General features: G+C 37.7%; 1 protein-coding gene and 1 pseudogene across 2 annotated transcripts; both read left to right on the top strand.

Annotated features, from left to right (window-relative positions):
• Positions 1–14,401: 14,401 nt before the first annotated feature.
• Positions 14,402–63,466, top strand: ZNF800 (zinc finger protein 800; the record flags this gene model as incomplete). The annotated part of the gene is made up of 5 exons (XM_079710889.1): positions 14,402–14,462; positions 19,568–19,663; positions 33,389–33,532; positions 35,718–37,410; positions 63,280–63,466. The coding sequence occupies 5 exons, from the start codon at positions 14,402–14,404 to the stop codon at positions 63,464–63,466; spliced, it is 2,181 nt and encodes a 726-aa protein (XP_079567015.1).
• Positions 26,490–27,804, top strand: LOC307057864 (tubulin alpha-1A chain-like; annotated as a pseudogene). The gene has a single exon. The product of its transcript is annotated as a tubulin alpha-1A chain-like (transcript).
• Positions 63,467–72,089: the final 8,623 nt, after the last annotated feature.

Raw genomic sequence — 72,089 nt, 5'->3', positions numbered from 1 at the left:
ATGTTATTATTGGTAATGTCAGTCAACTAAATCACATGACTTAATCTTGTAAAATTTTTTTTCAGCTCCTAACCTAAATCCTACCACCAAACTTCCAGCTCAACTGTAAATTTAATTTTGCAGCAAATCAAGCTACTGGGATATGTAAGAAGCAGACTACTAACCACAAATGTTTCTAATGCTGATGTAGACCATAGTATCTATCTGAAAACTGCAAAACACCAGCTAATTAATGTTCATAAATAATTTTTGATTATTCAAGTAATTATATCTCTTAATGAGTTACATTTCATGCAAGTTAATTTGTCTATATAAATTAATCATAGCAAAGAACATTCTTACATATTATGTATATTTGTACTAACTCCATAAATATAAGCAGTAATGTATTTTGGTAGAATATGGTTTCTCAGATTATGTAAATTGAGTCCTTCTAAGCTGATAATCATGATATTTCTGCTGAATGTTTAATAGAAGGAAAATGTTTTTTCTGTTTTAATTATTTTGACATTTTTAATCAGAAAGTAAATTAATGAAGGCACATGCACGGAAACAGTAGACTTCATGTGATCTGTAGGGAGACAGCAACTGTACTAGACTGTAAACTCCTTGAGGGCAGAGGTTATTTTTTTTGTTCATGATTATATCTCCCATCCCAGTTCCTAGCACTGTTATTGGCATGTAATAGGTGCTCAATAAATAGCTGTTACATGAATGAATCAAAATACTCTAATTCCATCCTTGATATTTATAGAGGATAAACCAATGATGCCTGATCCCAGTGTTGGCATTAACAGGTCAAGTTGTTGATTTGTGTCTCAATTTATGAAAAAACCAGTGAGTAAAATTGTATATTCTAACTTTGAATGAGGAAGGGTAGGAAAAGTCTGATTTCTTATTGTATGGTTCATGTGAGAAAAGTTTATTCCGATTTATTGTATTTTGAACTATGAGTTCCGAGGCACGAAGGTTTGGTTCAATCACCAGTCGTTTGTGAACAATGTCTGGGTTGGAAATAACTTCAGAGTCATCGTTTTAAACCCAGTCTTCCATTTTAAGTTTGAATCTCCTTTACAATATTTCTGCCAAGGGCCCTATCAAAGTTTGCACATTTCCAAGTGATAGAGAACTTATCACCTCCTGAGGCAATCCATTCCATTTAAGGATAGTTTGGTTAGAAAATTCTTTATTCTATCATATTGAGATTGGCCTTCCTGCACTTCTTGCACCCAGCAAGGATGGGCATATAGAACACATATTTTTCCTCTTCCATCTGACACCTCATATGTTTTTGAAGTCTTCAGTGGCTAGACAAAATTTCCCCACTTTGTAGGAACACTCCAGGTAGGACGTGATTTCCTATCTCTTCCCTTTTCTGGTCATTCTCCCAGTGAATGTGCCTCTGCTTGTTTGTATCTCTTTTAAAGTGTAGTGTCCAGACAGAGCCCAGTATTTGAAGTGTGGTTTATGCGCAGCAACTATGCTCCTGCCAAATACTGGATTTGTAGATAGCCAGGAGTGTCCGCACATGTTTTCTCCTGGTAGCGTAGTGACAATTCCTATGAATCAGCAGCAACCTTTCTATCTCCCTTGTGAAAGTATCAGAGCTAGAGCATTTTAGACTGGGCAAAGTGATTTTTTTCATAGGTCACATAAAAAACAACAGGAGAGAATATCTCCATGCTCAGTGAACATATGAAGGCTAGTATAAAGCTACTTAATACTGCCTGTTAAGTGAGATAATGAATGTATGTAAAGTGCCTAGGCTGGTGTCTGGTCCAGAGTAGTGATTCAACTAATGTTGATTAACTTTTCCTTTCCCCTCACCATCTCTTTTTTTTTTTTTTTTTTAAGATGTTGGGGGTAGGAGTTTATTAATTAATTAATTTATTTTTGCTGTGTTAGGTCTTCATTTCTGTGCAAGGGCTTTCTCTAGTTGTGGCAAGCAGGGGCCACTCTTCATCGCGGTGCGCGGGCCTCTCACTATCGTGGCCTCTCTTGTTGCGGAGCACAGGCTCCAGATGTGCAGGCTCAGTATTTGTGGCTCACGGGCCTAGTTGCTCTGCGGCATGTGGGATCCTCCCAGACCAGGGCTCGAACCCGTGTCCCCTGCATTGGCAGGCAGATTCTCAACCACTGCGCCACCAGGGAAGCCCCCCTCACCATCTCTTTATATTTTTTCTCAGAATTTTTTCCCCTCTCTTTTAACACAAGGGTGATGTAGGGATGAACACATAGACTATAAAATATCTTCTGTAGACTCTTTTTGTAATTCTCAGAAGACATGAGTTCTCTGTTTTCTTTAACTAAAATCCTAAGGGAGAGTTAGATGAGATACAAACGTCTCAGACGTTTTCCACATAAAATATAGCACTTAAGTTGAACAATCTTTAGGCATTCATTTTATTCATCTAGTTGACTTGTGCATTATTTTGCATCTTCATTCATCTGGCAGGGTTGTGTGTTTAAAATGAGCTTCCTAGCTATTTGTTTTCTTTAAGATTATGAATACAAAGTCAAATAAAATTAGTTTATTTGAACACCAAATAAAATAAAATAAAATAAAATGAGCTTCCTAAGACTAGAAAGACACGGATTAAAAAATGAGAAGTTTCAATTAGATCTTCTTTCACTTTATTGTATTACAGTTTCCAGTTTCACAAGAGATTTAAGAAAAGAGAACTAACATGGATAGGGGAATTCTTGAATATCCTATAGCCATTGTTTCTTTAGAAATAAGGTTCTGAGGAATGTAAAGCAACTTTGTTCCCACAAATGAAACTGCCATTCCTAACAGTTGGCACACCATCTCTTTTAGCAATAAGAACTCACTTTTTTACAAAGACATTTATTTTAGAAAAGAGAGTGACACTACTTTAGGTATTCCCCCACAAAGTACTAAGAAGAAAGCATCATTCTATGGCATTGAAAACAGTGATATTAACTCCAGCATCTAGGTGTTACCGGATGACTTAGTACTGCCCAGCAACACAGGTCTTACCAAGGATCTCAACACTCTGGATCCTGAGGGGCTTTCTCCTAACTTGAAACGTCTCTTCTTGAGTGGAGAGAGTAATTCCTTGATGCTCTTTTTCAAAATTCTCACCAATCTAACTTTTTTCCTTACTCCACATATGATCATTACAACACTGAAATTGCTTTACCTGCTTGCTGACTGACAATAACTGATGACTTGAAGTAGAAGAAACACCCAAGCAGGCTTCCTGACTTTTTATAAGATACCTTCTACCTGCAGAGGCTCTAATTCTAGAGATTTCTCAGATGTAAAATATGCAACTTTCATTTGAGAAAATTAGACCGTTTGAATGGGAAAAAATAATGCCAATTTAAGATAAAAATGTGATCATATTGTAGAAATTATTTTAGAAATTACTTAAAGTCTCAGATCAATATAGTAAGTGCAGACACCATTTATTTACTTAAAATGTTCCGTTAATACAGTATTTTGTTGTAGGTTATAGTCTGGTACATAGTAGTCTATGTATTCAACTGGAATTAAGACCTAAGGCACATGTGTTGACTCAGTTCTCATAAGTCAAAAATGTACATTTCTTCTGATACTTTGTTGTTAGAGATGAGGCATCCTCTCCCTTTTCCAGAGAAGATTTTGGATTTGGTATTTTAGATCAAGATACTAATGAAGTTAGAGTTACATAAAAGAGCTAACTTCATTCTGTTCTACAGTCCTGAACTGCAGCCTTATTTTCAGTCATTCAAATAAACCTTCTTGGCCATAAGGAGGAGCAGTTAGGAGAATGAATGAAAAGCTCAGACAGTGTGTTTTTGTTTTTGTTTTTGTTTTTTGCGGTACGCAGGCCTCTCACTGTTGTGGCCTCTCCCGTTGTGGAGCACAGGCTCCGGACGCGCAGGTTCAGTGGCCATGGCTCACGGGCCCAGCTGCTCCGCGGCATGTGGGATCTTCCCGAACCGAGGCACGAACCCGTGTCCCCTGCATCGGCAGGCGGACTCTCAACTACTGCGCCACCAGGGAAGCCCCCAGACTGTCTTTTCGATGGTACAATATCAAATACAAAGCCCTTCATGACTGTTGTTCAACCTGAATCACAAAGCATTTACAGCTTCTGATTTAGGATGAATGATTCTGTGAATATATAATAATGGGTAATCTATTAGTCAGCTGGCCTAAAGAAATAGGTCTTAGTAACATTTTAATAATATTTACTTGGAAAAAAACAACATATTATTATTCATCATCTATTATTATGGCTTTCTAACTCGAGTTGAAAACATGCTGCAAACACCCTCTCCCCGCTGCCCCCGTGCTTCTGTTGTGAATAGACCTTATAAGTCCATGGTTTCAGTCATCTCTCATGTGCCTGTCTTACGTGATTATCATGAAACAATACAGGTTTTTAGTGAGCCACCGTTACTAGATTGGGAGCTCTTCAATAATTAGACTATAAACTCCAAGTAGGTAAGAACTTCCCAAATTATTCATGGATGTATTCCTAGAACCCAGTGCGTAGGCACTAAGGAAATTTTTGTTTACTAAAGGGAAGGGACCTGGTCTTACTCATCAATGTATTCTCAGCTTGACATGATGTTTGGAATATCATAGATACACAGCAAATGTTGGTTGAATGGATTTACTGATAATAAATTAACACCCAGGGTAATAACAAATATTTTTCTAACTTTTTAGCATATAAGAGTAAACCAGGGCTTCCCTGGTGGCGCAGTGGTTGAGAATCCGCCTGCCGATGCAGGGGACACGGGTTCGTGCCCTGGTCTGGGAAGATCCCACATGCCACAGAGCGGCTAGGCCCGTGAGCCATGGCCGCTGAGCCTGTGCGTCCAGAGCCTGTGCTCCGCAACGGGAGAGGCCACAACAGTGAGAGGCCCGCATACCACAAAAAAAAAAAAAAAAAAAAGAGTAAACCAAAAAACAGTTTCCAGTTACATAACTGACCATAGTTTCTAATTATATTACAGTCAATTCAACTAACTTTTACTCTCTTTAATTTTGCTTTGATAGTTTCTAAAACCTAAGTAAGATTACTGAGATCACTTGTTGAAAGGAGTCTCTATAATAAAACCATTGTTATCTACACACAAATTACTTATTCATAACAACAGGAAAAACGGTACCTATACAGTGGAGAAGCTGAATAACGTCTTAAACCCGTGATCAAGATTAATATCAAACATATATGCACCACCGTGTTCATTGTAGCATTATTAACAATACCCAAGACATGCAAACAACCTAAGTCTCCATTGATGTGCATATATATACACACAGTGGAATATTATCCAGCCATGAAAAGAAAGAAATCTTGCTATTTGTGACAATATGATGGACCTAGAGGGCATTATGCTAAGTGAAATAAGTCAGACAAAGACAAATACCATATGGTCTAACTTATATATGGAATCTTAAAAAAAAACAAAAACAAAACAAAGCTGAGCTCATAGATACAGAGAACAGATTGGTGGTTGCTGCAGGCGGGGGGGTTGTGGGGGTGGGAAGGAGTGAGTGAAATGTGTGAAGGGGGTCAAAAGTACAAAAGTACAAACTTCCAGTTATAAAATAATAAGTCCTGGGGTTGTAATGTATAGCATGGTGACTATAGTTAATAATACTGTATTGTATATTTGAAAGTTGATAAGGAGTAGATCTTAGAAGTTCTCATCATAAGAAAAAAAGTTTCATAATTCTGTGGTGATGGATATTAACTAGACTTATTGTGGGGATCATTTTACAATATATACGAATATATTTGAATCATTGTGCTGTACACCTGAAACTAATATAGCGTTATATGTCAATTATATCTCAACTTAAGAAAAAGGATTACTGGGAGTTCTCTGGTGGCCTAATGGTTAGGGCAAGTCGCATGGCTAGGTGCAAAAAAAAAAAAAAAAAAAAAAAAAAGCCTATCAACCAGGCATTCCGTGCCTTGAGAAAGACACCACATCAAGTATTACATACCATTCAAAAAATGTAAAACTTCAATCTAATCATGAAGAAACATCAGACAAATCCAAATTGACTCATTCTATAAAATAACTGGCCCGTATTGAACAAAATGTCATTGTCATGAAAGACGAAGGAAGGCTGAGGAACTATTGCAGGTTAAAGGAAAGCAAAGAGACACGACAACTAAATGCAATATGTGATCCTGGATAGGGTCTTAGATTGGAGGAAAAAAAATCCATAAAAGGCATTATCAGGATAACTGACAAAATTATAACATAGACCGTAGTCTAAATAAAAGTATTGTATCAGTGTTAAACTTGCTGAATATGATAACTGTATTGTGCTTATGTAAGATAATAAAATCCTTGCTTTCAGAAAATACACACTGAGGTATTTAAGGATAAAGGGGCAGGATATACATTTGAATCTACTCTCAGATGGTTCAAAAAATCAGATATGTGTATGGATTGAGAGAGAGAGCAAGTGAGCAAATATGATGAAATGTTAAAAATTGGTGAATCTGGGTAGAGTATGGGAATTATTTGTGTTCTTTCAATTTGCTTTTAAATTGGAAACTATTTCAAAATTAAAAGTTAAAAAAGTCAAAGATGTTATCTAAAAAAAGCAGAAATTGCTTAAAATAAAATCCCATTTATTTGCAAGTTAAAAAAAAAGTTAAAAAAACCAACCAAACCAAAATAACCGCCCCTCATAAAAACAAAAACACAATCCTGATGAATGGTTTTACATGATGAATGGTTAGTAGTTTCAAGTGTCCAGCTATGGCATATAGTCTACAGCATTACTAATTCTATACAATAGTGGTTCCTTTAATTGTCCTCGTATGGTTGTTTTATACATTGAAAATGAGTGTCCTATTAGGCCAGGGGCCTAATTAAACTAAACCAGTAAAATTGATTTTCCCCACTAAACTTTTTCTTATGATGTTTATTGCAAAGAATGAGCGTTGTATTTCTTCTTTAGCCCAATTGAAATGAAAATTCGTTCACTCAAGCCCATCTAGTAACTTTTAATTGTTGCCTATCATGTGCCATGTGATGATGATGCTAGGTGATGGCAAAACAAGAGGAATAAGTTATGATGTGTTTCTTGACGAATTCAGAGTAATGGGAGAGTTAGCCATTTAATCAGAATGATTTATTACATTCTGGAGCAGTTTATTACAAAATGGAGCAGTTAGTTGTCTGTGGGAGCTAGTTTCTCAGAAGAAGTGACATCTGAAGGATGAATAGGAGCTTTCCAGGTGGAGGGGAAGGATATTTATTTCCAGGTGTAAGGAGTAGCATGTGCAAAGGCTCAAAGCCTTGAAAAGTTCAATACTCATTTCTAATTTATGCCAGATGTAGTTCAGAGGCATTAAAACCTACGTCAGCTGCTTTAAAAAATATTTTTATTGTGAACTATTATACACGTTCATAAAAGTGCATAAAACATAACTATCAGCTTGCCGAATTATTACAAGGCAAATATACATGTAACGATCATGAGGTCAAAATCTATAAAATGGCCAGTAGCCCCCAAATTGGCACCCCTCCCCTCCCAGTACACTTCCCAACCTTCTACCCAAACCACTGTTCTATTATTTAACAGTTGCTTTAGCTAATGGATACAGCCACATAACCTACAACTCTATCATCTCTCTCTAAAATTCCCTCGTGTCCCACACTCCCTCCCCACCCAGTTAAACTACTGTTTGCTTTGTTGATTTCTGAAAAGGGTGAGAAATCCAGCAAGTTTGTTTGGAGCATAAAGTTGTGAAGTTGTGGGAGGGACAAGTATAATAGTAAGTATTTATTACTGTTATACCTGAACTGTGTTCCAGGTCCTGCTGGGCACTTTATTCATTCACTGATTTCCCACAACACTGAAAGTAGCAGACAGCCGAGGAACTGAGGTTCAAGACAGGTTCTCATTTGTTTAGAGACAAAAACTCATGAATGGTGGAGATGGGACTAAGACCTAGATTTTTCTGACTCCAAAACAAGTGCTTTTCTTTTTTTTTTTTCCAACGCAGCTTGTGGGATCTTAGTTCCCCAACCGGGGATCGAACCCCGGCCCCCTGCAGTGGAAGCGTAGAGCCCTAACCACTGGACCACCAGGGATTCCCCATGTGCTCTTTCTACTAATGGTTTTTGTTGAGATTTGACTTCTTCATATGGAAAATGAGCAGTCAACAGAAAATTTAAATTGGGAAGTAATATTATTATATTTGTTTGGACTATAATTCTGTTGATAGTGTGGCATAATGGAGAGAGGGAGAGATGGTGGTAGGGAGACCATGGAGGTAGTTATTGAAATGGTTCAGAGATGAGGGTTTGGACTAGAAGATTGATGGTGCCCATGGAGAGAGGACACTATTTCCTAGACTTTTCTGAGGTATAACCAATGGTGCTAGGTTAGATGCTGGGGATAAGTGAGATGAGAAACCTTGTACACAGGTAACTTGCATTACTTTGCATCTCTGCATGTGCTCCTCTCTATGACTCCAAGGCCTCTACCTTGATAGCCTGAATAGATAGCAACACTGTTGATTAAAATTTGGAAGAGGAAGAACAGGTTTCGTGAGAAGGTAGGTTCAGTTTGGACCCTGCTAATTTTGAGATGCCTGGGGAAATTCAGATTATCTGCCTCCTGGGTAGTTAGAAATAGAGCTTAGAGGCTTCAGGGACAGGTCTGAGCTGAAGATAAAATTTTAGGAATAATCAGAATATATAATCCGACTGCATGTAACTTGAGGTACAGGACCTGGACTCAGATCTACATTTAAATCTTAGGTCAAACACAAATTATCTGTGTCCTAATTTGTAAAATGGGATAATATCTAAGCCAGGAACTTAGTAAGGATTCAGTGAAAAACCAGAAAGCACTTAGCACCTTGTCTGAGTTCAATAAGTGACAAAATTATCTTTAGCTATTATTATTAGATTATAATACAGACTTACTTATGAAGCTACTCCCCTATAACAAAAAACATTTTTTAAAATGGAATTCACTTAAATGCTATCTGAAATGCATTTGAATGGAAGACCTGTAAGGCATGGTTTGGTGCCGTGTCACATGGCAGCATGGTGCATGCACTATGTCACCTGGCCAGGAAGACCTAAGTGTGCTTTTAGCACCAGGAATGGAAACTTTAAGTCCATGTTCGGGGAGTGGGGTGGGGGGTGGTTCCTAGTAGGTGACTTACCTCCAGGGCAGCAGGTACAACCTACTCCCTACTGTCCTTAAAATAAACGTCTTAGGGAAAGCATTATCACCTTTTTTCATATTACGTTGCTTGCTTAGATGTTAAGTTCTAGAATTGATAATAGATCAACAGTTTAATATTTGTCCTTCTAAATAAATTTTTCCATGACCCTTTCTAAACGTTCAGCCTCTATTTTGGTCCATAATTTGATTTGTAAATAATTATGAATTTAATTATTTGTGTTGTAAAATGCCACATCATAATCAAAGCTGGAAAAACCTGGACCAGAATATGTATGTCCTATAGGAACTGTAACTGCTTCTACTTGTTGTTAGGTTTTTATACTGTGTTTTAGAGAGATTTGTTTAGAACAGATGGGAAAATCTTAAAGAAAGCAACAAAATGATGAGAAAAGTGAAGGAATCACTAAAGTTTATTTATACAAGGCCAGCAAATTGACCCACTTAGTCAGTTTAAAGAATTGGTCTGACTAGTGTTTCCTTGTTATGCTCTTCTTAAAGGCATCATCAAGCATTAAGAAAAAAAAGAAAAAAGAAAAGCAATCCAGCAGCTTTAATTAGTTAGTATCATTCTTGAAATATTATATATTGTGATAGACTACATGCAAATATCATCACAATAATTGCTTCCATTCCTATATGCATATCCCTTTGAAATGTGACTTGGCTACTCCTCCCATCAAGAAGGGAAATTTAAAATATGGCACAAATGAACCTATCTACAAAACAGAGACTCACAGACATAGAGATCAGACTTGTAGTTGCCAAGGGGGAGGGAGGGAGGGAGAGGGGTGGACTGGGAATTTGGGGTTGGTAGATGCAAACTATTACATTTAGAATGCATAAACAACAAGGTCCTACTGTATAGCACAGGGAACTATATCCAGTCTCCTGGAATAAACCATAATGGAAAAGAATATTAAAAAAATAATGTATATATGTATAAAACTGAGTCACTGCTATACAGCAGAGATTGGCACAATATTGTAAATCAACTATACTTCAATAAAAAAAATTTACAAAGAAGCGAAATTTATCTCCCCAGTTTCTGAATATGTGCTGGCCTTTTGACTTTCTTTGACCAATAGAATGTGGTGGAAGTGATGTCAAGTTTCTGCTTCAAGAGGTCTTGCAGTTCCCACTCTGTATTTGCTTGGCATGCTGCCACAATGTGAAGATGCCCAGGATAATATTAAGGATGAAAGGCTACAAGGGGAGAGAAAGGTCCAGCCGATAGTCAGCACTAACTGCCAGCCATGAGTGCACCCAGTCAAGCTGCCAGATGACTGTAGCAGCTACATGCATGATCCCAGACAAGGCCAGAGAGCACATAAAATGGCTTTAAGGCACTGATTCTAGGGTGGTTTGCTACGTAGTAATAATATATATGTGTGTATATGTATGTGTGTGTATGTGTATATGTAATATATACACATACACACACTCACATATATATTCTCTAGCCTTGAAGATGAGAGAATATTTTTAAACTGTAAGAGGGTCTTAGGTTAATCATTAGGATGCACTTGCAGACTTTAAGGATCAAAAATTTCCTTAAAGCTGTAATGTGTCACCTAGGTTGCTGCAGTGAACAACGAAAGGGAAGACAAATAATTTTTCTGTGATGGTTTGTGCATAGTGTTTTTAGAGGTAGGGTGAAAATTCTAGACGATGTTCAAAGTCTCTTTAAACTCTAGGGCCCTGTGAAATTCAGTTGTGATTTCAGCAACTCCATTCCCGCTTCGTGAACTTGTACGTGGCATTTTAATACCTTTCACAAATGACAGGATCTACTGGCTCATCTTTCACATACAATGTGATCCAAAACAGCTGTGGTACAGTGTAGGCAACACAGTATAGCCAGCATAACATAGTGACTAAGGTCATGAGTTCCAGAGCCATACCGTTTGGGTTCAAATGCTGGTTCAGTTGCCTATCAGCTGTAACCTTGATGAGTTATTTAACCATTCTTTGCCTCAGTTTCTCCCCCTGAAGAATGGAATGATAACAAAATCTCATTGGATTGTTGTTAGGATTACATGAGTTAATGCTTGAGCTTAAAACATATTACTCAAAACATGTCAGATACTAGCATTGTTATTTTATAAAGGGAATGATCTAGGTCCTAGACTCAGTTCTGTTAACTGTGTGACCTTCAGCAAATCAGTTAACCTATCTGGGTTTCAGTTTTCTGCCTATAAAGTAAGGTTTACTATGTAACTTCCATGGTTTCTTTTCCTCTTTAAAATTCTACGATTCAGGGTTCAATATTTGTTCTACCCACATGCTCATTACAATCTTGTCTATAATTCTAATTTTTCAAAGATTGTTTAAAACTTATTCTATTAGCAAGCAATTTTGAGGACCCTCTAGTAATGACCACTTTGAAGTACAATATAAATAATACTGCATTTACTCAGGAAACTAAACACTTTTTATTCACATCTGGTCAGCAAACATTTACAACTCTTACATATCCGAAGCGATGCCTTTTCAGGTTTATGAAAACTTAAAATTGTATATTCATTTTTTAAACCCATGATAAATTTGCTTATTAAAGTAGGAAAAGATCTTCCAAAAGTGAAGACAATATTTCACCTCAAATTTTACCAAAGATTCCAGTGTTAAATAAAATCCACTTGTTAAGGGTCACGTTTAAAATTTTTTTCTATTTTTTTGCTTAAGCATATTGCACACAATATTATAAAAATGTGATTTTTTATTGGCTTCATAACACCATCATGTGGACATAGTTTATTTTACACTGGTTTATAAATTGTGGCATTTCATTTTAGTTTGACGTTTTGTGTTGCTTCTTGACAATGGGATAGAGAGATAAAAAGATCAAACATACTAAGGTGACCAGTTAGTATGGAGAATGTACAGTACGTGGAATTCCTTTTAAAAAGTTTTTCATTTTCCTATCCTTTTCCTGTCACCCCTATAATCAAGCTGCTACAATCCCTCAGGACCTATGCAAATGTTCCATTCAATATTTTTACAGTAACAAATTTATCAATTACTGGATCTACTACAAACTTAACTTTGAATTCTGAAAATAGATTCCAGTCACTCATTTGTTCTTCCAAAAGCCTATCTACGAAACTTTCTTTTTCAGGGATCCGAAAACTCAAGCTAACTACGAAGTGGATCTTGGGGGTCGGGGGGGGAGAAATGGAGATAAAGCAAAGGGGCTTTTTCTGTCTTAAAATTTTATTTGCTTCTGGAGCAAGAATTCTATCCTAGGAGTCGGGGTGAAGGCGGAGGAGGTGTCTCTCCTGCCCCCGAGCAGCGGCACACAGGTTTGCTAAATTTGACAGACCACTGCGATCTTGGGGGATTTTCCAAGCTGGAAGAGACCGCCGATGAGAAAAAGTGCGTACAGCCCACGTGACCCAACTTCACTTTCAGGTGCCAGAAGCGGAGCGCAGCTGCAATCAATACCGATCTTCCACGAACCAGGTTGTTTTCTTCCCAAGGACCTGATAAAACCCCCGAAGTTCTGAGAGACACACTTCGGAAATTGTTGGGTTTTAAAAAAAAAAGTTCCACTTGTACCATTTATAAATGCGCTGACAACTTTTTCGGAATCACCACGATTTACGGCTTACGCATTTGCCAAGCCTTTTCCTACAGTTCCCTCCCTTGCTTTTCCAAGCCTCCCGTTTCGGTTCCACCGAAAGAAGAAAAGCGATAGCAACAGTTTGGTTGCCCAGCAGCCCGTCTCCCGGGCGCAATCGCCGCACAAGGGGCCTCACACCTCTCGGCCCGCGAAGCCCAGGACTTCGGCTCGCCGTCCGCCGGGGACGTGCGGGAGTACGGCCGCTTCGAGACCCGGGCCGCGGTCCTGCGCCACCCGCCCCGACTCCCTCCCCGCGCCCGGCCGCAGAGCGTCGCCTCCCCACCGTCGGGGGCGCCGGGCTGGGCGCATGCGCGCGGCGCTCCCGGGCGTGCCGGCCACACTCCCCCCACCCACTCCGAGAGCTTGTCACTTCCTGCCCTCGCCCCATCTCCGTCCGGGGTCAGTCAGTCGCTCCCTGTCGCAGCCGGCGAGTCTCTGCTTCCCCCTTCCTACCCGCTCCGCGGCGGCAGCTCAGGCTCTTCGTGGAGGGGCAGACAGAGAAAGAGAGAGACTGGCTTAATAAAGTTTCCTGAAACAACAACTATTACCAAAAAGAGGCCAAGGCGGGGGAAACCCCCATCCTTCCCCGCCCCTCTCCAAAAGCCTGAGGGACCGTCGCAGGTGGAGCGGCGCTGGGGGGAGCCGGGCTCCGGCGGCAGCCGTTGCCCTGGCAAGGGGCGCCTCGGGTCCTGCCCGCTCCGGTTCCGGCTCCTTCGGTGGCGGCGGCAGCGGCTGCGGGGCGGTTCCTCCTGTCAACTGCCTGCGCCCGCGCGCCGTCCGCCCGCCCGCCCAGCTCCACAGCGCGGAGGGACGCCGTGAGCCGCCGCCGCAGCCGTCGCCTCGGGCCGCGGAGGGACGTGGTGAGCTGCGGCGCTTCCGCGTCAGCGCCGGCGGGGAATCTTTGGGAGCGCGTCGGGCCCGAATCCCGGTCCCTTTGCGCGGTCCGCCGAGGCTGCGCCAGGTGGGGCCCGAAGCCGCCTCTCACGCCAGGCTGTCCCCGCGGCCGTCCGGCCTGCCTTCCTTCCTTCCGCCCGCCCGTCGGCCCGCCCTAGGAGTTCAGTAAGTTGGGCGCACTTGGTTGGGGGCACGGGGGCTCAGCCGGGGAGACCCTGGCGCACGTGCGTCGCGGGAGGGCGCGACGTGGGCCGGTCGCCGGCGGGAGCTACACCTCGGCCGCCCGGCCGCCGCGCCCCCCGCCCCGCGGGCCCGGGCGCCGGCCGTGCCCGCTGCGCTCCGCGCCTCCGTCTCCGCGCGCGCCCGCCCGGGAAGGCGAGGCCGCCGCCGCCGCCCGCGCAGCCGGCCAGGCCTTCGCCCTGCGCGCCCGGGGCTGCGTTTCCGGGTAGGGCGATGAACCTGTGAGGGAGTTCGGGCTGAAGGAGCCTTCGTGCGTTTTTCTTTCTCAGTTCGAGAGGAAGGTGCAGGGCTGTGGAGGGAAAGCGCAGGGCGGGTGAGGGGAACGTTTCTGGAAAATGCAGCCAGAACCCCCCCAGGAAGTTCAGGCTGAGTGACGGGTTTGTGCTTCTTTCAACAGCCAAGCCGCAATGAAGAGCTTCTTACAGTGAAAGGAAAGTAGGTCGCGCCCACTGAAAATGCCTTTAAGGGACAAATACTGTCAGACTGACCACCATCATCACGGATGCTGTGAACCAGGTATACGCCTTTCTTCAGTTACTTTGCCCTCCACCAGAGCCACTCTGCTTTCTGTTTTCTTTTAGTTCTCCTTACCTCCTGCCCAAGAAGACATTCCTTACTACTAAGCAGGCTATAATTTCCCCAGCATAAAACCAGTTATGAAGCTAAAAGCTTGTACAAACAAGAGATCTCCCCTGCTTGATCCCTTTAAAGAAGTACTGCAAGTGTCACCTTAAATCTTTTCCACAAGATCAATTACTCAATCCTCTTTCCTTCTCTTTCAAGGCAGCCTGCAGTTAGTAGTATACCCTCATGCTCTGTGAATGTTTAAAACTGAAGAGAAAGGAAAAAATGGGTACTAGAATACGGGCATTTATCTTCGAGGAAGCTGTTTCATGTAAATTTTTAAAAACTAAAGTTTCATGCTTTGATAGTGCTTAAAGACAGAATAATGCTTAAACCTAAAAATGAGTTTAGTTTGGGCTAAGAAAAGTTCGCTGAAGTCAACTTGTTGGAAGAATCAGGTTTTGTGAAGTGGAACCTTTTAAAGAAATTTCTTGGACAGAACACATTGTTGCAAAATCTGAATATTTAGGTAGAATACGTAAATATTTTCAGGATAGTTTGTTCAGTGGAACTCTTTTGAGTTGAATTTATGAAATGAAGAAGTTGCTTTTTGAAGTCTCGTGAAGAGTATTACAACACTTCAATAAATGTGATATATAAACTCTTAATAGTTTCTCTGCTTATTAGAATTATGATGTGCTTTGTCACAAACATTTAGAGGTACAGCTTAAAAAGGGAATCCTTGAATACACACTGTCACTAAAACAACTAAGGGCTCTTCTGTTACAGTTCAAAGGCAGTTGTTTATCATTATTTTTGACCTAAAAGTTATTAGGACTTTTTAACACTTTTGCTTGTTTTTTTGTTGGAGTGTTTTAACTGCACTAATGTACTTGGTTTTGTCACAGCAGAGTTCATGTAAAGTAGAGTACTTTTTTTGTATAATGGGAAAAATTGGCAATGGTAAAAGGGGAAGAACTATTTTCGGAACACTTTGGTACACATGAGAATAAAATTTGTACTATGACCCTATCCCCACTGATTTGCTGAAAATAATACCTCTGCTAGTAAAACAGGCAATCCCAGGGTGGAATCCAGTGTTTATTAAACTTTTCCCTGATCTGCCTACCTTTCACCATCCTTTCTGCTGCATATTTTGTGTATTTGAAGGGATGATATATCACTTACGTTTTGCCAAATGTTGAATGGATTTTGCTAGTTTTGAAGTAGAAAGCTGTGAATGACTTCTTATACTTGTGTTCCACTGTCTTTTTATTCCATTTTTTTTTCCTGAGAAGTCATTTGAGTTGCATTAGTTAATTAAATCATCATATTAAAACTTCTTATTTAGGAAGAAATTTATTTGGTCACTCATTTCTTTATTTCTTTGACAAATCTTTATTGAGCACCAGTTAGGTGCTAGGCACTATTCAAGGCAATGGGGATATAAGTGGTGAACAAAACAGATAAGCTCACTCCTTCATGGAACGTTTGAGTGGGAAGAGATAGACGTAAGTAAACAAGTAAGATAATTTGTGACCATACCTTATTTATAAAGTGTATTCTGGTAATTAAAGTTTTCTAGATACTTTAATGTCTTTTTAAAGAGTTTTTCCAGAGTTGAACTTTTAAATATGTGTTGGAACTTTTCTGCTGCTTTTTCTCCCTCATTAACACAAATTCAGATAAGTTGCATTAATTGAAAAATTTCAACTTTATTTTGCCAGGAACTTTTCCTATGCAACTTATTTTTCAGACTGTCAGGTCAAAAGTGGTTGGTATTTCTTCGCTTTCTTAGATAGAAGTAAACACTTTCTGAGGATTTAGTTCAGTGGAAAGCCGAAAGTTTAACTTACGGGGTAGTTAATTGTCATTATTTCAGAGGAAGGTATGGGCCAAGTGGGAGGATGTTTCCATTATGGAGAGGAATATGTTATGGTAGTTTTAAAAAGAGGATGCCCTCAGATGGAGGAAAGACGGTGACATGATGTTTGAGAAGTTCTTTTAATGAGCTGTCCCAAGAGATCTGACCTCCTTTGGATTATGAACGATAGGTGAGTTCTGAATGAGAGCAGTGTGTTCCTGAGCAGGTCTTGATAGGATGGATCAATTTGTATTGAGGGGTGGTGTTATAAGTCTATCAATGTATGTAAAATATATTCTTAGTCATGTTTTAAGAAAGTTTTTTGTTAGAGAAATTTTCAAATGTTCAGAAGTAGAGAGAATGGTATAAGGAGCCTGATGTAGCCATGACACAGCTCCATCAGTTATCACTATGTGGACAAGCTCTTTTGATCTGTAGTCTCCCCTCCCCACAATTCCCTTCTCCATCCTCCAACCGCTCCCCTACTCTCTACTGTTTGAAAGCAAATCTCAGACATCATAGGTAGAAGGATATTTTAAGGGGCTTATTTTAAGGTAGGAGAGACTCTTAAAAAAGTAGGTGTTTTATTCTGGGAAGTGTGTTCTTGGAAGGATGTAAAGAAAGGTGTTAACTTCTGAGCGTTTGTGTTTTTTGGCTGGAGAGAGATGCTCTTTTTTTCCTGAACGGTCATGTAACCTGATCTTGGGAGGGATGTTAGGATATGTAAGAGGAAATTTTATAAAATACTAACATATAAAGTTTTTTTTAGGATTGAGAGTATGTTTTCATGAAGAAAGAAAAGTTCTTTACAAGGGGACCTACACAGATGTGTATACCAAATGAATGTGTCCACTCATAACTGAACTAACCCTGGGGTTATTTTGAATGGTGTCTCAGGATGTGTATGTATTCTGGTGGTACCAGTGATGGTTATGGGTAACGAAATTTTGCTCTAGCTTAAAAATCAGGTGTTGTTATGTGGAAATGGAAGTTAGTGTATTACAGGAAGTTTTCTGGAGCATGTACCTAAATGAGGAAAGCGGGCTCTAAGGAGAAGTTTCCATTTTTCCCCCCATATTTCTCCCTTATTCGTTACTCTTTTTTTCATTCTTCCTTTCTAGAATTCTTGTCACTTATGAGAGCCAGGCCTTCGAGCTTTTTAGTTCTTTAAAATTGTATAACTTCTACCCTATCTTCTGTAGTTGTTATTTTTTGTAATCAGTTATTGGTTGTTACAGTGTACAAATACTGGAAAGAACATCTAACCTAAATAAATGATATCATCAATCTATTTACAAACTTCTACTGTTGTTTCTCTAAGGGGTTGCATTCTACTTCTCTTAGATTTTGGAAAAGATTTTTCAGTTTTTGGTGTCAGGAAAGCAGTTGATTTGTAGATGATGATGATGATGGTGCTAGAACATTTATTGAGCCTTTACTATATTCCAGGCTCTGATTTAACCAGGTACCTGCATTAGCTAATTAATCCTCACACAACCCTATGATTTGGGTACTTTTATTATTTGCATTTCAGAGATGAGAACAGAGAAATCAGAGAGTGTAATTTGCTCTAGTGGTATCTAGTTATTGGTAGAAAAATAATTTCAGTGCAGTCAGTCCAGGTCTGAAGTCTTCTGTTCTTAACCACTGTAGTTAGTGCCAATGTCAGATATTCCCAAAATGAGTTGTATTTGTGTGTATGTTCTTAAAAATATCTCAAAGTTTCTCTTAAAATTGGGAAAATTTTGCTTAATGGAATGATTTGGTCCTGAGACATAGTCCCTCCCATTTGTGTACACTGAACTTAAGAGTTGAAGCCAAAATAAGAATCTAAGGCTGTGTCTCTACACATAGCCTAGCAGGCTTTATCAGACAGCTAAATGCTGTCCAAGCCTGGGCCCTGAAGCAGTAGCAGCACACATTACTGAAGTAACCCTCCTTATCTTCTCACACTGAGCGGATGATGGTAAAATATCATCTGGGTTAAGACGGTAAAACATTATAACATATTGAAAAAAAGGAGGTAATTAAAATGGCTGGTTTTTCTCCACCACAGCTATCTCTTTATTTGATATCTGATGGGAAACTTCAGTTTTCCTTTTCAGTTACCTTGTTTCTTATTACCATAATCTTATTTATATTATATATTTATATGGCTACTCTGAGAATTTTGGAAAGCAGGGATGATATTGACCTCTGTATATGAAAATTTTTAGTTTTACAATGGGAATATTATTTTTACTTATTATAAAAATGCTTACTTTCTAAAGTGCACACTTCCAGAAGCCCAGGCTAGTGAAATGTGAGGCAGAAAGTGAAAATCACCCCTATAAGCCCACCCTGACAGAAAGAACCATTGTTAAATTTCGTTGGTATCCCATCAGACTTTCTGTGTTTATATTAACATTTATACATAGACACACATATACGTTAAATTTATTTCTGTAGCTACTGAAATATATATTAATTATATAATTAATATAATTGAGGTCATATTCTATAACCTGTTTTTGTTGCTTAACAATGTAGTATTGACATCCTTTCTTGTCAGTACATGTAGACCTAGCTCATGCTGTGTAAGAGCCGTGAGAGATTCTGTTGTATGGATATTTCATAGTTTATTTAGTCTGGTTCCTTTTGAGAGACTTCTAAGTTGTTTGAAATTTTTCTCAATTATTTACAGTACTGCAGAGCGCTGCAGTGAACTTTCTTGTACGTCTGTTGTGCACTTGACCAGGTCTTTCCTTAGGCAGTGGTTTTTGAGTTTTGCTGTCTTAATTGCCCAGAGAGCTGTACTAGATTGTCCGGAGAGTTTTGGAATGGTTTATGAGGTGTGGCTAGGTTATCATTGCCCTAGAATTTTGGTTAAATGTAGTGGTTCCTCTTCAAGGGGAATAAAAAGGCAAACATGACTAATATGTACTAACTAACACCAAAATAGTAAGATCTTTGCATTTGAACTTAATGCATAGTCTCAGTAGCCTTAATTTCGCCTTGAATTGAGAAAAATTTTAGTTACATTTTTCCCATTATTTCATTTTGCCTTACAAAGATAATGGTGGAATATATACAAAAAAGTGTGATTGTCATTAACATGATTATAGCAAACCATTGTTTTACTTCAATAGTAAATGATTTAAATAAATAACCCTTTTTTTGTGGGGATTGGGTTGGGTGTTTGTCTTCCATGTAGTTTATATCCTGGAACCTGGAGATGCTCCTTTGTTACAGCAACCACTACAGACATCCAAATCTGGTATTCAGCAAATAATTGAGTGCTTTCGATCAGGTATGAATGTTTTAGGATGTATTTTCAATCTTCACATAGTAGCTAAAAACTACCTAGAAATCCTTAGAAATAATTTTAAAAAAATAAAATGTATACATTGGTTTTCTTTACAGAATACTTTTAATTGTCATTTTTAAAAAGTGGATGAGTAAATATTGACTTGATAGAGATTCCTTTTCAGTACTATATATTATATACTAATTTAAAAAGTATTTAGTATGGTTTAAAGAAATATGTGGTATATTTGCTGGCAAAGATTTATTGTTATTTTTTGGCATGTTCTTTATAAACTCTCAGAGGACGGTAGTAGATTATACAGGGTCTTTATGAACTTTGACAGTGTAGATTATTTACTCAGAATGTCTGAGATGTCCCTTGTTCTAGATTAATTACTTTATCATCTCTGTTTATGTGACTCACCATCTCCTACCTAACCCTGGAGTTTCAATATCTTTAGTAGAGCACAGATAGAAAAAAGATTATTCCAGCCCTGATATTTAGATATATTTGTTTAGCTTTTCTTTCCATTAGATTACTGTAATAATGGATATATAATAAGTATATTTGTGCAGTTACAATCCAGTGCTCTAAAGTAGGTGTTGCTCACTAAGTATAAATGCTTGAGAACTGTTAGAACTCCAGTGTTTTGTAAAGTCTTAGGTTACTGTGATTCTTATGATACACTTGTCCACCTCTTGTGGATTTGGCTTCTCTGACATTGCAGGCTATTAAATCAAATATGAACAAGCAAATATACATGACTGATGGACACCTAAGTGGTGGGCAATGAAAGGGTTAGAATATCTTTTGTTAGTATTTTAAATCTTATTATATCGTAATGAAAAATTTCTGAGATGCAAAGAAAAAGATAATTTATATGAAACCATTTGTTTTCTATTGAGAAATTTTTTGAGGTGCTTGTTTTTAAATCATTTTAAAGGGAAGTAGTATCTATTTGATTTACTTTAGGATTCTAAGAAATAGATTGTTCTTTAATCTAAAATAAAGTTAATTTCTGAGTCTAAGATTCATTTCTTACACTTTTCATCTGTAGTCCTTATGGCATTGCTTTCATGTATATTTAAATCAGTAAGTATTTTGTGTATACCATATGCCTATGCTTAATGTTGGATGGTGGTGTAACATATTTTACTGCATTTTTTGTTGTTGTTTTTTACTTTTGATAATTGCCCTTGGTTAACAGAAATAAATAATACATCAAATTCTTCTGTGGTAAATACAATTAAAATTTTTCTAATTAGAGGCAGTATTTAAATATGTTTCTGGCATAACAGAAGAATGGTTAGTTTTTATTTGTAGTTAGAGTTTCTATTAGCTACTTTTAGTATAGAGATAAAAATTCTTTTTGTTCTTTCTCATATCATGGAAATGAAGGTAATAGCTTCACACTTAGTCATATTCCTTGCTATAGGTTTCTTTTTTAAAAATTCATAATTTGGGATTAACAAAGTTATTTTATACTGCTTCAGTTTATTATAGTGTTATTTGATTAAGAAGTTAGAATTGTTTCATTTATTTTGTGCTTTGTCTTGTAAAAAATACCTTTTCAACAAGCTCCTGTACCCAAAATCTATATATTTTTTTAACTTTGGAAGGTGAATATTTAAAAAGGAAATTATGTGTTTTTTCATTGCACTGTGGTTGTATCTGTTTTCTGTGTTTACTGTTTCTTTACAAAGCTGAAGGAAAGGGACTGTGAAATGGGTAATATGTTCTTTCTTTAAATGTCCCTGGTAAATTTGCCTTCTGAGTTTTTTTTTCCCCCAAGCAAATTTTGAAAATACTATAATTTAAATTCTCTAAGTATCCTATCATTTAAATTAGAGATGATTTAGAAATATGCTGAATGGTACAAAGAAACTAATTTTGGATTAAAAAAGGAATTCTTTTACTTCATTAGGGTATCTCATAGCTAAGTAATTCTAATTTCCTTAAGATAGTAATTTCTTACGTATCTGGATAACCTCAAGTCTCCTAAGGTAGCTCTTCTTTAGCACTGAGGTATTTAAGCCTTGGCTGACTGAAACCTTGAGAGGATGAGCTGCAAGTTTGGGCCTCATGACTTAGGGTCTAAGATTCCTTCTCATCCTGAGACTCGTGTAAGTTTCTCCCGGTCTCACTCTACTCCCAAGCAGCCCCTCAATGACTCATCTCTTTCTAGGCTCTTTCCATTACAGCTGGGTCACACACATTGCATTTAAAGAGCTATCTTGGTGGTGTTTTGTATCTGACAGGTATTTGAAGATGGAACTTTGAAGTCTATGCTTTTGCTCTTGTTAACCTTCAGAGGCTAAACCAGGTTGGGCAGTAGTAATGTGTTAGGATATCTGCCTTTGTCTTCAAGCTCAAGATAGTTGTCTTCAGCTCCGGTATCAGCTTTGCTTAAGGGATTCATGGTCTCCTGCCTAAACTGGGCTCTCTTTGGCCTGGTATTAATTCCTACCCAAGCTGGAAGTTTGTAAAAGGCTGAGGAAGGAAGTTGACTCATTTTTTAGGTCTACCAACCCCATGTGTGCTGTACTGACTGCTTGACCAGTTTTGACTCAGTTTCTTTGCTTCACACTTCAGCTTTTGCTTTGGACTGTTTTCCTGGCTTTAAATTACAAATACTTTTTAACCTCTAATCTCTCTTTATTTCTATCTGCTTAATTTATAATCTGAATAGACTTTTCTTTTTGGAATAAGTGGTTTAAAAAATAATAAAGAGGTATAAAACGGTATACAGAAATACAAAAGTAAGTGTCTTTGTTCAGACAGCACAGCTACATGGTTTGTGTCTTCTTCTAGAGACCTTCTACACACATATGAGCATATATCCCTCACTTTCTTCCTAATACAAGGAGTAGCTGACTCTGCATAGTTAGGTATCTTTGGTTTTTTAACAGTACTTTCCACTGTTGTTTGACATCTGTCTATAGATAGATACCTCATTTTTTTTAGAAGGCTGCCTGTTTTGCCCCACCTGCAGATTTTCTACTCTGAAATCCCTGATGGTTGGGTGACTTGAGACATGCTGTTTGCTTTGAATCCTGGCTTCAGGTACTACCTTGACTGTGCCCTGCCCTTTGCTCGAGCCTTTCCTTAGTTGTGTCAGTCCTTCCAGGATCATGTCTGTGACTTTTTGTCTTCAAATTTCCCTCGTATCTGTTTACTTTTTAAAAGAAATAGTTGATTTACAATGTTGTGTTAGTTTCTGGTGTACAGCAAAGTGATTCAGTTATATATATATATATATGTATATATTAATTCTTTTCCATTTTAATTTATTACCAGATACTGAATATAGTTCCCTGTGCTATACAATAGGATCTTGTTATCTGTCCTCTATATATTCGTTTGTATCTGCTAGTCCCAAACTCTCAATCCAACCCTCCCTCTATTAACTTTTATCTTAGCTTCCTTCTTTTCCCAACCTCTCTCCCCAAACGGAAACAAAATTTTAAATAACAAAAAAGGTGTACTTCCATGAGGTATTTATAAATAATTGATTAATTGAGCTTAATATTCTTTCTTAGTCGCTTAGTCTTCTGGTAGAGGCAAAGGAGCTGTGGAATGCCCTAAGTTTAGAAGCAGAAAAATGGGAAATTGTCCAGTATTCATAACTGGTCTTTAATATGAAGTTGACATCTTTTTTTGAATTCTTAAAATATATATTATCTCTTTTTACAATATTATACTGTCGATTCTTGAACATTCACCATGGGTGTGAACTGCGCAGGTCTAATTTTTGTGGAGTTTTTCAGTAGTAAATATTACAGTATCAGACGATCCTTGGTTGATTGAATCCAAGGATGCAGAAGTGAGGATATGGAGGAAGGGAGTATAAGGAGGACTGTAGGTTATATGCAGATTTTTGACTCTGCAGAGTGTTGGCATCCCTAACCCCTGTGATTGTTCAAGGGTCAACTGTATTGTAGAAAAAAGATTCTACCTATAGAATACACTACTACTATTTGCAAGTAGCAGCATCTTTTTTGAATCTTAGGGAGGAATAAGTTGCAGTGAAAAATGAGAATTGGCTTTGTGTGGTGTTTGCTATTGTAATTAACTAAATTTAAGTTTGGTCATTTACTTTCTTAGAAGAGTTTTTGTTTATTTTTTATTGCTTAAAGCAACATTTCTTGGAGTTAGTGTAAGCTGTGACTGGATGGTGATGCCTCTGTCCTGGAAGTGTGATTTATCAGAGATACATAAGATAGTGCCATATTATATGATGGATGTTTTGGGGTTTTTTTTTGGTTGATACATAGCAACTGTGGGAAGTTTTAAATCGGACTGCATATTTTGGGGATGAATAAGAAAAATGTAGATTTGTTTTATTTGTTGTTCTTACATTCATCTTCAAAGCATCTCATCTGGGGCTGTGTTCCTAGGAGAGCAGCCATTTATATTAGGGAATTTCTCAAGGGCGCAGATCATATTCTTCACTTTTCGTGTCTTCAGTGAATAACATTGTACCTGGTATTTAATAGGTGTTCAATAAATGTGTGTAAGACTAAACGAAAGATTCACCAAGCAGGCACTAAAATAATTTTATTCTACTTATAAATTTATTGTAGTATGTGGCAGTGTTCCATAATTAATCTAGTAATTTTTTTTTAACCAACCTTTGTAGGTGGTGGTTTTAAGATAACAATTTCAATTTTCCTAAGTTTTCTTACGTTAAGGCTGATCAGTACGAAATTCCCTTCATACTGGTCTTGGAACTCAGGAGGTATGACACGAGTTACAGATTTGCTTGCAGTGTTGGGATGATATTGTGGTTAAACAGTCATCCTAAAGAAACTGAGCTCATGTGTGAGTCAACAATAAAGCATGCAGTATACTATTTAAAAATCATTATTGCCGCAACTTAAAAGGGTCGTTGATCAACATATCAGTATATTAAGGGAGAAAAAAAAAGTTTATGTTTGTCTAGCACTGAAGAGTTAGAATTAATGTCAACTGACTGCCACCCAGCCTAATGTAAAATTGAATATTGATTCCTTTTGAAAATAATTTTTAAAACATTTTTATCAGTATATACAATGTGTTTGGCATTAATTGATAGCATAGGAGAAACCCTTGATGAGGTTTTAACTAAATTATATTGAGCATCCATTATGCGTGATAATCTGAAATATTCATTAATTAGTTAATTTCTAGGCATCAAAAGCTTTCCCTTTGGAGGGCTGGTTTTTTTTTTTTTTTTTTTTTTTTTTTTTTTTTGCGGTACGCGGGCCTCTCACTGCTGTGGCCTCTCCCGTTGCGGAGCACAGGCTCCGGACGCGCAGGCTCAGCGGCCATGGCTCGCGGGCCCAGCCACTCCGCGGCGTGTGGGATCTTCCCGGACCAGGGCATGAACCCGTGTCCCCTGCATTGGCAGGCGGACTCTCAACCACTGCGCCACCAGGGAAGCCCGGAGGGCTGGTTTTTTGAAAGATACTGATTGATGATCTATGTAAGCAGTATGTAAGCAGTACATAGTGACTTCTAAGATAACTTAAAAACCTAAGGCAAGAAAGAGAGTTAAATATAGGAAAAGGAATAATTAGGGGTTAGGCAGTGTGGCTCTCTCTCTCTCTCAGGGTTAGGAGTTGTGGAAGAACTTTTGTGGCTGTCTAGATGAACTTTTGCTGCTGTCTTGTCTCACGTTTCAGGTTGTAGAAAGTTTTAACTGTTTACAGAGGCACAGTTGGTTGGCTGTGTCTAATTGTCAGTGACCAAAGCAATCAGAAAAAGGTAGCTGATTAGAATAAAGCGGTTATGTCCCCATGGGAAACCAACAAAACCTTAAATGGTAACTGAAACTAACTTAGGGAATAACTTTTGCCTGTATTTATGGAATGAGGGCACATCTTATTTTTCTAATTTGGAAAATATGTAAGCAGAATTGGAAAATCATTCAGGTCCCTCTTTTGACTTTCTGGTCAACTTTACATAGACTTAAAAGAAATCTTACTTATAGGGAAGGTTTTCTGAAACATAGAGAAGGCTCTTCAGTATGTCACTTAACAAATGCCCATCAGGCCTGGTCCTGAAAGCTGGGAGTACAGTGGTGAGCATCAAAGGTATCTTCTCTGTCCTCTTAGAGCCTCCAGTTTAATGGGGATACAGAAAAGTAACTAATTACAAGATAGCGGGGTAATGTAGTATAGATGTATAAGGTGCTCTGGGGAATATAGGGGAAGAATTCTTTTTTTTTTTTTTTTTTTTTTGCGGTACGCGGGCATCTCACTGTTGTGGCCTCTCCCACTGTGGAGCACAGGCTCTGGACGCGCAGGCTCAGCGGCCACGGCTCACGGGCCCAGCCGCTCTGCGGCATGTGGGATCTTCCCGGACCGGGGCACGAACCCATGTCCCCTGCATCGGCAGGCAGACTCTCAACCACTGCGCCACCGGGGAAGCCCGAGGGGAAGAATTCTTAACAAACAACAGGAGGAGTCCGAGAAGGCTTCTTGGAGGAAATGACATCTAACCTGGAATCTGAAGGATTGCTAGAAGTGAGCCAGACTAGGGAAATGAGAGAACGTTATAGGCAGAGAGAAAAAAACATAGGTGAAGGCCTGAAAAGTAAGTGAGAGAGAGAATTTGGTGAATCCAAGGACCTGAAAGAATTTTGGTATGCCTGGATCAACACAGCTGTGTTTGTATGTGTGTGTGTGTGTGTGTGTGTGTGCATAGGTGGCGTGAGAGTGGTGGAGCATTTGTGATTGATAAGTCAGGCAGGTTCTCTTACATCGACCACATAAGAGTCGCGCTGTAAGAAGCAACAACCTCTCCTCCTCCTCTCTGCCATCTGCTCGGCAGCCGCAAAACAGCAGCTATGTGTGAGTGCATCTCCATCCATGTTGGCCAGGCTGGTGTCCAGATCGGCAGTGTCTGCTGGGAGCTCTGCTACCTGGAACATGGCATCCAGCCCGATGGCCAGATGCCAAGTGACAAGACGATTGGGGGAGGAGATGACTCCTTTAACACCTTCTTCAGTGAGACAGGAGCTGGCAAGCATGTGCCCAGGGCAGTGTTTGTAGACCTGGAACCCACGGTCATTGATGAAGTTTGCATTGGCACCTACCGCCAGCTCTTCCACCCTGAGCAGCTCATCACAGGCAAGGGAGATGCTGCCAATAACTATGCCTGAGGTCACTATACCATTGGCAAGGAGGTCATTGACCTCGTCTTGGACCCAGTTCGGAAACTGGCTGACCATTGCACAAGTCTTCAGGGCTTCTTGGTTTTCCACAGCTTTGGTGGGTGAACTGGTTCTGGGTTCACCTCCCTGCTGATGGAACATCTGTCTGTCTGTTATGGAAAGAAGTCCAAGTTGGAATTCTCCATTTACCCAGCCCCTCAGGTTTCCACAGCTGTAGTTGAGCCCTACAATTCCATCCTCACCACCCACACCACCCTGGAGCACTCTGATTGTGCCTTCATGGTAGACAGTGAGGCCATCTATCACCTGTCGTAGAAACCTTGATGTTGAGCGCCCAACATATACTCACCTGAAGAGGTTGATAGGTCAAATTGTGTGGAGCCCTGAATGTTCATCTGACAGAATTCCAGACCAACCTGGTACCCTATCCCCTTATCCACTTCCCTCTGGCCACATATGCCCCTGTCATCTCTGCTGAGAAAGCCTACCATGAACAGCTTTCTGTAGTACACATCACCAATGCTTGCCTTGAGCCAGCCAACCAGATGGTGAAGTGCCACCCTCGCCATGGTAAATACATGGCTTGCTGCCTGTTGTACCATGGTGGGACATTGATCCCAAAGATGTCAGTGCTGCCATTGCCACCATCAAGACCAAGCCTACCATCCAGTTTGTGGACTGGTGCCCCACTGGCTTCAAAGGTGGCATTAATTACCAGCCTTCCACTATGGTACCTGGTGGAGACCTGGCCAAAGTACAGCGAGCTGTGTGTATGCTGAGCAACACCACAGCCATCACTGAGGCCTGGGCTTGCCTGAACCACAAGTTTGACCTGATGTATGGCAAGTGTGCCTTTGTTCACTGGTACGTGGGTGAGGGCATGGAGGAAGGAGAGTTTTCTGAGGCCCGTGAGGACATGACTGCCCTTGGGAAGGATTATGAGGAGGTTGGTGTGGATTCTGTTGAAGGAGAGGGAGAGGAATACTAAAGTTAAAATGTCACAAAGGTGCTGCTTTTACAGGGAAGCTTACTCTGCTTTAAACATTGAAAAGTTGTGGTCTGACCAGTTGATTTGTTCAAACATTTAGAGAAGAGCTAACACCTATCCTTCTCAAACTTTTCTAAAACATAGCAGAGGGATGAACACTCCCAAACTCATTCTACGAGGCCACCATCACCCTGATACCAAAACCAGACAAAGATGTTACGAAAAAATAAAACTACAGACCAATATCACTGATGAACATAGATGCAGAAATCCTCAACAAAATACTAGCAAACAGAATCCAACAGCACATTAAAAGTATCATACACCACGATCAAGTGGGGTTTATCCCAAGAATGCAAGGATTCTTCAATACATGCAAATCAATCAATGTGATAACCCATATTAACAAATTGAAGGAGGAAAACCATATGATCATCTCAATAGATGCAGAAAACGCTTTCAACAAAATTCAACACCCATTTATAATAAAAACTCTCCAGAAAGTAGGCATAGAGGGAACTTACCTCAACCAGTGAAGGCCATATATGACAAACCCATAGCCAGCATCGTTCTCAGTGGTGAAAACTGAAACCATTTCCACTAAGATCAGGAACAAGACAAGGTTGCCCACTCTCACCACTATTATTCAACACAGTTTTGAAGTCCTAGCCACAGCAATCAGAGAAGAAAAAGAAATGAAAGCAATCCAAATCAGAAAAGAAGTGAAACTATCCCTGTTTGCAGATGACATGATACTATACACAGAGAATCCCAGAGATGCTACCAGAAAACTACTAGAGCTAATCAGTGAATTTGGTAATTTAGCTATAAAATTTGGTAAAGTAGGATACAAAAGTAATGCCCAGAAATCTCTTGCATTCCTATATACTAATGATGAAAAATCTGAAAGAGAAATTAAGGAAACACTCCCATTTACCATTGCAACAAAAAGAATAAAATACCTAGGAATAAACCTCCCTAAGGAGACAAAAGACCTGTATGCAAAAAACTATAAGACACTGATGGAAGATACTAAAGATGGTACAAACAGATGGAGAGATATACCATGTTCTTGGATTGGAAAAATCAACATCGTGAAGATGACTATACTACCCAAAGCAATCTACAGATTCAATGTAATCCCTATCAAACTACCAATGGCATTTTTCACAGAACTAGAACAAAAATTTCACTATTTGTATAGAAACACAAAAGACCCCGAATAACCAAAGCAATCTTGAGAAAGAAAAACGGAGCTGTAGGAATCAGGCTCCCTGACTTCAGACTATACTACAAAGCTACAGTAATCAAGACAGTATGGTAGTGGCACAAAAACAGAAAGATAGGGCTTCCCTGGTGGCGCAGAGGTTGAGAGTCCGCCTGCCGATGCAGGGGACGCGGGTTCGTGCCCCGGTCTGGGAGGATCCCATGTGCCGCGGAGCGGCTGGGCCCGTGAGCTATGGCCGCTGAGCCTGCGCGTCCGGAGCCTGTGCTCCGCAACGGGAAAGGCCACAACAGTGAGAGGCCCACATACCACAAAAAAAAAAAAAAAAAAAAAAAAAAAAAAAACAGAAAGATAGATCAATGGAACAGGATAGAAAGCCCAGAGATAAACCCACACACATATGGTCACCTTATCTTTGATAAAGGAGGCAAGAATATACAATGGAGAAAAGACAGCCTCTTCAATAAGTGGTGCTGGGAAGACTGGACAACTACATGTAAAAGAATGAAATTAGAACACTCCCTAACACCATACACAAAAATAAGCTCAAAATGGATTAAAGACCTAAATGTAAGGCCAGACACTATCAAACTCTTAGAGGAAAACATAGGCAGAACACTCTATGACATAAATCACAGCAAGATCCCTTTTGACCCACCTCCTAGAGAAATGGAAACAGAAACAAAAATAAACAAATGGGGCCTAATGAAACTTCAAAGCTTTTGCACAGCAAAGGAAACCATAAAAAAGGCAAAAAGACAACCCTCAGAATGGGAGAAAATATTTGCAAATGAAGCAGCTGACAAAGGATTAATCTCTAAAATATACAGGCAGCTCATGCAGCTCAATATCAAAAAAACAAACAACCCAATCTAAAAATGGGCAGAAGATCTAAATAGACATTTCTCCAAAGAAAATACACAGATTGCCAAAAAAAACATGAAAGGATGCTCATCATCACTAATCATTAGAGAAATGCAAATCAAAACTACAATGAGATATCACCTCACACCGGTCAGAATGGCCATGATCAAATAATCTACAAACAAATGCTGGAGAGGGTGTGGAGAAAAGGGAACCCTCTTGCACTGTTGGTGGGAATGTAAATTGATACAGCCACTATGGAGAACAGTATGGAGGTTCCTTAAGAGACTAAAAATAGAACTATCATATGACCCAGCAATCCCACTACTGGGCATATACCCTGAGAAAACCATAATTCAGAAGGAGGCATGTACCACAATGTTCATTGCAGCTCTATTTACAATAGCCAGCACATGGAAGCAACCTAAGTGTCCATCGACAGATGAATGGATAAAGAAGATGTGGCACATATATACAATGGAATATTACTCAGCCATAAAAAGAAATGAAACTGAGTTACTTGTAATGAGGTGGATGGACCTAGAGACTGTCACACAGAGTGAAGTAAGTCAGAAAGAGGAAAAGAAATACTATATGCTAACACATATATATGGAATCTAAAAAAAAAATGGTTCTGAAGAACCTAGGGGCAGGACAGGAATAAAAACGCAGACGTAGAGAATGGCCTTGAGGACATGGGGAGGGGGAAGGGTAAGCTGAGACAAAGTGACAGAGTGGCATGAACATATATACACTACCAAATGTAAAATAGATAGCTAATGGGAAGCAGCCGCATAGCACAGGGAGATCAGCTCGGTGTTTGCGTCCACCTAGAGGGGTGGGATAGGGTGGGGGGAGGGAGATGCAAGAGGGAGGAGATATGGGGATATATGTTTATGTATAGCTGATTTACTTTGTTATACAGCAGAAACTAACACACCATTGTAAAGCAGTTATACTCCAAAAAAGATGTTAAAAAAAAAAGAAAAGATTGATGAGTCACGGTTAGCCCCAACTCGTTTTTTTTTTGGCGGGGGATGCTTACTGGGAATAAATATATGCTCTCTACTGAATATAACTGTGTCACTGGGACTAAAGAAGAAATTGATACTGTTTTTGTTTTTTTATGGTTGATTGACAGAGCCTGATTTAGAGATGCAGTTTTACGTTTTTACAAATAACTTTTTTTATGTATAACTTCATGTTGTACGTTCTAGTTAGATCTTCAGTAGAATTCTTAAGCTAATCCTAGTTCAGATTATTTCTGTGTCCCTCTTCAATCCTTTTTAACTACCTTTAGAGGCAGAATTGAATTTGTAGTATGGGTCTAGTGCAGAATTTTCCCATGTTTTCTTCCGTCTGGTAACACACCCACCTACACTTACCGAGAACTATATGTAGATCAATTGGAGAGGTGTATCTAAAATGTTTTTTTATCATCAGCCTATCTCTCATAGTTTGTCAGTGACTTATGAGGTTAACTATGAACTAAATATATTAGCACTTTATTGCCAATATATTTTGTAATGTGAAATAAACTAGAGAAGTGTGTGTGTGTGTATGTGAACTTACTTTTATACAAAGTATAATACCCAAGCTATCCTCTGAATCTTTTAAAAATGTGTGTTTTCTGATTTTGCAGTAGTATGGTCTAGTGGACCAAATTAAACCTTGAGTTGGATTGGGAAATAGTGGAAGTTATTTTATTATATATCTAAATATATATATTTTTTCTCAGGAGAAACCTGGATTTATAATTTAATTCTTCTAGAATTTAGGTTCATATTTTCTGTCATAATTCTCCAAGATAGGTTTGGTTTGTTTGTTTTAAAAGATGAATAAGCCAAGGTGCAAAGATTATATAGCCCTTTAAGGTGACACAACTAGGTGATAATCAAAATTGGAATCTCTAAAGACTTAGTAAAGTTCTGATAATGTGGTAATCTTTTTGCAGTAGAAATTTGAAGGCTGGCTTGTCTTCAAAAAGATAAAATGCAATATGATGATTAATACAATAATTAAATATAAACAGATTGCAAAAGATTGAATCAGAAATGCTTAACCTTTATGGATCCTACAGTATTAACTATGCTACTGAGATGGTGTTTATTCTCTAGTAGTCTCAGAGTTTAATAGTCACGTGCTTGTTGAATGATGGAACACTGTGCACCTAGATAGTCTTAGGTATTTTTCAGGACGCTTTTTTTCCCCTCTATTTTTTTTTTTTTTTTGTGGTATTCGGGGCCCCCCACCGCCGCGGCCTCTCCTGTTGCGGAGCACAGGCTCCGGACGCGCAGGCCCAGCGGCATGGCTCACGGGCCCAGCCGCTCCATGGCACGCGGGATCCTCCCGGACCAGGGCACGAACCCGTATCCCCTGCATCGGCAGGCGGACTCCCAACCACTGCGCCACCAGGGAAGCCCTCCCCTCTTTAATTTAAGTCAATATTATTATCATTTTTTGAGGAAACCAAAGGCTCATTAATTAGTGAACACTGCAGATCACTTTTTTCAATTTACCTTTGTCAAAGACCTGTAGGAAGTAGTGACAGAAGAGCTTCTATTTGTGTTTTATTTTAAAGATTTAAAGAATGCTTGTTGCTGTTTATTTTTTCTCTGCCTTTTGATCTTCCATCATCATAATGCTTAGATTCCGTAGATCAGTGGCAATTCTTCAACGAATATTTATTGAGCATTATTAGAGCTGAACACTTTGTAGCTGTAAATAAGGCAGGCTTGGTCTTGGCTGCCTTGGAGCTTATAATCTAGTGGAAAAGACGGGCTTTAAAGTAGTAATTATATCAATATTTAATTTATTGCAATTAGGGCGAGTTTTTGAGGGAGAAAGACTTTGAATAAATTTCTGGTGGTATTAAGAGACCTCAGCAAAATTCAAAACCATGGACAAGGATTCATTACTCTCACGCTGAATGGCCATATCCCACGTTGTCCCAGAACCCGAAGTAATTTAAGCTGAATTTAAAAAGAAAGTCACAGACAATCCTGTGACAGTTTTGACCTTCTTTAAGGAATCGGGGAAAGTGTATTACTCATGTTTACTTCCTAATGTGAAAGAGAGCTGGAAGAACCAGCCAAAAACTTGGGTTGGGGTGGCATTTAATTCTTCTGTCACACTCCAGGTCTATTGAATCAGAATCTCCAGGAGTGGGTCATGTACATCTTTATTCCTCGGTCATTGTGATGATCAACCAGATGTTGGAAGCACTTGTTAAGATAGCCCAGGAATTGATTGGCTGCTGAATTAGAAAAAGACCATCAATTTCAGCTGTCCTAATATCCAAATGATAGTAGAATTTTGCTTAGAACTTAGTTTATAACTTAGTTCTGAGTATAGTGTGGTAGACATTGGCAATGCCCGTATTTTGTTTTTAAAGAGTAAAACTGCACCTTTGGATTGTCAACAGTGGTTGCCCAGTTTAAAACTGCATGTTAAAGTTACCTTTTGTGTGAAGTTTTCTTTTCTTTTTTCCCTCAGGAACTAAACAACTTAAGCATATTTTATTAAAAGATGTGGACACTATTTTTGAATGTAAATTATGCCGCAGTCTCTTCAGAGGATTACCAAATTTAATTACCCATAAAAAATTCTACTGCCCACCAAGTCTCCAGATGGATGACAGTAAGTTTTATTCATATATTCAATTATGCGTTTTGCTATGTATTCTTGTACTACAACTGTACATTTATGTTAAAATGGTATCAATGTCTAGTTACAGATAATTTAGTGATAGAGAATAAGATAAAATACTTGACTCAATGTTATATTCAGTTTCTTAAATAGATACTTTCATATCTGTTTTTCATTTGGATTTTGCTAAAGATATATGAGGTTAGATTTTTGAGTATATTTATTTGTATTAAAGTATTGGATATTGTTTTTGAATGTTTATATGGACTATACAGTTTATATCCAGGATTTTTGTAAGTTAAAATATTAATGCTTGATGAGGGTGTTGGTATTTTTCCTCCTTACTTCTTAACAACTTGTTACCAGATATGACTCATCATTAACTTAGATTCTCCTTAAGTAAATGAGAAGGTTGGAAATAGAGCAAAGAATGAGTAAATGAGTTGATTTTTTTGGTAATTGTAGAGAGCGTTAAAAAATACTTGTTAATCTTTCTAGTGTTTTCTGGGTCTTGATTTGAAGATCAGTTTTATTCTCAGTGAAGTTTATTAGAGAAGTCATTTTATCAGAAATTAGATTGTGTTATGGGCTAACCTGAGATCTGAAATAGCTTTATGTGATAAAGGCAGGTAGTTAGCCTAACAAAGTCTTTGTGGAACCAAATATTTGTTGAATTAAGCATATTGTCTCTGTATGATTAAGTTGCAGTATATATAATGGTATTATTTTCTTGCTTTAAAGAATAATGTAAATTCCTTAAAATATTTTAATAAGTAATAGGTTACTTTCATTATTTCTTGTTCAGGGATTTAACTCTTGTGGACTTACAAAATATAGAATTTATTTTGTTAGTTTGATATTACAGTTGCATTATGGATTTTGTGCATTTTTCTGCTTAACCTTTTTGGGATGGAAATGGAATGCAGAACTCCAAATATCAAAAGTACTGCTTTAATTATTAGCATGAAGCTTATTTAAAGTATATTATAGGACATAGATGAAACAGAAATTTCATATTTGTCTGGAAACTTTCCCTACCACTGTTAGATCTTATTATACTTCTTTTTATCCTTGAAATATAAATGAAAAGGTAGTCTATAGAGATAAGTTTCAAATCTAACCTTTTAATTAAAGAACTAGTAGGAATTTAATTTCCTGGTAGTTATTCTTTGTTATTTTTTGGTGTGAACTAAAGTTTAGTTGAATTTTAGAGGGAAATAGATAAATGGATTTGCTGTATTATTGTGCACTCTTCTGCAATACTTATTGTAGAAATACTTCTGTGAAAGTATAATTCCTCTTATAGATACCACTTTATCCATTTTAAAAAGAAAGATTAGTAGACTAGAAGAGCTATGATGAGTCATTTCTTGATTTATAATTAGATACCAGATTTGATGCTATACTTGTAGCTAGATTTTAACATTGTATGTAGAAACATAACCAGTGTTAGACAACTCTGTTACAATAGGAATATTAGGTTGCCGACAGACGGTGCAATTATTGCACAGATAAATAAAACTAACTCTGTTTTTGGAGTTAATCTGTAGTTTTTAATCATTTGTTTTAATAGGTTGCCATGTTAAGACATGTAATAGGACTGAATTTAGCAAACACTTCTATACATCCTGTCATTCATGTTTATATATTTTCCTATAAATCTTCTTCATTTTTCATAAGATGTTCAAATGTCCCCAATTAGATGAGATTATTTATTATGGATTAAGTTAATAGGAATGCTGTTATGTTTTCTAAAAAAAAAATTATTTTTATATGTAGTAACATTCTTCATGATGTTTTATCCATCTTGGGTTATGAGAACTTTGATTTGCCTTTGCTAGCCTAAAAATATGAAATATTATTTTATTGTTTAGAATACCCATGTGCTTAAATATTTTATATTAAGGGCCCTTATTAGAAGTAACTCTTCAGATTGCATCTATTCCTTAACATTTGTGTACCATGATGAGATTGTAAATTAAAGCAAATTTTAATTTAATTAATACTTGTTTTTATACTCATGAAATACTGAAAAGTAGATAATGCTCTTGTAAAAATAAATGCAAACCAGTAATATAATAAATTTTAAAATAGAGGTTCATAATACATTTAAAAATATTAGAGGGCTAGAGCAGGCTAATTATTTCAGATTAAAATGTTGTTTTTTCCTTAACAGACCTTCCTGATGTAAATGATAAACAAAGCCAAGCCATAAATGATCTCCTAGAAGCCATATATCCAAGTGTGGACAAGCGAGAATACATTATTAAGCTAGAACCCATAGAAACTAATCAGAATGCAGTGTTTCAGTATATTTCAAGGACTGATAATCCTACTGAAGTCACAGAGTCAAGCAGTACTCCTGAACAGCCTGAAGTTCAAATACAGGAAACTAGCACTGAACAGTCTAAAACAGTTCCAGTTACAGACACAGAGGTGGAAACTGTAGAGCCCCCTCCTGTTGAAATTGTTGCAGATGAAGTTGCACCTACATCTGATGAACAACTGCAGGAATCACAGGCTGACTTGGAAACTTCTGACAATTCTGATTTTGGTCACCAGTTGATATGTTGTCTTTGTAGAAAAGAATTCAATTCCAGACGAGGTGTTCGTCGTCACATTCGAAAAGTACACAAGAAAAAAATGGAAGAACTAAAAAAGTACATTGAAACACGAAAGAATCCAAACCAATCCTCTAAAGGACGCAGTAAGAATGTTCTAGTTCCATTAAGTAGGAGTTGTCCAGTATGTTGTAAATCATTTGCTACAAAAGCGAATGTAAGGAGGCATTTTGATGAAGTTCATAGAGGACTAAGGAGGGATTCAATTACTCCTGATATAGCAACAAAGCCTGGGCAACCTTTGTTCCTGGATTCTGTTTCTCCTAAAAAATCTTTTAAGGCTCGAAAACAAAAGTCGTCTTCAAAGGCTGAATACAATTTAACTGCATGCAAATGCCTCCTTTGCAAGAGGAAATATAGTTCACAAATAATGCTTAAAAGACATATGCAAATTGTCCACAAGATAACTCTTTCTGGAACAAACTCTAAAAGAGAGAAAGGCCCCAATAATACTGCCAACAGTTCAGAAATAAAAGTTAAAGTTGAACCAGCAGATTCTGTAGAATCTTCACCCCCTTCCATTATCCATTCTCCACAGAATGAATTAAAGGGAACAAATCATTCAAATGAAAAAAAGAACGCACCGGCAGCACAGAAAAATAAAGTTAAACAAGACTCTGAAAGCCCTAAATCAACTAGTCCGTCTGCTGCAGGTGGCCAGCAAAAAACCAGGAAGCCAAAACTTTCAGCTGGCTTTGACTTTAAGCAACTTTACTGTAAACTTTGTAAACGTCAGTTTACTTCCAAACAGAACTTGACTAAGCACATTGAATTGCACACAGATGGGAATAACATTTATGTTAAATTCTACAAGTGTCCTCTTTGCACTTATGAAACTCGTCGGAAGCGTGATGTGATACGACATATAACTGTGGTTCATAAAAAGTCATCCCGTTATCTTGGGAAAATAACAGCCAGTTTAGAGATCAGAGCTATAAAAAAGCCCATTGATTTTGTTCTAAATAAAGTGGCAAAAAGAGGCCCTTCAAGAGACGAAGCAAAACATAGTGATTCAAAACACGATGGCACTTCTAACTCTCCTAGTAAAAAGTATGAAGTAGCTGATGTTGGTATTGAAGTAAAAGTCACAAAAAACTTTTCTCTTCACAGATGCAATAAATGTGGAAAGGCATTTGCCAAAAAGACTTATCTTGAACATCATAAGAAAACTCATAAGGCAAATGCTTCCAATTCACCTGAAGGAAACAAAACCAAAGGCCGAAGTACAAGATCTAAGGCTCTTGTCTGGTGAGGAACAGTTACAGAGTTTTGCTTTTTTCCCCCCATCGAACTAAAAAAATCATTTGACCATAATTTATAGCTGGTTCCATTTTAACACATTTGCTTCCATATATCTTACGGCAGTGGGAACTGCAAGAGTAATGTGCATATCGCATTTACCTCTTCAGTGACCTTTATACCAGTGGCTTGGGAACAAAAGTTAACTTCAGAACTTATCTTCCACAGGACAATGCAATATAGTTATAGGTAGATGGCACAGGGTCAGTGATTTCCTCTCAATGTTGTAAAATATATACATTTATATTGGCTTATGTTTACAATAGAAGTCTTCTGTTTAACTAACTTTGCACAGGTTTAATTTGATTCAGTGACTTAGTCTACTAATTAATACATTGTAGGAAGTTAAGTATATTAGAATGAATTTGTGAAGGCGATAATTATAGGAAAAAAGTCTTTTGAGGCACTGTAATTATTGTTAAATTAATCTGTGACGGCTAAATAAAGTGCTGCACTCAGAAAAACAATCCCCAAATTGAATTTAGAACAATTAGCATTTATTATTTACGTTTAACATAGTGCTTCCAGGCAAAGGGGGAAACTTGATAAACAAAAGTTTGGGTTTATTTTTCCTTCTCCTTGGGAGTATGTGTTAGTTCCTGTTTTTTAGTTTTGATCTTTGGAAAAAGTGATTGTTTAGGTCCCCGATCCTCTTAGTTTTACCTTTTTGTTTAAATAAAGTTTTGGTGATCATTTCAACATAGGTAATATTATTAAGGAGGGTTTTTTTTTTTTCTCCTGTGGTTGTGTGTTGCAAGAAAAATAAAATTCCTATTGGGAAGAAAGAAAAAAATATTAGTTTTTTAGAGGGTTTTGGAACAAATGTAGATTTTTAAAATGCAATATGAAATAAGGAGTAGACTCCCTGTACTTGTTCTTGCAAGTCTCTCTGTATTTTTAAAGTTTACCTTCAGTACCTGTGTCCCTGTATTAATGCATTTAATATATTTAATTAGTATTAAATTAGTTTTGGATTCAGGTTCTAAAGCAGTATACTTAGTTTGAGTGCTGAGTAGGTTAAATGTTGTGGTTTGATTATCACACATTTTTTATTTGTGTGGAAAACTTGAGATGAAACCATCCTTTAGAAGTCATTTACTATTGTATTATTTTGAAAATAAGGTTTTATTGGTAAACTCAAAAGTGTTCATTTATTCCCATTTCTCCTCAGATAACTTCAAGTGATGTACGAAAAGGTTTGGAGTTCATTTTTGTGGAAAGACTTTAAATTGGTGTTAGAACCACTAAACATCTTCAAATGGTACTATGAGGAAAAAAAAGAAAAAAATTTGATAAATATATGACTGTAACTGCTGTTTTCTGACTAAAATAATAACCATCTAACCACTTGTTTCTAAGGCACTGCCTCTTCCAGCACTTTCAAGTAGCTGTGACATTTTGTATTGTCATCACAGTCCATCAGCTAACCACCCCTGTGCATTTGGTCTACAGTTTCTACAAAAATGCTGCAAATTTTGTTTTCCAGCAGTTTGTTGATTAAGTGATCAACAACCTGAAGAAAATATCACCACTGGTGATTTTTAATTAACAAAGACTTTATATGTTAGCGATTTTAGTTCCACTTTATTTGGCAGAATTTTTATCTGGATTGTACAGATATATAATTTCCTAGTGGGCGTATGTTAGGACCAAAAGACAAATCTCAACACATTATAAATATTTAGCCTACTAAATATTTGTAATTATTTTTACATCCATTTATTTCTAACTTGTTCTATAGAACTTAAATATTTGAGAATTTCATTCTAAAATATATACTATAGGAAACTTCCGGTTCATTTTCATCCATGGATCATCACATTCTTCATTTGTAAACATCTGAGGTTTTTATGAAAATTAAACATTCCCCTATTTTTCTTTAAGTTTCATTCAAAGCACTTTAATGATAGAATCAACTTAATTTTTCAGTTTTTTTTAAAAGACCACACATTTACTAATGTTAATATGAAGGTAATAAATAGCTTACTGCTATTTTATGGATGCAGACAATCCCTGCACAACCACTTCTTATAATACTAGTTTATTTCTTTAAATATTGCTAAAAAAGGAAGATTGGGGTGTAAACCCTGATTCTTTTTCTCTCCCAAGTAAAATCTTAAATGACCACTTTAGATAATATTTGATCCCTACTGTAAAATTTAGAAAATAATGAATTTTTGTCCATTTTTGTAATCAAGATTTTAGGGAAAACGGAAGTACATTTATCTTTAATTAAATACTGGGCAGGTTTTTGTGTATCAATATTTTGTACTTTTTAGGGAATATTTTATTTTTTAGTAATTTTTGTCAAATTATAATTTTAAAAGGTACAGCAGAGAATATACCATGTTTTTATATAGGTTCATCCCTGTACTTAGGAGGGACCCTGTCCATCTATATACTTTTTGTATAAAATTTTTAAATGTTGAAGATCCACAAGGTCATAATAAAATGCTTTCATAGCTAGAAAAACATTTACCCTTCCCAGTGCTTTGCACTAAAATATACTGTGAAAGGAAACTAGAAAGACTGTAACTGTTGCTGGAAATGTTCTATATTGAATGTACATGCTCTTGTTGGAAAAATGTACTATATGTGATGGAAATAAACCAGACTCGAAGTTATTTCAGCTAAATGTGCTTCAACGAAGGTGCATTGGTTGAAACTTAAATGTTTTATTATCAAATTTAAATTTATTCAGTGACTATGAGCAGCTACACTTGAAATTTATCCTGATAGTTTTATTTTTAAGAATTAGAGTGATAATTTCTCTTTAATTTAAAAACAGATTTACTTTTCCACATATGGAAAACTTGTACTTATAGGTCTAACTTTAATGATTAATAGTGTAATATATTTAGGGAACTAAATGTGTAGGTGTTATTTCATTTATAAACCATCTTCATTAGTTGCACATTATTAAACCTGTATGTTTGACTTTTGCAAGGTGTTATCTTTTATGCATTCCTACACACAAGACATATTCCAAAGGTATTTTCCAGACTTAGGTACCTATAACAAATGGAAAGATATGAGGATTCCTAAAAAGCTTGGGGTAGCTCTTTGCTGCAGCCTCTCGTGTGTATGCCAGCCTTTTCCTTTCTGCTTTACTTGTTAAATACTGTAGGGAAGAAAGAGAAATATCCTGATGTTGGTGGAGGAGAGCCCAATTGCTGCAGTTCCCTTACTCCACTCACCTGTTTCCACAGGACCTTTCACATACAGTTTGTCTCTACTGTCGTAACTTTAGAGCCACAGAGCAGGAATTTAGGAGGGGTCATCAAGGGTTCCAAGGACTGTAAAAATATTTCATCTGGGTCATAGAGAAAAAAACAGCATTATGTCAGGACTTGTCTAAATTAGAAGGGCCTAGAGAGATTAAGAATATTTTATCATAATAGCCAAATTAATGGATCATGGGAAACATAGGAGTTAGAGACTAAACTAGGACCAGTTAAGTAGAATGAACAAGTAAGTGATTAGAAATTCCTTGTTCTTCCTATTCCTTTCTGGTCTTCATCCTTTTTGGTTTTATTTTGACTCGTGAGGTTTGTCATCTCAGAGGATCAGGCTTGAGGGTCTTGAGAAGAGGCCTAAGAAATTTGTGCCAGAAGCTTTTCTACACACAGGCTGTATAAGCAAGTATTTATAGTACTTTTTGTTGTCGTTGGGGGGAGTAGTGAAGCAGGTAAAGAACCATCAGAAACTCCTTATTTTATATTAAGACCTATTTCTGGCTACAAATTATATCCACTTTTGCTGCAATTTGATCAATTGAGAGTTCTATAGAATTCAAATCATCTTCCTTCCTGAAGATAACCTTTTATTCCTAAATTTGGTGGAAGAGGAGAAACAGTAAAAGGTATGGCTTGCGCTTCAACTTCTTAAGTTTGTATAGTGCAAGCAAAAGCTGGATGAAGTATAGCTGACACTAAGCAGGTGTTTTTGGTTTTGTTTTGTTTTTTTCTGGCCATGCTGCCCAGCTTGTGGGATTTTAGTTCCCCGATCAGGGATCGAACCCTGGCCTTCAGCAGTGAGAGTACAGAGTTCTAGCCACTGGACTGCCAGGGAATTCCCTAAGCAGGTGTTTATTATAACATGCAGATATACCTTGCATGCACAATAACCATTTTGGCGATTCATGTCTCTTTCCCCTCCTCTTTACTCCCTACTTCATGAAGGAAACCTTGAATGTATACATTCTTGAACAATATATAAATTATCCATCCTTAATTTTTAGCCTAGTTTTATATATATATATATATATATATATATATATATATATATATATAAAAGCCAAATTTTCGGTTGACACAGATTGCTTGTATTGTTGAAAAGTACCTTCACATTTTTTTAGGAATATGTATTACATTGCCTTATGGTCAGTAGGCTGTTCTACTCAGTTTGCTTTAAAGAGCCTGTGGATGAGGTAGTGGGGAGTTTTGTGGTTTTACTACAGTTTGAGGCTGCAGGTATAGAAAGAGGCGTTTCCCAGTAGGTATTACGGCAAGTAGGTATGGAGATAGAAGCACAAGTGAATATCATTTCCTGCTGTGAAGTTGTAAAAGATTTCTTCAAATAGCATGACCACTGAAAATGAGATTTGAAATGCTTCTAAAACTTTAGAAATTAGGTCTCCAGGTTTCTTGTAGTGGCCCTTGGAAATATTCTAGTTCCTTAGTTAGGAGTTTTAGAATTTACTTTTCTAATGGAATCCTTAGATTATCAGGATTATGATTCAGACACAGTCTCGTAGTTGATCAGTGGCCGAGCTCTAAGTTAGGGGCAGCATGATGTTGGCTGTGGTGTTAGACAGAATCCTTCTGTACTCTATGCTATTCTTTTTCTCTTCTCTGACTTCAAGAGCTAGTGTAAACCTCAAGATTGAAAAGGAGTAAGGATCAGCAATCTTAAGTACGGCTGTTAGTTGTTTGGTTTCTAAGGCATTAAGCACATGTTAGACGGCAGAATAAAATGTGTTTCACTTAAAGTCACCTAAAATTATTCTGGCTTTTCTAACTTTCCAAATTCCTTCCTTCTCTCTCTCGTAATTTGTTTCTGTACCCTTTTTCTTTGACCTCAGTTCTGAGCTTCCAGCTCTTATCTTTCCTTTTTTCTCTTCTGGTTAATTAACAGATCATTAGTACCAAGATAGCTAAAACATTTTTTTGAGAAGGTAAGAGGGTGGAAAGACAGCTCATTTCTTCCTGAATCTTTATCATTCTACACTTGTCAGGTTTATTATTTATTTTGAAGCTTCTTTCTCTACATATGTTCACCACTATCATACCACAAACAGAGGGGAACTTAATGAGCACCATAGGTGCATCTGGTTCAGAAAGTGCCCGGAGTTGGAGGTTTTGCTGTTTGTGTCCACTCAGCAGAATTAATTTGCTTGATTGTGTATTTTTGAAGTCAGGGACTATGTCTTGATAATTTTGTTTAGTGCCTAGCACGTTTTCATGTATATCCAGGCACTTTAAATAAATGTTTGATAATGATGTTAAAGTAAGTAGTAGCCTTTTCCATCTGAATTATGCTGTCATATACTTTGAGGCTTTGGGTCTTACTTTCCTAAACTTTTATCATCTCAATATTGATAGATTTAATTTATTTTAGAAAGTGCCACCAGTACTAAAATGAGAGTTTATGATGATAAAGAGAATTCTTAGTATTAGTTGATAGTAATTAACATGTATAGAGTGCTTACTATATACCAAGCGCTTTGCTAATCCTTTATATGCATGATGCCCCTAATCCACCAACAACCCTTTGGAGTAAGAACTGTTCCTTCATTATGCCCACTTTACAGAATAGAAAAATTGAAACTTAGGGAAGTTCCGTGGTTTACTTAGGTTCACGTAGCTAGTGAACTATAGAATTGAGACTTGACACTAAGTCTGACCACAAAGCATGTTCCCTTAATCAGTGCACCTTATATTTGCAGATTTTATCATTTGCAAAGTACAATCACTACGTTACTTGTTGGCAGTTTGGTGTAATGATCTGGAGCTAGATTCGTTGGTGAAATTTTTGTATCCACCAATTATTTCCTGTGTGACCTTGGGCAAGTTAAGTTACTTAAGCATTCTGTATCCTAGTCAACCTCATTTATAAAATGAGAATAATATTTCTTACCTGATAGGGTTGTTCTGAGGAGAAAATGAAAAATACATGTAAAACAGGGTGGTCCTTGTCATGTTACAATAAATGTTAGATATGATTACTATAAGTAATTTTCACAGTATAAATGTGCAATTTTTTATTACCTTGTAAAGTTAAGTTTAAATGGAAATGGGTGCATTAGAAGAGAGTTTATTGCTACGCATCAGATTTTAACTGCTGCTTTTGTGTTTAATTGGGAAATGAGGACAACCAACTATATTATTATTTGCCACCAGTTTTCTTCTAAGCAGCTATTACTGGTTTATCATTCCTACTCAAGTTTTTCATTTATCTTGAAAAGGTATTAGGTAGTTTTAAGCACATTCATTGTAAGTTAGGCTTTGTTTTTATCATTACTCCTTAGGACAACCCATCTGTCTTAAAATTCTCTTAGTATCTGTTCTATCACACTATTTTGGTTTTGGTCATGTGTAAAATACTGACATGGAGCAAATATTAACTGAGTAACATAGTTGAAATATTTCTATGAAACTAAAGTAGATATGCATTACTATTTGAAAGCAAGCATTTGGTTGTGGAAAGAGTGGATTCTTCAGCAGAGCATGATTTGGGCTAAGTCAGGAATTTCTTTGGTGAATGTGTCATGAAGAAATAAGAAGAAATGGTACTTTTCATAAGTCTTGCCAATGGTAGGCATTAGTGACAGTACTCCACATTTCAGTTGAGGCCCAAGTACTGTTAACTTACCTACCAACAGGGCTTACCCGCACATCTCCCTGTTCTTGATCTTGTTTTTTTTAACCATAAGATGATGATTTTAGAAATTTTTGTGTCTAGGGTTAATTTGCAGCACCAGAGAACCTTTGTCCCTAGGTTTGGATGAACTTTCATATCTTGATCTGCAGATCAAGTGCTGGGGTCCCAACACCTGGGTTGTGTGGTTTCTTAATGATTCTGATACTCAAATTCTTATGTCAGGTATCTGAGCATGTTTCTGGCACACAAAACATTGTAATGTTCAAACAGTAGAATGAGGTGGTTGAAAAAAATAGGCAACCCAAAACAAACAAAAAAAACACTTTGAATGCTTGAGCAATAATGACTTGCAGCCTATCTGGGTGTCCTGCTCCTGTATAATCTGGTAACACTTTCAATGCAAGAGCATGTAATAATGTTATGTTCAGAGGAGAAATTATTACACCAAAATGAACCCTAAATGCATAGAACTCTCTTTACAACCCAGGTTTTGAATATTAGTTAAATTAGCTCTGAGAAATGGAACTGTGGCTTTTAGTCAGGCTTTCTTTCTAAGCTGTGCAAAAATATATTTTTTAAAACTTTGAGACTCTTCTTGGCTAAATCGATGGTTTGGTAGACCTAAACCCCAAAGTACTGGTTGTGTCTGGTAGTTTTTATTTTGGATGGGAAGAGAAAGTGAGGAATAGTTTTCTTCTAAGAAAAAATAATAGCCAAATACTAGGCACATTGTGTGCACAAGTGATTGGATTACATGAAAAAAAATTAACTTTTAAGGAAAAGATTTTTATGTAGTGTTCTTGGATTTTTGTCATATAAGTTGTTAGGGTCGTTCTGTGTAAGCTTCTGCAGGAGAGTGGCCATGCCATTTTCATGCCTTTTGCTCATTAGATATTTACTGAGTTCCTTGGAATCCAACATGCTGGACATTTGTAGATGTTTGAGACTTTCTGAGCCTTATTCTCCTTTTCTGTGAATGGTCAGCCTTTGAGGACATAAGGTAGGCTCATGGGGCTGTCATAAAGATAGAGGGAACACACTTAGTGAAATTCGTGAGTCATCTTCAATATTTATATCCTCAAGTTAAACTTTCCTCAAAACGTTTTCATGATTTTCCAATTTGCCCTTTCTTTGCCTGGCTGTCTTGACTAGCCAGCTGTTGTTTCTTATGATTGTAAGTGAACACAATCACTTAGTTACCATGAAATTTGGATACAAAGACACACCAGAGGAAGAAACTTTCCAAGGAAATGGTTTTGTTGCTGTAACTGTCCTGGATCTCTTTTCAGTTTCTAAGTGTATAATTGTAATGATATAAATTGTTAATTTTTAAGGTTTAAGATACTTCTTTGAAGGTCATTTCTTTCTAAAACAGTTAACTAGAGCTAAAGAACACAGTGTCTTCAAACCACAGATTCTACAAGATGGAAGTAAGACCCACAGTACTTGGATTACCAGTCACCACCCAGCTTGCCATGCCATCTCATTGCAGGTGTGTGAGTGCATGTGTGCCCGTGATAGAGCATCGTGCTATGCTCTTGCTGCTGCTGCCGCTGCTGCGAGTGCAGGGTTTTAGTTGGTCTGTAGCTGGTCAAGAGAGGTTCGTTAGAGAGTGCTGTGTGGGGAACTAAGACAGAAGGGGCCAGGCCTTAAGGGAACCTAGCAGTAACTGTACAAACTGGCTTCACCATATGGATTTCAACCAGTTAAAGAAGCCGGAAAAAATAACGCAACTCTAGGGACTGGGTGTTGCCTTCTTAGCAGCAGGAGTATGGCTTCTCTGCTGCTATTAGCCCTTCTCAGACTCTGCTTTTTTTTTTTTTTTTTTTTAACATCTTTATTGGAGTATAATTGCTTTACAATGCTATGTTAGTTTCTGCTTTATAACAAAGTGAATCAGCTCTACATATACATATATCCCCATATCCCCTCCCTCTTGTGTCTCCCTCCCACCCTCCCTATCCCAGCCCTCTAGGTGGTCACAAAGCACTGAGCTGATCTCCCTGTGCTATGCGGTTGCTTAACCACTAACTATTTTACATTTGGTAGTGTATATGTGTCCATGCCACTCTCTCACTTTGTCCCAGCTTACCCTTCCCCCTCCCCGTGTCAGACTCTGCTTTTACTTTAAAACAAAAAGACTAATTATGTCATTTGATATCTTCTCAGTGTGGTTATATAACTGCCTTATTTTTTCCACTGCTTGCCTCTTCTGTGTCTTTCAGGTATTTTCTTTCTCCATATAGCTTGAATTTAGACTTCTGTAAGAGAAAATCTGATTGGTTCAGTTAGGTGCATTCTTGTTGGGCAAATCTCCCATGCTAGGCCTCTTTGTAGGTTGCTGGCCATAGGTTGCTCTTCAGAGGTTGGCTGTTCCTGGGACAGGTGCTCTCTGTGGGTCCTGTCGTTGGTGATCATAGCAGCAGAGTCAGTGCCATAAAATGTGGCCCTGGACCCAGTAAGAGGAATCTTTTGGTGCCAGTCTTTTAAAAGAGGGATCTGGATAGTTCTAGAGTGTACTAATCTTTCCAGTACACATCATTTTCTTTCATTTTAAAGGTGATAGAATTAAAGGTAACCTGTGGGCTTGACTGTTCGTCAGTGCAACACCAACGATCCTTTCCATACTGAGAAAATGTGGGGAAGAGTTTTCTAATCAGCATCTGCAGTTTCTTTTCTGAACTGCCTGGTGCTGTTTCCATCTTTGGCTTTGTAGATTCATAGATAGCCTGAAGTTTTCACTCAAAAAGAGCCATTACATTTCCTGTAACAGCATATTAGGCCATTCTGTCAGTTGCTGTGATTTTCCAGACACCCACAATTACGCTGCACAATTTGAGTTGGTGATTTAGTGAATCCTTAAAGTGTTGCTTCTGCTCTTCTTGTATTTTCCGCACTTGGACTTACTCTGCAATAGCTGCTTTATATCGTCTCATTCATTCCTTCAACGACAGGCACTACTGAGTGAGCATCATGTGTCTGGCACCATTCCATTCTTCTGGGAAAACAGAATCACACAGTGGTTAAAGCATAGATTTTTAAGAATCATGCATACCTGAGTTCAAGTCATGGCTCCTTTACTTACTAACTGTGTAGGTTGGGCAGTTACTTAGTTTTTCTAAGCTTCAATTTTCTTGTCTGTATAATGATGGTATTAGAAAATGCGGTGTAGGTCAGTTTATTGTGGGAATTTATAAAAGTTTAATGATATATTGTATGTAATATACTTAGCACAACGCCTGGCTCAAGAGCTCAATAAATATGTATTAATACTGTTACAGTGATCACTAAAATTGCTATCAGTTTGCTGCCAAAATACTTTCTGGCACTTGCCGAATAGTTTCTGGTTATCTTGCTTTGCCATTTGATGTTCGTTGCCTTTTTGTTGGTATTAATCCAGCCATTTAAGGAAAAGTCAGATGTAACGTCTGTGATAAAGCCAAGATGGACAGCAGTTTATTAAGTTAGAACATATTATTTTATGGGTACTTAACCTGCTGCCGTTTTTGGCAGCACCTTTTGCTAATTGTTCAAGAATTTGTTGAACTTTTTATGATGTAATTGTGCTTCCTTGTGATTAATGTCTTATAGAACAATGCATAGTTTTGAGTAGCAAAACTCAGAACAGCTTTCAGTTTTATTATGATTATTTTTTGCAAAAATTAGGCTATGGGTACAAGCACATATTCTGAGTTTATAAGCAAGAATTATGTCTTCTCTTTGTATCACTAATGCCTCACAATGTACCTGGCATAAAACAGCTAGGAGAATGTGGAAAGAAAGGAAGAAGGAAAGCAGCAACATTACATCAGTTATCTTCAGGCTTATATTAGTCCACAATATGTCTTTGCTTTTAAGCTTCTTTTCCCATTACCTGATCTTCTAATCTGTATAGCTTCTCTACCTGTGAATTCCTCTTCGTTTCTATTGCTGATGGCTTCTGTTTCCTGACTTTTTAATTTAGCCTCCTAGCTTCCGCCATTGCTAACAAGTAGTGGTGACAGGTTCAAATTCATGGGAGTGCTGTACTGAATGTATACCCTGATAAATAATCCATAATCAGTTATACACTGTATGGGTGTACATTTAGTGATTTTTTGATAATTTTTTTTTAAGACTTACCTTTAATTCATCCCTATTCAATTCTATGAAATGCATCTCACATTTCACTTTCATATTCCACTCCCAGATCTAAACAAACTAAGCATACAATTGTTGATTGCCTCTTCTGTCATTTGTGTAATCTTAGGAATTAGAATTATTTCATTTATCCAGTTCTCACATTGCTACTTCAGAACTCTTACACTGCCCTTAAAGCCTCCAGTCCTATTTTGCTTCCTTGATAAGAGGCAGCCTTGGCTATATCATGACAAAAGGTAGAAGACATTTCTTTATGCTCCCCTTCTGCATCACAGTTATTTTGTCTTCGGTTTCTTCTTTGGTTCTTTGAAGGAAGAAGTCCAAGTCCAACACTTCTACTGTTGCCAGTCTTCTTCCTCAGACCTTCCTCCAACCGTCCTCTCCTTCCTCCTCCTCATCTCTGTCTCCCTTTCCACAAACTTCTCCCCTCAGCCTACAAACATGCTCAAATTCCTTTCAGCCAAAAAGTAAACTTCCCCTCCAGACTACCTTCAGTCTGGTTACTGCCATCTGTTCCTCCTTCCTTTCACTGTTAAACTTCATGTCCTCTCATCATACTGTGCTTTAGCACTAATTTCACTATACTGTAATTGTCTATTTTGTTGTCTCCTTTCTCCATTAAGCTCTTAGGAGACCTGTGCCTTGGTCACCATTGATTTCCCAGTGCCTAGGGTAGTTCCTGGTACGTGGTAGGCATTCAATAAATATTTGTTGAATGAATGAGCAATATTGAGCCATGCCTATACCATTCACATGTGAACCATATAGTTTTTCCCTACCCCTTCATTTCTATTGAGAGTTCACTTGAAGGCCATCAGTGACCACAGAAATGCTAAATCTAGTGCCTTCTTGTTTCCCATCATGCTTGAACTCTCTACGACCATTAATGCTTACAAAAATGTACCTTTCCAAGATTTTCATGGTTACTTGTATCTGGGTCACTTTGGGCTGGTCTCAGCATGGTATTGCATCCAAAAGAAACAGACAAGCTTCCAAATCTTTGGAAAATAATGAACTTTTTACTATTTTACAGAAATCTAAGGAGATAGAAAGGTACAATTACGTTAAGCTCAGCAAGCTTCATACAAGTTCTCTTTACCCGTCTCTTCCCAGATCCTCGTACAGCTTGGCAGCTTCCCTCAATCTCCCTTCTGTAACATTTCCCCCAGAATCTTCTGTAAACTTCCTACCAAAACCTCTTGTCTGCTTTTTTCATCTTCTGGTTCTCTTATTTTCTCTAAGAATAACTTTGTTCTTTCCAATTTAAATCACTTTAGCCTCTCAGCTTCTTCCAGTTCTTTTCTATAACCTGTTATCCTGTTCAGCATTCCAAAAGTCTAGGGAGCATTCTCTTGATTTCATCTGGTTTGTCCTTACCAATTTTCTTTGCATGATTTTACTTAATTTTAGAGCCTTAGATCAGACACTATCTTCTCCAGTGAGTATTTCTTGATCTCGTAGGTTTGGCTGGGTTTCCCCCTTGTGTGTTTCTGTAGTGCCCCATCTATAACTATATTGAATTTATCTATTTGTGTCTCTCCCCATAGTTTGTAAGCATCTTGAGGACTCCTATCTTTTCTTTATACCCCTAGCATCTAGCACAGTACCTGGAACATGGTGGATGTTGATAAATGTTGATAAATATTTCTTGAACTGATGGTCCTGTGAACTCTGATCCTTCCTCTCTTGCCACTGACTTTTATTTTGTTTCTAGGTCTTTAAGTATGATCAGAGTCTCCTTTCTCCTTTTTCTTTTCTTTTTTTAATACTCTTACTGATTCCTCCACTCCTAAAGCATCTGTGAAGATGACCTCAGACCTATTTTCTAGCCTAGTGATTCTGATTATTAGACCATTTGTTTTCAAAGTTACATGTCAGACATCTCCACATGGATATTTCTCCATATCTTACCAGCAACGGAAACTCAGTAAGCCAAACTTACCTTCTTTTTAAAGTTGCTCCTCCTTTATGTGTTCCCTGTTTCGATTATTCACACTCCTACCTTCTTGGTTACCTAGGCTAATTAGAATCCTAGGAAATACCTTGACTTCTTTCTCTCTCTTACACTCTTTACCTTATCAGTGATCAATGCCTGTTCATCCTGCAATTCAGTGTTTCTCACATTTGGGTCCTCCTTGCCATCTCCACCTTTAGTTAGGACTATCTCTTATTTACACTACTGCAATAATCTGTTAACTGACCTCCTCTCTAATCTGTCTTCCATGCTGCTGTCAGAACTACCTTCCTAAAACACAGATCTGTTGTTACTATAGGTTCATTGCTTGACTAACTTACTCATTGTCAGGTCTCAGCTTAAATGTCACTTCTAAAGACAATCTAGAGTAGTCTCCCTTATAGTTCTGTTTTGTGTTCCTTTCCATATTGTCATCGAATACAGTTTTTAGTTATGTTTATATTTGTGCATTGATTTGTTTAATGTCTGTCTTCCCACTGGAGAGATTTATGTAACAGACTGGGGAGAGTTATGTAGACCCTGTGCCTAGCACAATGCTTGGGACATAGTAGTCCTTAAAAAGTATTTGTTGAATGAGTGGATCGATAATAGATAGCTTATCAGTATAGGAAAACAGGAGATAACAAAGGCAGAAAAGTTAGGGGGTCCTAGAATCTTCCTACATTTTCACAGACATGGGTCTGTAGTTCCGGCCTTTCTGAAATAGTAATGGGCTTCTCCCTTCTGTCGTTGCATTTATTTCCCTAAGGATGAGAGTCAACAATTATATTACCCCACACTCACATTAATGCTGATGTGACTATAGTTGATTGGGGGCTGTAGGGTAGTGGCAGCTAGATTTGTTGACCTGTTGTTAATACATAGGTGGTACCCTAGCCATGCAGACAAACAGGTATTTGCTAAGTTGACTTAACCCAGATTCCTTTTTAGCCTCTTGAGTGATGCAGGCCTTTGTACCACATGTTAATTAATGTGTTTATTACTTGTAGGACTAGTTGTGTTTGACATGAGGAATTTATTTGCCTTTTAAAGATTAAAGATTTTAATTTAGCAAACTTTTGTTGAATGGAAAATGAAAAAATTATTTAAAAATATTATCTAGAAACAGATTAGTGAGTAATAAGCAAATTAATCTCCCCCTCCCTGTGGAGCTGCTCAGGTTTCAAAAGTCAGAATTTCATCAATATTCTTGAGATTTCACTGTCTTAGGTTGACTCACTTCATCCATTCAGTAGACATTTTGAGCTCCTGCTTTGTGTGAGGCACTTAGTTAGGTGCTAGGGTTACAGAGATAAGAAATGCAGTTCCTCTTCTCAAATACTGTGAAAGAAGAACATGTTATAAGGATACACAGAAGTGGAATATTAAGGCACACTGAGGGTTTAGTGAAGGCTTTTCATCATTCATTCATTCATTTTTAAGTTGAGTTTTGAAAGAGTTAGCTAGGCAGACAAACTTTCCAGGTAGGTACAGAGGACATGAGACCACATGTAGACCAAGGGAAGGAATTATAGCCGAATCAAGAAAGGTCTTATATACCAAGTGAGTAGTTTGAATCATATTTTCAAAATTAGGAGTAGCTGTTGAAGGATTTTAAGCCAGGGGCATCTGATAGCATTGAGAAGACTGAATTGGAGATGGGATAAGGGTAAGATTTGTGGTGGGGAAATCAAACAGAAACCAGTTTCAGAAATTTAAAAAGTGATAAGGACCTAATTTTAGGTAGTGGCACTGAGGCTATGGAGATGGATACAGATACTATAATTATTTCAGAAGTGGAATTTCTGAAGTGGAGTTGAAGATGGCATCTAGTTTGGGCCTTCTGGTTGGGCAGGTAGGTGGTACCATTCTTCAAGGTACGGATTAATTTGCTTATTACTCACAGGAGGAGGAACACTTTTCTGGGGAAATGTTGAATTAAAGTTTAGACATGTTGAGTTTGAGGTGCTTGTGGGACATCATATTGGAGATGCTTAGTGTGAGTAGGATATACAGACTAGAGGTCAGGAGAGAGACTGCGCAGGGGCTGGAGATTTAGGGATCATTCGTGTACCTGTGGTGGTTGAAAACGTAGAGATTATTGGCAAGAATAGAGTCAACATACCATACTAATTCTCACGTTCTTTTGGTTTATTTTACAGTTTAGGTCAGTGCCTTCCTATTTCAGTTTTTCATTTGGAAAATGATGTTTAGCTAGCACTGGTTCTCCTCCCCACTGCCACTCCCCACCCCCATTGCCACGTATGAAATCTATAATATAGCATGTATTTGATACTACTTTAAGAAGTGCTAGATAATTAAATTGTAATAGTATTAGGCAATGTGAACTAATCCGTCTTGTATTTTGAGGGCCTTTTCAAAAATCTGAAAGACCTATTTTTAAAAGATTATTTCTTTAAAAAGGAAATATCCTATTTTTAAAAATAAAACAATCAGGGGCTTCCCTGGTGGCGCAGTGGTTGAGAGTCCGCCTGCCGATGCAGGGGACACGGGTTCGTGCCCCGGTCCGGGAAGATCCCACATGCCGCGAAGCGGCTGGGCCCGTGAGCCGCTCCGCAACGGGAGAGGCCACAGCAGTGAGAGGCCCGCGTATCACCAAAAAAAAAAAATAATAAAAAAAAATAAATAAAATAAAATAAAACAATCAGTGTTCTTGGACTGAAGAAGATGTGTTTGTTGACTCCCATGGCTTTGGTCTATCCAAGAGTTGTTTGTGACTTAGTCCCTACGTCTCTGACTAAGGCAGGAACTATTTCTGAAAACTGGGAGGAAGCCATCTGGGTAAACTAATAGAATCTGACATAATCCATATGATAAACTTAAGTAATTTAGTATCCATAGCCAGATTCTGAGGGCAAAAATATGCTATTAAACATTGAACAGATTATTGAAATAAATTACAGTAATTTTACTTTGCCAAGCTGCACTATTTGGACTGGTGAATATTTAAAATAACAATGAAATGAAAACTAGGCCCTGCATTGTCCTGTATGTTCCTGTGGTCCGCACTGGTTTCTCTTTCTTTTTACCTCCTTCCTGAAGGGAGAACCTAACAATAAAACTTCAGGTCTTGCCATCTAGCTAACCACTAGAGTTCAAGTAGAGATTTTTGTCTTCTTGGAACTGAAATGAAGCAGCCTATTTACCCTGCCCTGGCCAGTGTATACTTAGGAGGGTATGCAGAATGACTTTTAAGAAGTCAGTCCTGCTTGGGATCGAAACCAGTGATTTAATACTGAAAGTGTAGGTCTGTACACCATTTAAGCTATCCAACTTTTGATTAACTTCTAAAATCTGCCTTTAAAGGGAAGAATTCCCAGGAGACTGTGTGTCAGGTTTCAATAGAGCAGATTTTATGGATGAGTTATGAACCTTAAAATGGAAGTCAGTAATAGAAAAGCTGACAGACTTGAACTAGAAGAGAAGAGGATAACTATAATAAAACAACATTTTATTATAATCTTATAATCTATAGTAAAATGAGAAAAAAACTTTAAAGTTTTCTGTTTTAATGCTTTGAAAATGGTTTCATTTTCTTGTTATTTGAACTTTAAATTAATCAACAATAGACATCAGCATAAACCTAACAGCCATGTCAAAATAACACAGGGCACATTGCTATAGCACAGAATTATTTTAAATCATAAACTTTTAACTAATACCTGTTTCAGATCTTCCTTTTTAAATAAATTTGTTTCTAAACATTGATTTTTCCCTCCCCCCAGCAAGCCTCTGTATACTCATTCTCACCTCAGTAAATCACTAAGAGATTACTAAAAAAAGGTAATATGTGTATTTAGGTGTTTGAAGGATTGTAACAAAAATGAATGGTAGAGTAGAATTTTAGAATTTATATTTTCTGCACTGAGGACTTCATTTGTTTAATAACCTTCTTTATATTTGTTGATATTCTTTCTTGCCCTGTGCCAACATTTTAGAGATAAATTTTGTTTAGAAATTTCTTACAAGATCTATCAGTATGTTACCAATAACAACACACACACACACACTCATACACACACACACGCACGCTCTTTATTCATAAGATAATACCTTGAATATGTATCTTGCCAAAAGTTATTACATGGTTCTATATTATTCCTTTAGCTTCACAAGATTACTAGATTGTTGAGAGAGAGGTTAGTTTTTTTGACATTTTTTTCATGTAGTAAAACACACAGTACTCTTTCATCAAGCAGACCCAACTCACAGTCTTTTTTTTTTTTTTTTTTTTTGCGGTACGTGGGCCTCTCACTGTTGTGGCCTCTCCCCTTGCGGAGCACAGGCTCCGGACGCGCAGGCTCAGCGGCCATGGCTCACGGGCCCAGCCGCTCCGCGGCATGTGGGATCTTCCCAGACCGGGGCACGAACCCGTGTCCCCTGCATCGGCAGGCGGACTCTCAACCACTGCGCCACCAGGGAAGCCCCACAGTCTTAATCAATGGAAAGGTAGAACCGGCACCTCTTGATTTCCTCGTTTTTTTGTATTTTGGGTGGAGCTGACTCTTTTTTTTTTTTTTTGGAGCTGACTCTTGAGTATGAAGGTTGTGATAGGAAATAATACTAGGTACTTGCAAGAAAATACTGGAAGAGAAAATACTGCCAAGCTTCCTGTATAGGTATGATTTTCTCATACTTCAGAGCCCTGCCCTATTAAAAGTTGTATCTAGATGCATATTAATCTTATATTTGAGCCTGTTCAGTCACTTTTGATATACCTCTATCATGTCATCACTCCTGTGAAGTATTCTATCAAGAAAACTTGGCAACCCCATATTTGAAAAATAATTTCTAACATTTTTTTTGCCAAGTTACTATTTAAAATCAAACTGTGACTAAAACTAAATTTATCATCCTACTACCAGCACTGATTCCCCTTGCTGACTTTATTTTGTCCATGCTACCATCATCATTTTGCATATCACACAGATTTAAAGTGCCGTTTCTTCTATGAATCTGTTCTTGGTAGCACCAACCCATGGTGACCTCTTCCTCTGATGAACTCACATTTACCAGTTTTTTTCACTTTTATCCTTTGTGTTATTTATGCATTATTATTTAATTACAGTGTCCCCATGATTAGACTGTAAGCCCTCTGAGTCTCAAGACTAACAGTTTTGCTCTACAGCATGTAAGGTCATGAATGAATGGATCATCAGGCCTGTCCCCATTTTCTGTTCTCCAGATGTCAGTATCCTCTTCATGTCCTGTTTTTACTGGTCTAAACCTTCTATTGCTCTACCCTTGGCTACCCTGCCTGGTCTGCTAGTATCTTGTGTTTATGAAGATTATGGATGATTTTTTAGGAGGTTCTTGGGCTAATTTTAGGGGAATACAGGGGTGATTTTTCAACTTTTTCCTTACCCAGGATCCATTTTTAAACTCTACCACAAGATTCTACCTCTTTATAATTATTTTTAATATTTACTCATGTATCAAAATATGTTTTGAGAGTCTGTATCTTAGAAGCAATAGTTTGTGTGTGTGTGTGTGTGTGTGTGTATAAAGAGGACTAGCCAGATTATTTATTTATTTATTTATTATTTATTTATTAATTGGCTGCGGCTTGTGGGATCTCAGTTCCCCAACCAGGGATTGAACCCAGGCCACAGCAGTGAAAGCCCGGAATCCTAACTAACTAAGCCATCAGGGAACTCCCAGGACTAACCAGATTTTTTACTTTTGATACAGAATAAAAACAAAGAAACATTATCAAGTTCACAAACATGAATTTTCTTCCCAGATTCTTTTGCTTACTATGCTGCTTTTGTAGCCTGGTGGGAACAGAGCAGGCAGAGTATAAATAATTATAATATCATGTATGTAAGTCACTGCAAAGTAAGGCTTATAGTTATTTTATTTAGCCATCTGGTATATACATTTTGTATATACCTTCTTTTGAGCCAAAATTCTGTTGAATTGTAGATGGGAACTATAGAGATGTAGTATAACCTCATTTTAAAATGGAGAAAATTGAGGTAAGTGACTGCACAAGGTCAGTGAAGAAGTCAGAAATAGAGACCAGCTATCTCTTAAAGATTATTTTAGTAGGTAATAACATGTACATGTTAACAAAATTAAACAGTACAAAGAGATGTACTGTGAAAGGTAAGTTTTCTTCCCACCCCATCTCTTGGTTTTCTCATTCTCTTCCCCAGAGTTAAGAAGTTAGTTTCCAGTTTCTTAGGCTTTTGAGATCTGTTTTATGTATATATAATCATATAAATGTATATATTCCCCTTCACGCAAATGGTAGCATACTATACCATACCTTGTTTTTTTTTTTCACTTTTTAACATTATGTCTGAAAATTGTAGAACACAGATGTTTTTATCCCTTGGTCCATGAACTTTCCATTTTACTTTACTACCTATCATTTAGACAACCAGTTTTTGTTAATGTGAACAAAGTGTTAAATTATTCTTTGCTTCTGGCATATTGTATTGGGTACCTCATGTGCAACATAATGTGGTATTTCACATTTCTTTCAGAAAGAGAGCATGGTCATGGATTTATTTTATGATGAATGCTAAAGTGAAATGTACATAATAATTATTACTATTAGTTACCAAAAATAGCTGATTGGGATATTTTCTTTAATATATGAAAAAGAAATGGCAGGTGAAATTTTCAGGGAAATCATTTACTTTTAAACTTGTGTAAAAACTTGTATGTACAAAGCAGTTTAATATCTTAGTGCCAGTGATAAGCAGTGGTGTTATAAATATTAAGCCACAAATGTTTATTTTCTAATCTCCAACCTCATATGCAAATCAGAAAAAAATTTTCATTTCTCAAAACAGGTTTTAACTATGTGTTTTAATCTTCTTGAGATGACTCATGGTCATCTGTATAAAAATATACCCTTAATTTTGATCATTCAGGGTTTATTTTGGCTAGCTTCTCTGTCAGTGCAATTATTGCTTTATTTTTCAGAGGTTAATGGGGCCTATTAAAACTGCTTGATTTTAGATCTTTTGGACCAGACTATATCACAAAAGACAAATCCATTAAAAAAAATGTGGACCATACCAAATGTCCATGATAAGAGTCATAGAGGCCAAGTACTTATATTTGAATTTTACTTTAGATAATTAGTAATCCTGCATTCTCCCTAAAGATGGCAGTACTTCTCCATGTATCATTTACTGAGTAATTCTGTTTGAAAATAGTATTAATTATAACTCCATTATTGATTGGAAAAAAGTTAATCAGACTAAAAGTATATTTTCATAATATCACAATAGTTAAAATTCAGTAGTAGAACAAATTGTATCCTTGAGGTTCATAGTATTAGTGCAACTTTTATGTGTGTTATCCTTGACCCTGGACACAGGGTCTTAATGGTTCTTACTACATTCTGACTTTGGAATTCTTGATGTGACATCATGAACTCAAGTCTTGTCAAGAATTGTAATAAGTCACGTTAGGACCTTGCTGCATTTATATAGTTCTCTCGCCTCTAGAGGTATCATCAGAAAACAAAAACTGACAAAAAACCCCAAACAGAAACAAAACCCCTAAGTAACTGCATATCGTGCATATTTGTGGACATGAGAAATGTTTTAATCTTTATTCTTTGGTAAAAGTTTATATGTCCAAGTTCTACTCGAACTTTTTCTTTTTTGCTTAGGTGACTAATTCTTTTAATAAATGAAATAATTACTTACTGGTGCCATAAAAAAACAAACCAAAAAAAAAAAAAAACCACACAAATCTTCAGCCTTCTCTGCTGTAGAAACTAAGCTCTAAATTCACAAGATAGTGCTCTGGAACATGGAGAAACAACTCTATATCTTGTTCCTCCATTTTCCATTATTCCTGTTTCGAATTAAATGGTTCTTCCTTGTGTGCATGTGTTTGAAATCACGTGGCATTGTAGTTTGAAGATGGTGAACAGCAAGACAGAGGGCAGGCTAGCCTCCCCGCTAGGCCTCACAAGTAACTTTCACATGGTTGCTACTTTCTAAGGCTGGCCCTATTGGTTCATCTAGGGCCATTACTGGTTCACCTAGCAAGATGACTAGGTGCTTGAGGACTGTGTCACTCTAACCAGCCTCATAGATACTGGTGTATAAATACCACAATACTACTTTTTAAATTTGTCATGAGATGTATCAGGGACACTGGCTTCTCATGTTTATGGTTCAGTGTATTTTCTCCCAGTAGGCAAATATACTAAATTATAATGAGAAGGTTTCTTGATGAGCATTGAATCAGCTCTTAGTGACCAGTACCAGCAAGCTCTGGTAGTGTGATACATTCATCTTTCCCATAGGAATATACTTGCCACTCAGACTAGATATTCGTCAATTTTCAGAGAATCCTTTCTAGTAGACCAGGATGCAGACAGATGGCCAACTTTTGCTTTCTTGATTTCTTTTCTTACAGGTAATATAGACTGTCTCCTTTAGCACATTTTTTTCCCCATTAGAGTTTAATAAAATTGCACCAATGTATGTAAAACACTTAGCCCAATGCCTGGCATACAGTAAATAAATGATAACTAATATTAATAAATATAACTGGTGTTAAGTTCAGGTTACCTTGGTACTTGTAATGTCAAAGACAGTCTTTTAAAGGGCCATTTCTTTAGATGACTGATCAATCTCATCTTTCACATTTTGAGCTATTTTCATTGTTTAATTCCAGATTCTTTTAACTCAATTGCATTTATCATTCATGTTGAATCTCTTTTGGCTCTGCATGATTTTGCTACCATTTTGTTGAGATTTTGATACTTTTAAAATTTAAGTTTCTTGCTCCAAAATACCCCATTCCCCACAGTTCTTCCATCTGTAATGTGAATCTGTTGGAAGAGATAATCTTCAAGTTACTGCTCAGCTCTAGGATATAGGTAATTTTATATCTTATTTGAGTAGATGATGTCGGTTGTAGGCCTTTCCATCTAATCAGCTTACCTTAATTTCAAATCTGCTTAACTTCTTTCTCATAGAGTGTAAAGTTATTTTGAAAATGGTCTGAATCCTTAGAATAGCAGGTGGCCATGGAACTGGGAGGCAATGATTGAACAATCCAGGGGTAGAGGTATGATGGTGGTAAATTCACCAGTCGATGGCATTACCGATCTGGTGAACACACACTTGACAAGTCAAACTTCTTGTGTGAAAATGAGTACAGAAAGGAATAATTGAGATGAGTTGATCTGTCACTCGGGCAACAATAAGCATTGTTGTCAGTCTTCTCCTCTCCATCCATCTGGGGATAAGTTATTCTTTTAAGAATGGCAAAATAGGTTTAGGAAAACAGTGGAGAAATTGCTACAGCTCTTTCTGGTGTTTGTAAAAATACAGGTTATGGTGCATTTTTGAAGCTGGTGGTCTCATAACCACACTTTGAGGACAGTCATATATAGTAAACATTGTGGGAGTTCATAAAAATGAATAGATCATTTCAGACTGCAGTAATCAGGGAAAGCTAATTAGAATGGCTGAGGGTCTTGAGGGATGGGCAGTGTTTGAATACATGAGAGGAGGGAGAAGACATTTTTTGATGGATGAAATGCCAAGAACAAAAGCATAGAGGTGGGAAATAATAGTGTATGTTAGGGGAGTGGAGAGTCAAGTAGTTTGGCACAAAGTTTCTTAAATATGGCCCATGAAAGAGAATTGAGGCATTGTTTGTCAAATGATATCATTCATTCCAGGGCTGGAAAAAAAATGGGCGCCATGCCATTTCCGTTCATCATGCAACTGGATAACACTATTGATGGCTCTCAGTGCATCAAGCTTCACGTTTTTGTGGGCTCTCTGGTGTCATCAACAAAGAATTTCATTTTAGGACTCTTTTTGGAAACTGGAAAGGCTGTCAGTATCTTCAAAATAATATTTCTCCCTCTCTCTCTGATAATTATTCAGATGGCAGGAAAAAATGATAGCACTCTGAGGTCATATGTACACCTGTGATGTCAGGCATACATCATGGTTTTCCTGCTTTGATGAGGGATAGCCACATGTCACTGTGCCTCATTACTTTCCATGTCAGCAGCTGTCACCACCTTTCCAAGAGGTATTGCCAAGAAATGGGAACAGAACATGATGTTTTTCTCTACTAGACAGAAAGAAGTGTGCTGCCTTTCCAGAGGTCTTAATTGAACTTGAAGGCAGAGGAAATAATGTGACTTGACTTCAACTTGAAAGCCTTAGAGGAATTTAGTGTTCTAGTACACAGGCTACCTTAACCTGACAAAGCATTCTATGAAATTCTGCTTTGGTTCTGTGTACCTTTGTGAGTCAAGGATTTCAACAATTGTTGCCATGGAGAAAAAGTTACAATTGATTATCAAAGATTGTGTGTTGCATCAAAGTCCATATTACAATTTCAACTCAAGCCAAATCTCAGATTTACTACTAAGCAGTTAGAATTTTAAAATTTCTTTCAGGAAGTCACCATTTTTCTTTCATGAAAAATAACAATGTGAGGGAGGGATTCCTTTCTTTGTAAATATTTGTTTTTGTATATTGCTTATGTTGAAGAAATCAGTTTCTAGTGCAGTGAAATAAAGTATATGGTGTATGCATTTCTCTGCATGCTTCTGGAGGACAAAGTCCATTTCTAAGCAGAATCTCGGACTATTCTTTGATTCCCCTAAAAGGTTAAGAACTAATAACTTTGCTAGTGGGGAGACAATGGGACGCTCTGGATGAATTTGAACAAAGGAATGACAGGAAATTAGAAAGTGCTCATTTGAAGGATATGAGAAGGAAAACTTTGGCAGGACTGCAGCGTGATTTAGGGATTCAGATTAGCCTTAGGGTTGGAGTTATCTGAATAATCTGAAGGTAATTTTCTAGATAGAGCTTCTCAAAGGAATTTCATGTCTTTTTTTTTTTTTTTGGTTCTTATTGTCTGAGCACAGTGCCTGAGACATAATAGGCACTCAAAAATGTTGAATTAAATTGAAATTGCTGTATGGACACGATACAGCAAATGAAAGTTAGATGATAGCACCCCAAAAACGTTCTTCTGTCTTATCTGAATTTAATACTGTTACGTTAAATCATTTGGTGTAAAATAAGGGTTTTGGAGAGACACTGCTTTATAAAAACCTCATGCACACTTTTTGTTTGAGCAGTTGGTTAACGCAAAGTTTTGGCCACTTAGGATTTGTTCTTTTTGTATATTTTATTTCTGATAATTTTTTTTACTACAGGTATGTCTCTAGACATGATCATTTTATCCAGTACCTGCAGAGGGAAGGAAACTTGCAGGATGGTGTGGTTGATTAGGTCATCATCTGTTTAAGCAGCATTCCAATAAACATCTAAGTTTGGATTTACTCATCATTAAGGAAAATCAGTCTGACAACTGTGAGGTCACTTTGGCTTAAAATATCATTGGAACTTATGTATTAAATGGATCTTCTATCACTTTAATAACAAAGCCCTGGAATCCCATCCCTACATTACATTAGTATGATTTTATTGTCATCGTACACATTTTTCTGGAACAAGGTTTAGCAAAACAGATTCCCTTGGTATTAATGAGTGCGAAAAATTTAAATTTGTTATGACTGGAAGACCAAGATGTAAAGTTTAGACTCTCGTTTATTGCAGTATTTTAGTTTTGCTCCCACTAAGTTCTTTCAAGTTAAAGAGCAAATTATTGAATACATTGTGAAAACACTGGTATTATCTAAAACATTTGTTCCAAAAGTATGGTAATTTTTTTTCGGAAAACTTCGTGTTCCCAAGTCTGTGGAGATTACAAATCAAATTAGGTTCGTTAGCAGCCCAGAAAGCTTTCTTTTTTTTCTTCCTGAAGTAGAAATGCTTAATAGAGTAAAATAAGGTATAACTTCACAGAAGACAGTGGTTTTGATTAACTGCATAACGTTTAAGGCATAAACTGCTCTGAAATACTGTGATTTACTCAGAACTACTGAGGAAGATAAACTACTTCTGTGGACCATTCATTCATTCTTAAAATCTTTTGATGTCCACCACTTTGCTATACAATATAAAATATAATTTTGAAATGGTAGAAAGTTAGAATGGGTACATAAGAATGGACTAAAATGCCTTTTATTAAGTTACTTCAATTTTTTATTATAAAGATATACTTACTGTATACAATTTGGGAAATACATAAATAAAGATTACCTGCAGCCTCATCACCTGAAGATAACCACTTAACATTTTGGAGTGTTTCTCTCCATTATTTTATACATGTGTGGTGTGTTGTGTGTGTATACACATGTACGCACATAAAGTATACACACATCCCACCACTACAAATGGGGACGAACCTAAGTTTTTTCATTCTATCTAGTATACGTTTCCATATGAATAGTTATATCCCAGCATTATTTTAATAGCAGGTTAGTATCAACTATAAGAGAAAGACTATAATCGTATTTTTGGATATAGGATATTCCCGGTTTCTCCTTAAATTTTTTTTCCATTTTCTTTGCCTGTTGTTTATTGCTGTTACAGATACTGCACTGAATACCCCATATGAAATTTTTGCATGTGTTCATAATTACTCCTTAAGGGAAAACTCTAAAATTAGAATTTCTGGGTCAAAAAGTATTTAAAAATTTAAGGGTTTTGGTACATTTCCTTAAATTGCTAAAAACGTGTATAATGACACTTCAATTGGATGCTGTTTTCCTCTGATCAACACAGGTTTATCTCCTGTGTTTACGTGACAGACAACCTGTTGGGCGGAAATGGCATCGCGCCGAGTTTGGGTTGGCGGCTCCTTGATTAGCTGGGAGGCGCCGGCGCGTTCGGCCCGTTTCTAACCGCCGTGTCTTTGTCTCTCTCCCTGGGGACCGCTGCCGCCCGTGCGGGCCGAAGCCTCGGGAAGCCGTCGCCCCGCAGCGCCGCCGCCCTGCGCCCGGCCGCCCCGGGGAGCCGCTGCCCTCTCGCGGGCGCCGTCACCACGCGCCAGGCCGCCGCCAGCTGCCGCGCCAAGCTCCGCGGCGGCGCCGCCCGGGAGCGCCAGCACGCCGCCCGCGGCCTGGGGAAGCCCGCGCCCCCGTGAGCGCCGCCGCCCGGCCGCCGGCGGACGCCGCCGCGCCCGGCACAGCCCAGTACCTCAAGCCTCGCCCGTCGCGCCTCTCCTCCCCGCCGCACCCGCCGCACCCGCCGGAGCTCTCGCGAAGTCCACTCGGGCGTCGGCGATCTCCCTGGGGTCCTCAGCCATCGCAGACCTGCCGTCCCCCCGCGCTTTACCGAACTCTGTCCCACGCAGCCCCTCAGGCGGACCGTGTGCCTTAGGGCCGGCGGGTGGGGAGGAAGGCCTCCCTGCTAGTCGCTGCTACTTGCTGAGCAGCACTTCCTCATCCCGTCTGCCACAATCCCGGCTTCTCTGAGAATCTTGCCACTGGACAACACCATCCTCTTTCCCTCCTCCTCGTAATTTGTCAAGTTCCTAGTCAGCTTCTTTCATTATTAGTTCTTCAAAGACTAGCTCCCACTTGAGTCTTCACCTCAAGTCCCATCATCAGCAAGCGGTGACCCGCACTGTCTGGAGTCGTGTGACGCATAACTGTGGTTAAACTTGAACTCCAACCTCCAGTCCACTCCTTGTAGCTTCATCCCCAATGACCATTTCTTCCCTTCGGAATCAGCCCTTGCTCCCGCGTTCTAGACTGCCATCCCAGGGCATCCTCAACTTGGTTTGTGCTGAGGCCGGTGCGTCTCCTGGGCTACTCTTAGTCCATGACTGAGCACAGTCGGGGTATTAGTGAGACGCCGGGACTCCTCTGACGAGCAGCTTGGGCATGGGGACTCCTCAGCAGCCTGGCTGAAACTTTCTTAGAACCCTGCTGCATGCAGTCTAAGGCTCTTCCTGCCCAATCTCCCTCTCCTTTCCTAGGTGCCAGACTTGAATTATGATATGAAGACCCCGCCCTGCTCCTGATTCCTTTCCTTTGTCCTTCACAGATGTTCCCTCAATAAAACTCTTCTAAGTTGAACCCTGCCTTGGTGTCTGCTTCTAGGAGGACCTGAGCTAACACATTGTCAGACATTCCACTCTGATTACCATCTTCCTATCCTCCTGGATTCCTTGTTCACTGACAGCTAATTCATTAACCTCATTTTTTCCACTATTTATCGGCCTATGTTTTGGATTCGCTTCCTTTCTTGTCTAGCCTAGATCCCATGATCCATCACTGTTATCATCCTCCTTGAAATACAGTGCCCTCTACGTAGTCTTGAGCCTCAATTTCTCCCAGTTTTACTTTCCTGGTAAAATCCCCACTCCAGATGAACCTTACCATCTCCTTCCACTGGCTTGACTGGGACAATTGGACATTTTCTTTAAGAACACACAACACAGTCAACTAGTTTTACTTTGAATCAATTATCTCAAGCCTCAAATTGGTGCTATCGTTCCTACTGTAGTCTTAGTTTCCAACTTCTAAAATGACTGTTTATACCTTTTCAACTCCTCAAATTTTCTGATCCCCTCCTCCCTGTTTACTTTAAATTTCCCTTGGAAAATAGAAGATGTTACATACAAACTTCATCTTCCCAGCACAAGACCCCTCCACCCCCAACCCAGCTAGCTTGGCAACCACCAACTTCCTTTTTGTGACTATGGAGTAAGTTGCAAAGTCCAGCCCCTCCTCTTGTGCTCTGGATCCCAACCCTTCCTGCCTTTTCATGGACTTTTCTCCTTAGCTTTTCCCTTTTCTTCTGCATTATTAATGTCTTGAATGGATCATTCTCATCAGCCTGCAAACATGCTCCAGTGTTCTCCATCTTAACCAAGGCTTCCCTTGTGCACATCTTTTCCATCTATTAGCCGTTTCTCAGCTGTCCTTCATAACCAGACTTCTTTACGGAGTTATCCTTATAGATTGTCTTCATCTTCTAATCTTCTATTCACTTTTCAATTCACAATGTGACTTCCCCACCACCACTACTGAAAGTGCCCATTTCAAAGTCACCAGGCACTTCCATATTACCCTATCCAAAAGGATACTTTCCTGTCCTCACCTTGACCACTTCCTGCTTCTTTAAAGATTATCTCTTCATATCCAAGACACTATTCTGTTCAGGTTTTCTTCCTGCTTCACTGTTCACTCCTAATGTTATGCTCTATCTCCTGCCTAACTTTGAAAAGTTGAGGTTTTTCACCTCCATTGGGTCCCTCTTTTTTTCTATGTGCTTTCCCAGGAGGATCTTTTCCATTTCCATGGATTTAAGTACTGGCTTTAGGCTAATGAGTTACAAATTTATGTTTCCCACTTTGACCTTTCCTCTAAGTTTTAGACTCACATATCTAATTGCTTGCTTGATATCTTCCTTTGAATGACTCAGATCTTTCAAACTTAACATGGCCAAAATCGAATTCCTCATTCTCACCCCAAACCTGTTAACCACATCTTCCCTATTACAGTAAAGCGTACCACCATACAACCAATTGCTCAAGCCAGAAACCTACGCATCATCCTAGATTCTTTTCATCTCTCCCCTACATCAGATAGACTGGCATAATATATCCATTTGGTCCCCCAAATAAATCTTTAATCTGCTTCTTTCCATCTTCAATGCCAACACTTACTTCTAATCACTATTTTTTCTCACCTGATTATTATGACAGCCAGCCTACCTGTTTTCTCTGCTTCCACTCTTGACCCATGACCCACTTCAATACATTCTTCATAGAGTTGCAACAGTGACCTCACTCCTAAATTGAACTGAGTAAATTGTAATATAAAATCTAAACCCTTTACCGTGACTCACAGAGTTCTGCACAATCTGATCCCTACCTATCTCTCCAAACCTATCTATGTTCCTCTCTTTATTGCTCACCATGATGTAGCCTCCAACATGCCAAGATCTTTTCTGCACCTCAGGGGCTTAGTAAATGCTGTTATCTTTGCTTAAGCTGCTCTCCTTGGCTATCCTCTCCCCAAACACAACCCTTTAGATAACTTCTTAAATACAACATCCTAAAAAAGGCCTGCCCAGAGCATTGTTTGCAAATAGTCCTCACCTCTCTCCTCCTATTTGCTATCTCACTTTTTTGTTTCTTTGAATTCCTTATCTCAATTTGTAACATTATTTATTTGTTTATTTACTTTTGATGTCTATGTTTCCCATACTGGAATGAATGAAAGAGACTGTGTCTAGATGTCTAGGTTCTTCCACATTGTATTCCTAGCCCCTAGCACAATACCTAGCACATATTAGGTGAACAATAAATATCTGTTAAAGGAATAAATGAACACATTTGCTCATTTTTCTGTTAGGAGTTCACTTTTTATTGATTTGTAAGAACTCTTTATATATTAAAACCACTAACTACTAATAATTTGTTTATTCCATTTGCTGCAGATATTTTGCCCCTTGTCATATATGTGCCAATTTAATTCATGATGTCTTTGATATATAGAAATATTACATTTTTTATTTAGATGAATCTATCTTTTCTTTCATGATTTCTACTTTTGGTGATATGTTTGAAAAAGTCTTCTTCCAGCTCAATGTTATATAAATAGTTGTCTATTTTTTTTCTTTTAATTTTTTTAGATTTAAATCTTTACTCCAAATGGAATTTATTTTTTATATAGATGTGATTAAGGCTCTAAATATTTATTTAGTTGTTGCATCATCACTTATTGAAAAAGCCCTCTTCCACTGTTTTAAAAATTCCACATTTATCAAAAATTAAATTCTTACATATACTTGGAGTGGTTTCTGGATTTATTAGTTATTTGTTTATTTGTTTTGTTTTGTTTTGGTATCTGTCTCTATTCCTGAACCATGTTATTTTAATTATTGTCATTTTATAATTTGCTTTATTGTGTGATTAACTTTTTTATGGGGTAAACATTAGTCTTCTTTTTCAAAATGTGTTCAGCTATATTTGTGCATTTATTCTCCCAGGTAAGCTTTAGTTATAGTTTGGCCAGTTTCCAAAAGAAATTGACATTTTGTTTAGAATTGCTTTAACATTATAGATTAATTGGGGAAAAATTGCCATCTTTGTAATAATAATTTTCCCATTCAGGAACTTGTCGCATGTCAAGGTTATTGAAGGCTTCCTATATATTTTTTAGTAATTTTGTAGGTCCTGCATATTTCTTGTTAATTATATTATTAGATATTTTATGTCTTTGTTGGGATCATTTTCACATTATGTTTTATAACTGCTTGCTCCTTGTTGGGTCAAGCTATTGATTTCTGTAATTGGTAACTTTTCTGAACTCTTTCATTAATTTTTCTAGGTGATTCTCTTCTAAGTAGACAATCATTTGAAGTATAATTAATAGTAATTTTCTCTCTTTCTTTACAATATTAATACCATCATATATTAAATATATGATGGTATTAATTTTGTTCTTATTCCTGACTTTTTAGGAATACCAGTAATATTTCACCAGCTTTTAATATTAGCTGTTTGATTGAAATAGAGTTCTTTACCAGGCTAAAGAAGTGGTCTCCTTGTTCAAGTATACTAAGCATTTTATTAAAAGTTGTTGTTGAATTATATTAAACATATTCTGGGCACTAGAGAAGATCATGTGGCCTATTTTTATAATAAATTATATTACTAGATATCTCAATATTGGATTATTTTCTGCATGAGATGTATCCTATTTCATCATGGGTTCTTTTGTTTTCTTTTCCTCTTTTAGTACAATCATGTTGAATTCAGTTCCTTAAATTTTATTTAGGATAATTTCATTTATCTTCATGAATAAGGTTGGACTATAGTTTTACATTTTTTAATTCTATCTTAAACAGCTTCAAAAAAATGTTGTTCCATACTCTAGATTAGTATAGAGTGTAGGAATTGCCTGTTCTTTGAAGGTTTGGAGGAACTCACCCATAGCACAGTTTAGGCCTCAAGCTTTTTTCAGGGTAAGTGAGTGGAAGATAATTATCTGAAAACATTTAAATTTTCTTCTATGGTTTTGGCTTAGACAGGTTAACTACTATTTCTTGAGTATCAATTTAAAAAAATAACAGTTTTAAAGAAAATCATGCATTTTCATAGAATTCAAAAATTTGTTAGCAGTCCACAACATATAATCTTATAATTGGAAATGTTTTTCTCTATATTAATAGTTATAGCTCTTTTCTCACTTCTAATCTTTTTAGTTGCATTTTTCTTTCTTTTATTAGACTTTGTAGTCTTCTAAAAGAACCAACATTTAACTATTTTTTCTGTTTTGTACATCATTAATATAACTTTTAATCATTTAAAATTCCTTCTTTATTCTTTTCTTAAGTTTGTTTTGTGTTTTCTGAATATTTCTTTGTAATTAATGATTTAGTTCATTGATTTTTACTTCTTTCTTATTTAATAATAGGACACATAAGGCTATACATTTACTTCTGAGCACTACTTTGACTGCATCTCCAAAGTTTTTGTATGTAGTCTCTTAATTGTTGCTATTTTTAAAATAATGGATTATAATTGCTGTTTTTATTTCATTTTGACTGGTGTTATTTAGGGTAGTGTTGTGAGGTTTTTTCCTTGTTAATTCTGATTTCTTTTTAATAAAGAATAAATTTATTAATATTTATGTTGCTATTTTAATAAAGAGGTAATTTTGTTTGGAAAAAGTGAAATTATCTGTGAAGTTGAATTATCTCAAGTTATATGCAAGCATTATCTAGAGTTCTTCATTATGAGATCCTACCAATAGTGCTGACTGGTGGTGACTATAGTAGTTACTGACAACAGGGATTTGGCATACCATTAGTGTCAATAATTTACTGGAATTGTGATTTCTGTATAATATCCTAATTACTCATATAAAAGGCGAAAAAAGAGCTTTAATACTGTTTACTGCTTCAAAAATCCTCAGGTAATATGGAACTTAAATGATCATCTAATAATTAGAAAAATTCATTATCAAAGTTTATGAAATCCGGAAGGACTTGAAAATTGTGAACAGGGAGTTTGAAAATTTTGGCCTTGGAACAAGTTTTCTTTTATATTTGGAAAGATTCATTTTAAAAATATTTATTTTTATACTTACAAATGTAATTCATGTACCTAAATAAAATTAAAATTACCTATAAGCTATCAAGCAGTAAAAAAAAAGCACTGTTAACATTTTGTTGTATTTCCTTCTAGGACTGTTTCTGTACATCTCTTTTTTCTTTCTTTCTTTTTTTTTTGGTGGGGGGGGACTCACGTTCTTTTGCATCTTGGTTTTGTTTTTTTACTTATTATTTGTTAGCATTTCCCTATGACATAAGGAAGTAGTTGGTTGGGAATTAATTTATTTCAGTATTATTTCAGTATTAGTAGCATAAGGATTGGGTTCTTCCTGCTGTGGTTTCTACTGCCCAGACTACTTGCTTTCCAAGCCTGGTTCTTGAAGACTTCCCTGATAATCTTCCATTTAATTATTTTATTTCTGTCACTTGCACTCAAGAACTCTGGCTTTTATAGTGGTTTTGTTTTATTTGATTCATAGCATTTTCAGAATGCCAAGAGATATATTATACATGTGTGTACAGGCGTGTGCTTGAGCACACACACACCTAGGCACACACACACCCATACAAGTTTGGAAAATGTCACTTACTTTATTTGCCTATTTGAAGATTCACAGGCCACATTCTTATATTAAAGGCTCTGAGAAGTTCTGCATTAAAGAAAAAATTTGCTTTAAAATATGTATTTCAAACATTTCATTACAGAATACTGTACTTTTTCCTGGTAAAACTGGTAATTTTTTAAATAAAATTGCATGAAACACTGATTTTGTTCCTTAGCTTAGCAACAGCTTGGTGGCCCTTCCTCTTAGTTTCCACACATCAGTATTAGTTGAACTAATACTGATTTAGCATATTGAATAAGTTTATTTTCTGGTGCCTCATCTTGTGTGCTGACAAGTTAGTCCCAGCAAGGCCTAAGGATCTGATCTCAGGATTGCCCTCAGACCCAGGTAAGAGAGGCCCTTGCTTTGGGCCCCATGCTTTGCAGAGCCCTGCTCTGGCTCTCTTTCGGTCACTCTTGAAGAGTCTGTGGATCTGAGGGAATATGCCCACCTAGACCCTGAGCACTCTTCTTTAGACTGCATTCTGGGTGCCTGGGATCCAGCATTCTCAGTCCAAACAGCCTCACCTTCTAGAGCATCTTCTGGTCCATCCTATCATGCCAGTTGAGTACCTTAGTCCTGAAGGGTGGCCAAAGGATGGCTATTTGCAGGGGTGTGATACAGCTTGCTTCTTCAGGCTGGAGAGTCCACATAGTTGCATGTGAGGCCCCTCACAGTGTGGGATGCAGCTGGGGGTATGGGATAAGGGCCAATTATGATTAGGCCACCATGTTCCAGTATGGGACACTGAGGAATCCAAGGATTCTTAACTTGAATGTGGCCTTCCAGGAAATTTTGAAGGTATATATGTTATCATAGAATAATAGAGCCCATTTAATAGTTTGTTGGCTTGGTTTGTAACTTCGAAAATATTTGGATGTATGATACATATGCCTCTACTTTTCTCTTGTTCTGGCCCCTGTGAATGTTAGGGCTGAGACTGGTGCTCAGAGGGCTAGAAGCAAAAGTTACAGTCCTGGGGGCAGTGGCACATTGGAAAGTCTTGGGTCCTCAGAGGAAGGTGGCTGTAGGGGGCCACTTGGGTGATAGAGTCCTGGATGGCATGAGATAGGTAGATAGATAGATAGATAGGAAGAACTCTAGAGCCTCACGGAGCCCAAAAGCTTGGCATGAAGCACCAGAGCCTTCTGTATTTGAATGAACCACAAACTGGATGATGAGTATCTTAGCAGTGATCATGGGTCACAGTGGATTAAAGACTAGAGGCCCTTACTCCAAGTCCTAGGCATTCCAGAGGCCTTCAGAATTCTGTACTCTAACAGTCTTGCAAAAACATGACTGACTTTGATATTTCCTCCCCACACACTGGTGAGTGGGAAGTTCAGAATCAGATTTAATTTTACTTAGAAAATTAAATAATAGCACATTTCTTATACCTGAGTGAGGTGGTATGAGTCACACGATTGCAATAAGTGCAAAATGGTGCAGAAAGAAGCACAGAATGTCTTGGAAGAGTAAAACAGAGGGACCTCCCTTGGTCTGGAAGTTCAGATTAAGTTTTTGGAAGAAGTAACATTTAGCTGAGGGATGGACAATAAACAGAGTTTTCAGGGACAGCATTCAAGGGAGGTAAAAAAGGGCATTGCAAGCAGGAGGGAAGACTGTATGAGAAGGTTGGAAGTGGGGGAGCACATGATGAATTGGAAGTGAATAAAGGTCTGTGTGGTATGGGAGTTGAAAGCAAGATGGACAGTGTGGCCAGATAAGACAGGAGAGGAATACAGAGGCCTGATCACACAGGGCTCTGTAAACCATGTTGTGAATTTCAGGAAAACAACAGACCATGGTTCCTACCTTCAATGAACTCATGGTCTAGAGGAGAAAAAAGTCTAGTAAAACAATAATTAAACACAAAGAGGTAAGTGCTACACTAAAGATATGCTCACTGTTATCTGGGATCCTGGGAAAAGGAGCAACTTAATTATTGCTGAGTGGATCAGAGAAGGATTTTTCAGGGACTTGAGTGCTTGAGTTGAAACTGCAGGTTTGAGTGGGAGTTTTCCAGTAAACAAAGAAATGTGAAAGAAAGAGAAAGAGAAAGGGAACAGCAAGGGTAAAGGCGTGGGG

Source organism: Hyperoodon ampullatus (assembly GCF_949752795.1).
Source record: "Hyperoodon ampullatus genome assembly, chromosome: 9".
Taxonomy (NCBI): Eukaryota; Metazoa; Chordata; class Mammalia; order Artiodactyla; family Ziphiidae; genus Hyperoodon; species Hyperoodon ampullatus.
Note: the sequence above shows the minus strand (reverse complement) of the source record. Positions and strands in the feature narration are given on the sequence as shown.